The sequence below is a fragment of the Aedes albopictus genome, chromosome 1, assembly GCF_035046485.1.
Source record: "Aedes albopictus strain Foshan chromosome 1, AalbF5, whole genome shotgun sequence".
In the NCBI taxonomy this organism is placed as follows: domain Eukaryota; kingdom Metazoa; phylum Arthropoda; class Insecta; order Diptera; family Culicidae; genus Aedes; species Aedes albopictus.
In genome coordinates, this window is record NC_085136.1 from 179,306,012 (window position 1) to 179,378,100 (window position 72,089).

The following is a 72,089-nucleotide window of genomic DNA, read 5'->3' on the forward strand; positions in this document are numbered from 1 at the left end:
GAATCTTGATTCAATATGATGCGCAATGTATTCTGAATGCATTTTCGGATGACTTTGCGCTTCCTAAGTTTAGCTCCGGCTAAGAATTGCTCTAGATTCCATATGATGCGCAATATAACATGAATGCATTTTCGGGTGATTTTGCGCTTCCTAAGCTTAGCTCAGGCTTAGGAAAACACCAGATTCCATATGATGCGCGATATAACCTGAATGCATTTTCGGGTGATTTTGCGCTTCCTAAGCTTAGCTCAGGCTTAGGAAAACACTAAATTTGATATGATGTGCAAAGTATTCTGAATGCATTTTCAGATGACTTTACGCTTCCTAAGTTTAGCTCCGACTAAGAATTGCTCTAGATTCCATATGATGCGCAATATAACATGAATGCATTTTCCGGTGATTTTGCGCTTCCTAAGCTTATGATCTGCAATGTAACCTGAATGTATTTGCGGGTGATTTTGCGCTTCCTAAGCATAGCTCAGGCTTGGGATTGCTCTAGATTCTATATGATGTGCAATGTAACCTGAATGCATTTTCAGGTGATTTTGCGCTTCCTAAGCATAGCTCAGGCTTAGGAAAACACCAGATTCCATATGATGCGCAATGTAACCAGAATGCAATATGATGGTTATATTGCGCATCATATAAAATCTAGAGCAATCCTAAGCCTGAGCTTAGCTTAGGAAGCGCAAAATCACCTGAAAATACATTCAGGTTACATTGCACATTATATCGAATTTGGTGTTTTCCTAAACCTGAGCTAAGCTTAGGAAGCGCAAAATCACCTGAAAATGCATTCAGGTTACATTGCACATCATATAGCCCTGAACCTGAATGCATTTTCAGGTGATTTTGCGGGGAGATGCCGGACGGCAGAGTGAAAAGAGCTGTCAATAAATACGGTTGCCACCCACCACACATATGATGCGCAATATAACCTGAATGTATTTTCGGGTGATTTTGCGCTTCCTTAGCATAGCTAAGGTTAAGGAAAACACCAGATTCCATATGATACACAATATAACCTGGATGTATTTTCAGGTGATTTTGCGTTTCCTAAGCTTAGCTCCGGCTTAGGAAAACACTAAATTCGATATGATGTGCAATGTAACCTGAATGTATTTTCGGGTGATTTTGCGCTTTCTAAGCAAAGCTCAGGCTTGGGACTGCTCTAGATTCTATATGATGTGCAATGTAACCTGAATGCAATTTAAGGTGATTTTGCGCTTCCTAAGCTTAGCTCAGGCTTAGGAAAACGCCAAATTCGATATGATGTGCAATGTAACCTGAATGTATTTTCAGGTGATTTTGCGCTTCCTAAGCATAGTTCAGGCTTAGGAATGCTCTAGATTCCATGTGATGCGCATAATAACCTGAATGTATTTTCGGGTGAATTTGCGCTTCCTAAGCATAGCTCAGGCAAAGTAAAACACCTGTTTCCATGTGATGCACAATGTAACCTGAATGCATTTTCGGGTGAATTTGCGCTTCCTGAGCTTTGCTGAGGCTAAGAATTGCTCTAGATTCCATATGATGCGAATGTATTTTCGGGTGATCTTGCGCTTCCTAAGCTTAGCTCAGGCTTAGGAAAACACTAAATTTGATATGATGTGCAATGTAGCCTGAATGTATTTTCGGGTGATTTTGCGCTTCCTAAGCATAGCTCAGGCTTGGGATTGCTCTAGATTCTATATGATGTGCAATGTAAGCTGAATGCAATTTAAGGTGATTTTGCGCTTCCTAAGCTTAGCTCAGGCTTAGGAAAACACCAGATTCGATATAATGTGCAATGTAACCTGAATGTATTTTCAAGTGATTGAAAACACAAGGTTCCATATGATGCACAATGTAACCTGAATGCATTTTCGGGTGATTTTGCGCTTCCTAAGCTTAGCTCAGGCTTAGGATTGCTCTTGATTCCTTATGATGCGCAATATAACCTGAATGTATTTTCGGGTGATTTTGCGCTTTCTGAGCTTAGCTGAGGCTAAAAATTGCTCTAGATTCCTATGATGTAACCAAATTCGATATGATGTGCAATGTAACCTGAATGTATTTTCAGGTGATTTTGCGCTTCCTAAGCTCAGCTCAGGCTAAGGAAAACACTATATTCCATATGATGCACAATGTTACCTGAATGTATTTTCAGGTGATTTTGCGCTTCCTAAGCTTAGCTCAGGCTAAGGAAAACACCAGATTCCACATGATGTACAATGTAACCTGAATGCATTTTCAGGTGATTTTGCGCTTCCTAAGCTTAGCTCAGGCTTAGGAAAACACCAGATTCCATATGACGCGAAATATAACCTGAATGCATTTTCGGGTGATTTTGCGCTTCCTAAGCTTAGCTCAGGCTTAGGAAAACACCAAATTCGATATGATGTGTAGTGTACCCTGAATGTATTTTCGGGTGATTTTGCGCTTCCTAAGCATAGCTCAGACTTAGGATTGCTCTAGATTCCATATGATGCGCAATATGACCTGAATGTATTTTCGGGTGATTTTGCGCTTCCTAAGCATAGCTCAGGCTTAGGAAAACACCAGATTCCATATGATGCGCAATGTAACCTGAATGCAATATGATGCGCAATGTAACGTGAATGTATTTTCAGGTGATTTTGCGCTTCCTAAGCTAAGCACAGGCTTAGGATTGCTCTAGATTCCATATAATGCGCAATATAACCCAAATATATTTTCGGGTGATTTTGCGCTTCCAAAGATGGAAATCACTCAAAGGGGTTTTTCCCTCTTCCAAATTTTTAGTTAAAATAATAATAATAATAATAATAGTGTTTTCCTAAGCCTGAGCTAAGCTTAGGAAGCGCAAAATCACGCGAAACTGCATTTAGATTATATTGCGCATCATATGGAATCTGGTGTTTTCCTAAGCCTGAGCTAAGCTGAGGAAGCGCAAAATCACCCGAAAATGCATTCAGGTTACATTGTGCATCATATGGAAACTGGTGTTTTACTTAGGCTGAGCTATGCTTAGGAAGCGCAAATTCACTCTAGATTCCATATGATGCGCAATATAACCTGAATGTATTTTCGGGTGATTTTGCGCTTCCTAAGCATAGCTCAGGTTAAGGAAAACACCAGATTCCATATGATGCGCAATATAACCTGAATGTATTTGCGGGTGATTTTGCGTTTCCTAAGCAAAGCTCAGGCTTGGGATTGCTCTAGATACTATATGATGTGCAGTGTAACCTGAATGCAATTCAAGGTGATTTTGCGCTTCCTAAGCTTAGCTCAGGCTTAGGAAAACACCAAATTCGATATGATGTGCAATGTAACCTGAATGTATTTTCAGGTGATTTTGCGCTTCCTGAGCTAAGCTCAGGCTTAGGATTGCTCTAGATTCCATATGATGCGCAATATAACCTGAATGTATTTTCGGGTGAATTTGCGCTTCCTAAGCATAGCTCAGGCAAAGTAAAACACCAGTTTCCATGTGATGCACAATGTAACCTGAATGCATTTTCGGGTGAATTTGCGCTTCCTGAGCTTAGCTGAGGCTAAGAATTGCTCTAGATTCCATATGATGCGAATGTATTTTCGGGTGATTTTGCGCTTCCTAAGCTTAGCTCAGGCTTAGGAAAACACTAAATTTGATATGATGTGCAATGTAGCCTGAACGTATTTTCGGGTGATTTTGCGCTTCCTAAGCATAACTCAGGCTTGGGATTGCTCTAGATTCTATATGATGTGCAATGTAACCTGAATGCATTTTCAGGTGATTTTGCGCTTCCTAAGCTTAGCTCAGGTTTAGGAAAACACCAAATTCGATATAATGTGCAATGTAACCTGAATGCATTTTCAGGTGATTTTGCGCTTCCTAAGCATAGCTCAGGCTTAGGAAAACACCAGATTCCATATGATGCGCAATGTAACCAGAATGCAATATGATGGTTATATTGCTAGACTGGCCCAAATACAAAAATGTCGAAAAATTCCACGGGGCACCCTCTAGAATCGTGCCTTTGGATGAGAAGAGTAATCTGTGAAAATTTCAGCTCAATCGGTTTAAAACTGAGCTGGCGCAAATGAGTTGAAGGTTTGTATGGGATCTTCAGTCCAAATATATGGGAAATTGGATGACCTCCAGTCTCTTATTCAGCACGCTGGTTGGAAAAGTTTGATTTGGCTCATAATTGAAAAAATAATAGTTGATACCCTAAGGAACAACTATGTAGAAGACCATATCACGATAAAACTTAATTTAGTTGCGGTTTCAGCTAACGAAAGCAGGACAAGGAAATCTTCCCCAGTTTACTCTCGGTTGTTACATGCAACACGTGTTTGCTGTTCGAAACTTGCGCTCTACATCATAGGCGGCTATGTTGTCCTTCATTTCATTTGCTCACGCATGTGGGCGGGTATCGAAACAATGAAGAATTACATAGCTGCCTACAAGGCTGCCTATGATGTAGCGCGCAAGCTTCGACCGACACACACGTGCTGCATGTAACAACCGAGAGTAAACTGGGGAAGATGTCCTTATCTTGATTTCGTTAGCTGAAACCGCAACTAAATTAAGTTTTATCATGATATGGTCTTCTACAAAGTTGTTCCTTAGGGTATCAACTACCATTCTTTCAATTTTGAGCTAAATCGAACTCGCCGAACCGGCGTACTGAGTGAGAGACTGTAGGTCATCCAATTTCCCATATATTTGGACTGAAAATCCCATACAAACCTTCAACTCATTTGCGCCAGCTCAGTTTTAAACCGATTGAGCTGAATCTTTCACAGATTGTTCTTCTCATCCAAAGGCACGATTCTAGAGGGTGCCCCGTGAATTTATCCAACTTTTCTTTCTCGCCATACAAATGTGGGCCGGTCTATTATATTGCGCATTGTGGGGTTTCGGGGTATTATATGTGGCTTTCAAAAGATAAGAAATATCTTGAAGACTTCTTTATTTATAACTTCAGCCCCGCAAGTTCAATGCTTCCTCTGTTGACAGCTCTGGTGTTCCAAGTCCTCTATCGCATCGAGACCTACTATGATCTTCGCAGAATATCACCACATCTCCCTCCCTTTAGGGTGATTCAACGAATAAAACCCAATCAACGATATCCTCATATCGCATATGCCTTTGAATTGTCGACGTTGGTTGTGATGCAGGTATTCCCGCTGCATGTGATTATCCTTCCGCATTTTTCAGCTTCTTCATGTGTTACCTGAAATGAAATGTCTTACCTGAAGTGAAACCTACCATCTTAACGCGGTTAAGTGTGCCCAAAAATCCATGGCAATATCAATCATTGATTCATTCGGCATTTAACGACGCGTCACAGGTTAAGGAATTGATGATCAACCTACTAGTGATATTCTGCGAAGATCATAGTAGGTCTCGATGCGATAGAGGACTTGGAACACCAGAGCTGTCAACAGAGGAAGCATTGAATTCGGAATCAATGGTGGTTTCCAACTCGGATACATCGATAGCGACTAACTCGGTAACGTATAATCGCTGGTCCGTTCGTCTGTTTCCCGTTCATCCTGAGATATGGATTAGCTTGAAGTAAATCGCCAATATTTTCCTTAATGTTGCCAAACTATTTCTCTACCATATTGCTGAAAACTGTTTGCAAAATCATTATTCTGCCTTCTCCGGGCCAACGCGTTACTAGCGCATTGCCCGTTAAGGACTTTGATAGCTCTTTGCCTTTTCAGGACCAACGCATCACCGCGTTGTCCGTTAAGGACTTTATTATTGCCTTCTCCGGACCAACGTGTTGGCAGCACGTTGTCCGTTAAGGACTTTGATTCTCTCTGCCTTCTCCGAGCCAACACGTCGCCAGCGAGTTGCTCGTTAAGGACTTTGATATTGCCTTCTCCGGACCAACGTGTTGGCAGCACGTTGTCCGTTAAGGACTTTTATATTTGCCTTCTCCGAGCCAACACGCTTGTAGCGGTTGTTCGTTAAGGACTTTGATATTGGCCTTTTCTGGTTCAACACGGTATTGGCGTGTTGCCCTTCAAGGACTTCGATACATTTTCCCATTCCGAGCCATCGCGTTGCCAAGGCGATGCTATTTAAGGATTTTTGGGTTTTTCCTGGTTTTCATACTCACATATCCGCAATTGACTCGACTCCTTCCGTGGCCGACTTTGGTATCTCGGGTTCAATCTTATCTACAGTGGTGCTGCTATCAGTCATCTTTTTCTACGACTCCATTAAAAATCTGGGAATCTTCAGATTTGGTTTCGTTTTCTGGATTTTCCTCATCCTTTGACTCGTCTTCATTCTTCGGCAATATCGGCTAAATCAGCCTTAAATTTCATTCACTTTGTTCTCCTCGTATTTTTTGTCATCAACTTTCATCTCTCCGTCATTCTTTTCCTGATCCGCCTTCTCAGCTTCGGCTGGCACCTCAGCCACCGGAGCCTTCTCAGCTTCCGCTTTATTCTTGTCCCCTTCATTAAATTCCTCCTTTTCATCGTCTAGGTCTATCACTTCTTCCACTCCGTCCTCGACGGCAACAACGTCGTCCGCAGTTACATCTTCATTGAATTTGTTCTTGTTGCTTTCGACCTTTTGTGCTTTGCTGTCCACCACCATCCCGTCCTCGTCGCCAATTTGTGGGGTTTCGGGGTATTATATGTGGCTTTCAAAAGATAAGAAATATCTTGAAGACTTCTTTATTTATAACTTCAGCCCCGCAAGTTCAATGCTTCCTCTGTTGACAGCTCTGGTGTTCCAAGTCCTCTATCGCATCGAGACCTACTATGATCTTCGCAGAATATCACCACACGCATCATATAAAATCTAGAGCAATCCTAAGCCTGAGCTTAGCTTAGGAAGCGCAAAATCACCTGAAAATACATTCAGGTTACATTGCACATTATATCGAATTTGGTGTTTTCCTAAACCTGAGCTAAGCTTAGGAAGCGCAAAATCACCTGAAAATGCATTCAGGTTACATTGCACATCATATAGAATCTAGAGCAATCCCAAGCCTGAGCTATGCTTAGGAAGCGCAAAATCACCCGAAAATACATTCAGGCTACATTGCACATCATATCAAATTTAGTGTTTTCCTAAGCCTGAGCTAAGCTTAGGAAGCGCAAAATCACCCGAAAATACATTCGCATCATATGGAATCTAGAGCAATTCTTAGCCTCAGCTAAGCTCAGGAAGCGCAAATTCACCCGAAAATGCATTCAGGTTACATTGTGCATCACATGGAAACTGGTGTTTTACTTTGCCTGAGCTATGCTTAGGAAGCGCAAATTCACCCGAAAATACATTCAGGTTATATTGCGCATCATATGGAATCTAGAGCAATCCTAAGCCTGAGCTTAGCTCAGGAAGCGCAAAATCACCTGAAAATACATTCAGGTTACATTGCACATCATACCGAATTTGGTGTTTTCCTAAGCCTGAGCTAAGCTTAGGAAGCGCAAAATCACCTTGAATTGCATTCAGGTTACACTGCACATCATATAGTATCTAGAGCAATCCCAAGCCTGAGCTTTGCTTAGGAAGCGCAAAATCACCCGAAAATACATTCAGGTTACATTGCACATCATATCGAATTTAGTGTTTTCCTAAGCCGGAGCTAAGCTTAGGAAACGCAAAATCACCCGCAAATACATTCAGGTTATATTGCGCATCATATGGAATCTGGTGTTTTCCTTAACCTGAGCTATGCTTAGGAAGCGCAAAATCACCCGAAAATACATTCAGGTTATATTGCGCATCATATGGAATCTAGAGTGAATTTGCGCTTCCTAAGCATAGCTCAGCCTAAGTAAAACACCAGTTTCCATATGATGCACAATGTAACCTGAATGCATTTTCGGGTGATTTTGCGCTTCCTCAGCTTAGCTCAGGCTTAGGAAAACACCAGATTCCATATGATGCGCAATATAATCTAAATGCAGTTTCGCGTGATTTTGCGCTTCCTAAGCTTAGCTCAGGCTTAGGAAAACACTATTATTATTATTATTATTATTTTAACTAAAAATTTGGAAGAGGGAAAAACCCCTTTGAGTGATTTCCATCTTTGGAAGCGCAAAATCACCCGAAAATACATTTGGGTTATATTGCGCATTATATGGAATCTAGAGCAATCCTAAGCCTGTGCTTAGCTTAGGAAGCGCAAAATCACCTGAAAATACATTCACGTTACATTGCGCATCATATTGCATTCAGGTTACATTGCGCTTCATATGGAATCTGGTGTTTTCCTAAGCCTGAGCTATGCTTAGGAAGCGCAAAATCACCCGAAAATACATTCAGGTCATATTGCGCATCATATAGAATCTAGAGCAATCCTAAGCCTGAGCTATGCTTAGGAAGCGCAAAATCACCCGAAAATACATTCAGGGTACACTACACATCATATCGAATTTGGTGTTTTCCTAAGCCTGAGCTAAGCTTAGGAAGCGCAAAATCACCCGAAAATGCATTCAGGTTATATTTCGCATCATATGGAATCTGGTGTTTTCCATACCTGAGCTAAGCTTCGGAAGCGCAAAATCACCCAAAAATGCATTCAGGTTATATTGCGCGTCATATGGAATCTGGTGTTTTCCTAAGCCTGAGCTAAGCTTAGGAAGCGCAAAATCACCTGAAAATGCATTCAGGTTACATTGTACATCATGTGGAATCTGGTGTTTTCCTTAGCCTGAGCTAAGCTTAGGAAGCGCAAAATCACCTGAAAATACATTCAGGTAACATTGTGCATCATATGGAATATAGTGTTTTCCTTAGCCTGAGCTGAGCTTAGGAAGCGCAAAATCACCTGAAAATACATTCAGGTTACATTGCACATCATATCGAATTTGGTTACATCATAGGAATCTAGAGCAATTTTTAGCCTCAGCTAAGCTCAGAAAGCGCAAAATCACCCGAAAATACATTCAGGTTATATTGCGCATCATAAGGAATCAAGAGCAATCCTAAGCCTGAGCTAAGCTTAGGAAGCGCAAAATCACCCGAAAATGCATTCAGGTTACATTGTGCATCATATGGAACCTTGTGTTTTCAATCACTTGAAAATACATTCAGGTTACATTGCACATTATATCGAATCTGGTGTTTTCCTAAGCCTGAGCTAAGCTTAGGAAGCGCAAAATCACCTTAAATTGCATTCAGCTTACATTGCACATCATATAGAATCTAGAGCAATCCCAAGCCTGAGCTATGCTTAGGAAGCGCAAAATCACCCGAAAATACATTCAGGCTACATTGCACATCATATCAAATTTAGTGTTTTCCTAAGCCTGAGCTAAGCTTAGGAAGCGCAAGATCACCGGAAAATACATTCGCATCATATGGAATCTAGAGCAATTCTTAGCCTCAGCAAAGCTCAGGAAGCGAAAATTCACCCGAAAATGCATTCAGGTTACATTGTGCATCACATGGAAACAGGTGTTTTACTTTGCCTGAGCTATGCTTAGGAAGCGCAAATTCACCCGAAAATACATTCAGGTTATATTGCGCATCACATGGAATCTAGAGCAATCCTAAGCCTGAACTATGCTTAGGAAGCGCAAAATCACCTGAAAATACATTCAGGTTACATTGCACATCATATCGAATTTGGTGTTTTCCTAAGCCTGAGCTAAGCTTAGGAAGCGCAAAATCACCTTAAATTGCATTCAGGTTACATTGCACATCATATAGAATCTAGAGCAGTCCCAAGCCTGAGCTTTGCTTAGAAAGCGCAAAATCACCCGAAAATACATTCAGGTTACATTGCACATCATATCGAATTTAGTGTTTTCCTAAGCCGGAGCTAAGCTTAGGAAACGCAAAATCACCTGAAAATACATCCAGGTTATATTGTGTATCATATGGAATCTGGTGTTTTCCTTAACCTTAGCTATGCTAAGGAAGCGCAAAATCACCCGAAAATACATTCAGGTTATATTGCGCATCATATGTGTGGTGGGTGGCAACCGTATTTATTGACAGCTCTTTTCACTCTGCCGTCCGGCATCTCCCAGCCTACTACTAGTTATTTAATCTACCACATCTCCTTTTGTTGCAAATCAAAAAAGGCTTTGTTTTCAAGTATGTAGTTCTCCATACATGAATTTCTTCGCAAACATTGAACGGAAACTCCTGCAACTCCATCGACAGGATTCCGTTAGTTACTCGATCTTATCTCATCATCACACAAATGAAACTTCTTCTAAAACTTTAGACATCTAAGCGTTATTGTCTTGGTTTTTCTCTTTTCCAATAGACTTGAACAACTTGCTTTGCTGACTCTGATGTAGGTGGCAAAGGGATCTGCAATGCACCATGTTATACGGTTGGGCATACCTTATCCGGCCTACGCCTCAACGCCTCTCTGCTTTTCATTAAAAATCGTCCAAGAATGGTTTTCATTAGTTTGTATTAAGGCTCCTCCAAACTTAAACTGCACTGTTCTGCAATCTCTGAATCAATCTTCCAAATCCACATCTTTGAAAGGTTGTCTGTTTTTAAAGTCTCGTTCTTTTTCGGATTGCTGAAAACTGTAAATATTATTATCTGCCTTCTCCGGGCCAACACGTTACTAGCGTGTTGCCCGTTAAGGACTTTGATGCTTTCTGCCTTCTCCGAGCCAACACGTCGCCAGCGAGTTGCTCGTTAAGGACTTTATTATTGCCTTCTCCGAACCAACGTGTTGGCAGCACGTTGTCCGTTAAGGACTTTGATTTTAGCTGCCTTCTCCGAGCCAACACGTTGCCAGCGTGTTGTTCGTTAAGGACTTTGATATTTCTTTGCCTTCTCCGGACCAACATGTTGGCAGCATGTTGTCCGTTAAGGTCTTTGGTACTTCTTACCTTCTCCGAGCTAACACGTTGCCTAGCGTGTTACTCGTTAAGGATTTTGTTATATGCGTTTCTCTCCAGGAACAGCGCGTGTCCTAATGTTGGACTTTAAATTTTATTCATATTTACCTATCGCTGGTTGATAGCGTACGGAAACGTATTGATCCTTTTTAGCTTTCGCAGTGCACAAATCGTAGCAACTAACATGCTGACAACACCAAGAGTCTTCATCCATCCCGGGGGTTTGTAAGGCTGTCCTCCATATCACATCGTGAATAACATTTCAATTGTCGTCGTAAAACAGCACCGGCCCTATCTCCCTTGGTCGCCTAGGAGATCTCGCCCACAGAGGAATGGTAAAATTAATTGCGGTCCGTGCTCATCAATCCATCAAATCGTCCAGGATACCTCAAATCTTGTTTTTCAAGTTCCGATTCTCTTCATGGCTTGGATCCCATCCTCGTCAGCCATTTGTGGTGGGTGGCAACCGTATTTATTGACAGCTCTTTTCACTCTGCCGTCCGGCATCTCCCAGCCTACTACTAGTTATTAAATCTACCACAATATGGAATCTAGAGCAATCCTAAGCCTGAACTAAGCTTAGGAAGCGCAAAATTACCCGAAAATGCATTTAGGTTATGTGGTAGTTTAGCAGACCGCTGTGTAGGCGGTGTGCTAATAACGATCATTATTAGTATAACTGTCAAGAGACAAACACCACATTGGCGACGAGAAACAAGAACCCAGCGTAGGAAATCGAAGCTGATTGGAATCAAGATTAGAATTATGACTCGGAATATGAACACACTACAGTGCGGTAAAGTGGTAAATATATACTGTCTGATCCCGGCGGATAGTATCTGACCGGGTCAGATAAAAGAGGGAAAAGATGCCTCACCGGCGGATGAAAATCTGGCCGATGCAGGCGAAAAGGAAAAGCTCACCTCAAAAGGGAGCTGCCGTAGCGACAGATACGATCTGTCGGGTCCGGCGAAAGAATGCTTACCTAAAAGGAAGCAACCGTAGCGGCAGTTTCGAACTGTCGGGTCCGGTAGTTGTAAAGTGTTAAAAGTTCGCCTCATGAAGGGAACTTGCCTCAGCGGTGGATGCGATCCACCGGGTCAGGCTGTCCAAAGATAAAAGTTCACCTCACGAAGGGAACTTGCCTTTGCGGTGGATGCGATCCACCGGGTCAAGCTGCCAGAAAAAAGAAGAGGAAACTTGTCTCAGGTCAACTCACTCTAGAAAGTGAATGATCGTTGCGACAGTTTAGTCTCAACATAGAAGGGTGCCACCGTAGCGACGCGACGGATGCGATTCGTTGGGTCCGATTATAGAACTGTTTACCTTGGGAATTTTGTTAAGAAGTCGGCCCAACTTAAAACAAAAGGAGGTATGGCAATTCCGACTCCACCGACTAGGCGGTACGATTTGATTGATCAGAAACTCCACATTCTGAGAAGTTCACCTTTTGAAGGGAGCTACGGAATTTCATCCCCGTAGTAAGAAATAGCATATAGTTTAGCATTTGGCTTAGCATGCAATAAAACCCAAAGAAACGGAAATACGATACGCACTTCTACCAGTCGCACACATGGAGCCTTACTGTCTCAAAATAAAGTACCTATTATAAGTAACTGATGCTAAAGTAAACATTTTCCTTTGAAGAAAAGGAGATGTGGTAGTTTAGCAGACCGCTGTGTAGGCAGTGTGCTAATAACGATCATTATTAGTATAACTGTCAAGAGACAAACACCACAGGTTACATTGCGCATCATATTGCATTCAGGTTACATTGCGCATCATATGGAATCTGGTGTTTTCCTAAGCCTGAGCTATGCTCAGGAAGCGCAAAATCACCCGAAAATACATTCAGGTTATATTGCGCATCATATGGAATCTAGAGCAATCCTAAGCCTGAACTATGCTTAGGAAGCGCAAAATCACCCGCAAATACATTCAGGTTACATTGCACATCATAAGCTTAGGAAGCGCAAAATCACCTGAAAATACATTCAGGTTACATTGCACATCATATCGAATTTACTGTTTTCCTAAGCCTGAGCTAAGCTTAGGAAGCGCAAAATCACCCGAAAATGCATTCAAGTTATATTGCGCATTGTGATACTTTGGAGTTTAATTAACTGTTAGAATCTAATAATAAGCTTTTATTTAAACTCTATAGAAACTACACTAAGAACTTCGTAGCACTTTGACGTAGGTACGTCTGCACACCAGAGAAACTAATTCACGAATGCTTTACTGTACCATCGGGTTGCTTGGATCAGTGAATCATTCACCACATCTTCCTTTTTATCCAGATTATGGTTGATTGACAACATAATCGCGTTGCCAGGTTGGTCGAGACATCGAACGGGATGGACGAGATGTTTGCACTGGTTCCAGATCGTGACCGACTACAGGACTGTGTGTTCCATCGCATACGCCACTTGATGTTCCTTCATCGTTAGGATGTTTGGGTATTTTCTTGACATGAGCCGTGTTTCTTTCAAGCACGCCACCGGATACGGGATTAAATACTGTAACGCGGTTTCCTTTCCTCTCAACTACGTTATATTCTGTTCTGCCAAATGTTGAAGTAAGTTTGCCTGTCGACACAAGGTTCTTCAACAGAACGTTGTCTCCTTCTTGAACTTCTGAGGGCTTTGCATGACGTCTGATATCTTCCCTTTCTTTCCCTCTGTGTTTTAAAACGGTATCTCTGTCTTGGGCTTCGGAACTAACAGGTGGCGCCGTTTCTATGTCGCCAATCGTCGGAATTTTGGACCGAATTAAACGATTTTGCAAAAGCACCGATGGGGCCTTTCCCGTAATTGAGTGTGCAGTGGTGTTATACATCATTAAATACTGCAGCAAATCCGTTTCCCAATCACGGTTTAAAGAATGGCTGATCTTGAGTCGTTTTAGCAGAGAGCTGTTTTGTCTCTCAACTTCGCCATTCGCCTGCGGCCAGTATGGAGCGGTATGGTTGAGAGTTATGTTTCTTGTGCGACAATAGTCCTCAAATTCCGTGCTGATAAACTGACGACCGTTGTCCAGTGTGATCGTTCTTGGATAACCTAACCGTACAAAGATTGGTTCGATTTGTTTGATTGTTTCTTCTGATGTGATCCTCTTCATGATACACACTTCCTTGTATCGGCTGTAGTAATCCACTATCACCAAGAGATATACGTTCGACGGTAACGGGCCCAGAAAGTCCATTGCTACATCTATCCATGGCTCATTTGGCATAGCTCGACGGCGCATTGGCTCGGGTGCAGAGGGTCTACTAACCAAACGGCAGCCTTCACAGTGTTTAACTGTTTTTCTTGCATCTTCGTCCATTCCAGGCCACCAAACTCTGTCACGCAGGCGCGTTATCATCAACGTTTCTCCTGGATGCCCTTCGTGTGCGAGCTGCAGCATCCTTGTACACAGTTGTTCCTTGAGGAACAACTATTCTGCACCCGCGGATTACGTAATCTTCAAGAAGAGCCAGCTCGTTTTGGAAGGGTATATACTTCTTGGCACCATCCCTGACTGATTCATTCGCCCAATCTCCTGTCAACAGAGCGTCCTTAACGATAAGCAATTCCGGGTCCTCGTCTATTGCGTTCTTGATTTCTGATACATCCACAGCAACTGAATCCGTAATGGCATTGATGTAGATCTTGTCGTCGCATTTATCGATGTCTTCATTATCATTTGTTGGAGATAAACGAGAAAGCGGGTCCGCAACGTTCAGCTTGCCGGGCTTATACACAATCTTGAATTTGAACGGTTGTAATCTGAGTACCCATCTTTCGATGCGACCTGGAGGCTGCGAGGTTGGCTTGAAAATCACTGTTAAAGGACGGTGGTCAGTTTCGAGTTCGAAGTCCCTGCCGAGCAGGAACAATTTAAACTTCTCGACGCTCCACACTATGGCGAGGGCTTCCTTCTCGGTTTGACAATATCTGCGCTCTGTGGGAGATAAGCTCTTGCTAGCATACGAAATGACGATCGGCTTATCATCGCATTCATCTTCAAACTGCAGTAGGACTGCTCCTAAACCCACTGGTGACGCATCTGCGACTACTCTAGTTCGTCGGTTATTATCGAAAAATCCTAGTACTGGAGCGGAGCATACTGCCTGCTTGAGATTTTGGAACGCAATATCGTGCTTCGACGACCAGTCGAATTTCTGTCCGGTAACAGTCAGCTGTCGAAGATGGAATGTCTTGGTAGCCAAATCGGGGATGAACCTTCCTACGTAGCCAACAAGACCAAGAAAACTGCGTACCTCCTCCGCAGATCTGGGTGACCTGAACTGCTGCACGGCCATTATTTTATCTTCCGTTGGTTTAACGCCGTGTTGGGAGATATCGTGCCCTAGAAATTCCGTCTCCGATACCTTGAATTTGCACTTCTTCGTATTTAGTACCACGTTGTGGGCTTCCAGGGTATGTAGAACGCGCTGCAAGGCGGCATCGTGTTCAGCTTCCGTTTTCCCATAAATAAAGATGTCATCTTGAAAGTTGAAGGAGTTGGGACAGTCGCTCAATAACTGTTCGATTATCCTTTGAAAGTGTTCGGACGCGCTGCAGATTCCGAACATTAACCTTGTGTATCGGAACATCCCGAGGTGCGTAATGAATGTCGTGATGTGTCGACTTGACTCATGCAATTCCACTTGGTGATACGCATCTTTGATGTCAAGCCGGGAAAACCACATGGATCCATTTAACCTGTTAATTGTTATGTTAATTTATTTTATGTTATTCATTTCACAACTTCATCTTGATACAGTACCTTGCAAGAAGATCATCAAGAGTAGGTATCATATGATACTCTCTCCGGATCGCAGTGTTAACACGACGCATGTCGATGCACAGCCGCACGTCACCGTTGTCTTTTATGACTATTACAACAGGTGACACCCACGGACTAGGACCATTAACTTTTTCGATAATACCCAATTTTAATAGCCTATTGAGTTGATCTTCGACTTGTTGACGAAGAGCTATTGGGACTCGGCGAACATGTTGGGCCACGGGGTTGACAGTTTCATCAATGTTAATACCGCAGACAGACGTTCAAGTTTGACTCAGCAGCTTGTGTAAAAAACATGGCCGCCACAAATTGCCAAGTGGCAATCAGCGAACAGATGGCGTTAGCGGCGTTCATATACAATCGCTGCCTCACATGTGCGTTGCGACCAACAACTGTCACCACGGTCGTCTTCCAGTCGGATGGCGGGAAAAGACCGCACCTGTTGCACGCTAATAATGTTTCCACATAATTTGTGCAGAGTAAATGACTTTTATTTAATGTCTAAAATCTTTTGCACAAATTAGCGCAGGACTCTTGTAAAATATTTTACACATTATTACTTTTATGTTACATAGATTTGCTTGAATAAAACTGCATTTGGATGAACTTCACTCGCATTGGGAAATCTATGTGAATGTGACGCAAATGTAGGAATGATTTTGCCAGTGTTTGTTTTGATTTTATTTTTCGGTGGGTGGTGAATTGGGTGGTAAGCAAGCGGCTGGAAGCACGTGGTTTCTCAAACTGTCAGCTACTCGCGACTGCACTGTGGCAATCGGTTGCCTAGGTGTCGCTAGTGAAAATTTACATAGAAAATTTGAATAAATTTGTTCGAGCTAGAACGTCTGTCTGCGTTAATACGTATTTTGACGCCTGTATGTATGATTAAATTTTACAATTTGTGTTTATTAGCTAAATACTAGTTTATACCTTTAATTACAGGGAACTTATCAATAGCGTTATCTGAAATGTGCTGAATCTCCTCCGGACTCACGGCGCTAGGTAGGCTGATCAACAACACTCCCAACTGCTTCGATGTAACTCTTCCTAGCAAGTTCTGTTCACCACCTTTTACAACATAAAATGTAGTGTCAACACTGAGGCCATTACCCTCGACAACCGTTATTTCGGCATCGAATGTACAGATGATACTCAAGGATTCACGTTGCGCGTAAGCCGATAGCTGTTTGGATGACGGACGCACATTCTTCAGGAAAGCATTTTTGTTCCGGATATATTGCCACGTTGATTCATCAACAATGTTGTATTTGCTACCTGAGTCGATCATCATTTCGATGAGCACGCCACCGACCTTACACCAAACCAACTCGTCGTGGTTATCGCTGATTGCATATATGAAGGAGTCCTGCGGATGAGCTTCAGGTTTCACAGCACGTGATTCAGGCAACTGATTGGCGCTGACAGCGTTGATTTTGGGCTTCTTGAAACGGCGATGATCTTGGTAGTCTGTAGACTTGCGCTTTTTCGGACCAGACTTATCAATCCTTCCGCGACACTTTTTCGCGAAATGACCAATGGCATCGCAGTTGTGACACTTGACGTTCTTGGCTGGACAGTTCTCTTCTGGCTTGTGTGGTCTGTTACCACATCTGCTACAATCGGAAACTTGATAGCTTTGTGTCCAGCGAGATTTGTCATTAGTGTTGGATATTTTGTTCACAAACGTACTGCCACGACTGGTTTCTAGCATGTTCCCAGCACTAGAAGCATGTTGGTTCAACTCACGGACTTGGTGTTGAATAGAAAGGTGGGTGTTGACGAGGTTGGTAAACTCGTCCAAGTTGATGTTGGGCTTCTCCAATATTTTCCGTCGCAATTCAGGTGGTGCAAGCATTACGATCTTGTCAATCACGGCTGCATCGCGGCTTTCTCGTTCCGTTGTTCCAAACTGACATTTAGTGGCCAATACCTTGGCCCGCAGCAAAAATTTGTCAAGGGTCTCGCCGGTGACTGGTTTCTGCGTCCAAAATGCGTGCCTCTCGAAGGTGTCGTGGCGTTTCGGAGCAAAATAAGTATCCAATCGTTGTATGACATTTTCGAAATCATCTCCGCCGTCTTCAGTGGTTTCATGGTTAGCATTGGGTAAGCTCTCATACACACGTTGAAGTTGACGACCAGCGACAGCCAGGAAGATGCTTTTGAGTTTTTTCTTGCTCTTCTTGCTCATCGCAGCCGCGATGTACTCAAACTGTCTCTTGTAATCGAACCATGATTGTCTAAGTTCCGTTATTGGAACGTTGTCACACTCGAACGGTGGCAGTTTAAACAACTGGTCTTCCATCTGTTTAAATTAGATTTTATTAAGTTGTGGTTGCATTCAAAAATGTATACTTTTACAAACTTTGGGAGATCTTAGACACATGACATAAACAAACTAAGATTGTTTTTCATTTGCCCAGTTGCCATTGGCAACCAATTCCGTCTGGTTCACTGGGCTTGCCATATATTAAGCGATGCATTGCGTTGGCATGACAACCACGTGTTATTATTTTTTTTAGCATTTTACACGTTGCTCTCAAGGCCAAGGCGAAATCCCTTTTTAGAGGCAAAATTTTCACAGTTTGACCTGGCGGATCGTATCCGCCGCAAATGCAGTTGCTTTTTAAGGCCAACCGTTCGTACAACAGCCTGACCCGACGGATCGTATCCGTCGCTAAGGCAAGTTCCCTTCGAAAGGCGAACTTTTTACAACCTGACCCGACGGATCGTATCCGCCGCTAAGGTAGTTGCCTTTGAAGGTCAACTTTTTGTACAACAGCCTGACCCGACGGATCGTATCCGCCGCTAAGGCAAGCTCCCTTCGAAAGGCGAACTTTTTACAACCTGACCCGACGGATCGTATCCGCCGCTAAGGTAGTTGCCTTTGAAGGTCAACTTTTCTTTCAACAGCCTGACCCGACGGATCGTATCCGTCGCTAAGGCAAGTTTCCTTTTGAGGCGAACTTTTACAGCCTGACCCGGCGGATCGTATCCGCCGCTGAGGCAAGTTCCCTCCTAAGGTGAACTTTTCAGCCTGGCCCGACGAATCGAGTTCGTCGCTAAGGCAACCACATGTTTGATACAGAAAAAAAAATGTGCTTGATTTCCCAACTTTTGCAAAAGTTGCTTGAGGGTTTTACTTACATTTTCCGATACTCAAAGGCAGCGTGGATTGTTCTCGTCGCCAGATGTGATACTTTGGAGTTTAATTAACTGTTAGAATCTAATAATAAGCTTTTATTTAAACTCTATAGAAACTACACTAAGAACTTCGTAGCACTTTGACGTAGGTACGTCTGCACACCAGAGAAACTAATTCACGAATGCTTTACTGTACCATCGGGTTGCTTGGATCAGTGAATCATTCACCACACGCATCATATGGAATTTGGTGTTTTCCTAAGCCTGAGCTAAACTTAGGAAGCGCAAAATCATCCGAAAATGCATTCAGAATACATTGCGCATCATATTGAATCTAGATTCCATATTGTGGTGGGTTCCGTGCTTGCTTCTTGACAGTTGGAGTGGTCATCAATTGAACTCCTGTCATCAGCCTACTTGATGAGTGCCAAACTACCACATCTCCTTTTCTTTATAAAGATGGCTCCTTTTCTTTATAAGAAGAGCTTTTCTTCATATACAATATGAATTACAATACAATTTAAGCGTGCCTTCACCGGACCAACCAGCCGGTTGTCCGTTAACCAGCCGGTTGTCCGTGAAGGACTTTAGTAGTCGTGCCTTCACCGGACCAACCAGCCGGTTGTCCGTGAAGGACTTTAGTAGTCGTGCCTTCACCGGACCAACCAGCCGGTTGTCCGTGAAGGACTTTAGTAGTCGTGCCTTCACCGGACCAACCAGCCGGTTGTCCGTGAAGGACTTTAGTAGTCGTGCCTTCACCAGACCAACCAGCCGGTTGTCCGTGAAGGACTTTAGTAGTCGTGCCTTCACCGGACCAACCAGCCGGTTGTCCGTGAAGGACTTTATTAGTCGTGCCTTCACCACACCAACCAGCCGGTTGTCCGTGAAGGACTTTAGTAGTCGTGCCTTCACCGGACCAACCAGCCGGTTATCCGTGAAGGGCTTTAGTAGTCGTGCCTCCACCGGACCAACCAGCCGGTTGTCCGTGAAGGACTTTAGTAGTCGTGCCTTCACCGGACCAACCAGCCGGTTGTCCGTAAAGGACTTTATTAGTCGTGCCTTCACCGGACCAACCAGCCGGTTGTCCGTGAAGGACTTTAGTAGTCGTGCCTTCACCGGACCAACCAGCCGGTTGTCCATGAAGGGCTTTAGTAGTCGTGCCTCCACCGGACCAACCAGCCGGTTGTCCGTGAAGGACTTTAGTAGTCGTGCCTTCACCGGACCAACCAGCCGGTTGTCCGTGAAGGACTTTATTCGTCATGCCTTCACCGGACCAACCAGCCGGTTGTCCGTGAAGGGCTTTAGTAGTCGTGCCTCCACCGGACCAACCAGCCGGTTGTCCGTGAAGGACTTTAGTAGTCGTGCCTTCACCGGACCAACCAGCCGGTTGTCCGTAAAGGACTTTAATAGCCGTACCTTCACCGGACCAACCAGCCGGTTGTCCGTGAAGGACTTTATTTTGTTTCTCGTGCATCTTGAGGTGGTCTGCCACTTTAGATTTGATCGCTTCGTTTGATTTTCATTTTTCTTCGTCATCTCCATGGTACTGAAATCCGGCCGATTCATTGGTTCTGGGGCCGGGCGAAGGGCTTTCGTTTAAAGAATCTTCGAATTATTCTTCATCTTCATTGAAATCCAGTAAGATCCGATCCTCGTCTGCCATTTGTGGTGGGTTCCGTGCTTGCTTCTTGACAGTTGGAGTGGTCATCAATTGAACTCCTGTCATCAGCCTACTTGATTAGTGCCAAACTACCACACATATGATGCGCAATTGAAACTGGAATGTATTTTCGGGTGATTTTGCGCTTCGTAAGCATAGCTCAGGCTTAGGAAAACACCAGATTCCATATGATGCACAATGTAACCTGAATGCATTTTCAAGTGATTTTGCGCTTCCTGAGCTTAGCTGAGGCTAAGAATTACTCTAGATTCCATATGATGCGAAATATAACGTGAATGCATTTTCGGGTGATTTTGCGCTTCCTAAGCTTAGCTCAGGCTTAGGAAAATACTAAATTCGATATGATGTGCAATGTAACCTGAATGTATTTTCAGGTGATTTTGCGCTTCCTAAGCTTATGATGTGGTACAATGTAACCTGAAGGAATTTGCGGGTGATTTTGCGCTTCCTAAGCATAGCTCAGGCTTGGGATTGCTCTAGATTCTAAATGATTTGCAAGGTAACCTGAATGCATTTTCAGGTGATTTTGCGCTTCCTAAGCACAGCTCAGGCTTAGGATTGCTCTAGATTCCATATGATGCGCAATATAACCTGAATGTATTTTCGGGTGATTTTGCGCTTTCTAAGCATAGCTCAGGCTTAGCAAAACACCAAATTCCATATAATGTGCAATGTAACCTGAATGTGTTTGCGGGTGATTTTGCGCTTCCTAAGCATAGCTCAGGCTTGGGATTGCTCTAGATTCTATATGATGTGCAATGTAACCTGAACGCATTTTCAGGTGATTTTGCGTTTCCTAAGCTTAGCTCAGACTTAGGAAAACACCAAATTCGAAATGATGTGCAATGTAGGTGATTTTGCGCTTCCTAAGCTTAGCTCAGGCTTAGGATTGATTAAGATTCCATATGATGCGCAATATAACCTGAATGTATTTTCGGGTGAATTTGCGCTTCCTAAGCACAGCTCAGCCTAAGTAAAACACCAGTTTCCATATGATGCACAATGCATTTTCGGGTGATTTTGCGCTTCCTCAGCTTAGCTCAGGCTTAGGAAAACACCAGTTTCCATATCATGCGCAATATAACCTGAATGCAGTTTCGGGTGATTTTGCGCTTCCTAAGCAAAGCTCAGGCTTAGGAAAACACCAGATTCCATATGATGCGCAATGTAACCTGAATGCAATATGATGCGCAATGTAACCTGAATGTATTTGCGGGTGATTTTGCGCTTCCTAAGCATAGCTCAGGCTTAGGATTGCTCTAGATTCTATATGATGTGCAATGTAACCTGAATGCAGTTTCAGGTGATTTTGCGCTTCCTAAGCTTAACTCAGACTTAGCAAAACACCAAATTCGATATGATGTGCAATGTAACCTGAATGCATTTTCGGGTGATTTTGCGCTTCCTGCGCTTAGCTGAGGCTTAGAATTGCTCTAGATTCCATATGATGCGAATGTATTTTCGGGTGATTTTTATGGAATCTGGTGTTTTCCTTAGCCTGAGCTAAGCTAAGGTAGCGCAAAATCACCCGAAAATGCATTCAGGTTACATTGTGCATCATATAAAAAACCTTGTGTTTTCAATCACCTGAAAATACATTCAGGTTACATTGCACATTATATCGAATCTGGTGTTTTCCTTAGCCTGAGCTAAGCTTAGGAAGCGCAAAATCACCTTAAATTGCATTCAGGTTACATTGCACATCATATAGAATCTAGAGCAATCCCAAGCCTGAGCTATGCTTAGGAAGCGCAAAATCACCCGAAAATACATTCAGGCACATCATATCAAATTTAGTGTTTTCTTAAGCCTGAGCTAAGCTTAGGAAGCGCAAAATCACCCGAAAATACATTCGCATCACATGGAATCTGGTGTTTTCTTTAGCCTGAGCTAAGCTTAGAAAGCGCAAAATCATCTGAAAATACATTCAGGTTACATTGTGCATCATATGGAATCTGGTGTTTTCCTTAGCCTGAGCTAAGCTAAGGAAGCGGAGCAATCCCAAGCCTGAGCTATGCTTAGGAAGCGCAAAATCACCCGAAAATACATTCAGGCACATCATATCAAATTTAGTGTTTTCTTAAGCCTGAGCTAAGCTTAGGAAGCGCAAAATCACCCGAAAATACATTCGCATCATATGGAATCTGGTGTTTTCCTTAGCCTGAGCTAAGCTTAGAAAGCGCAAAATCACCTGAAAATATATTCAGGTTACATTGCACATCATATCGAATTTGGTGTTACATCATAGGAATCTAGAGCAATTCTTAACCTCACCTAAGCTCAGGAAGTGCAAAATCACCCGAAAATGCATTCAGGTTACATTGTGCATCATATGGAATCTGGTGTTTTCCTAAGCCTGAGCTATGCTTAGGAAGCGCAAAATCACCCGAAAATACATTCCAGTTACAATTGCGCATTGTAACGTATTCAGGGAATAAGGAGAAGGCGTCTAAACTATACTTATTTATTCGAGAGTAGATAATGGAATGAACTGTTTAACAAAATAACATATAGGGTTGCCTTGATGATTTCCGGTTGCTTGTTTACTCCGCTTGGCAACTTCCGGGTTCAAGGCATGGCTGGCTATGCCACAACTACTCCCCCTCCTAATGCCGTGGTGGTCGAACAACTCGGTTATATCTCGTAACGTAAGCTCCATTCGGTTGATTGGTCGGATTATCCTCCACATCGTCTTCAAGAGATACATAGCTTGCGTCCGAGTCGGCGTCGTCGTTGTTATTCCCGTTACAGTGGCCGTTTGAGATTCTCCTATCTTCTTCATAGTCATCATACGGATACTTCAAAATTTGATGAGATCGTCGCTTGATAGTACCAAGTTCCTCGGATGAGCATTCGAAGAGTACCGCTCCAAGTTTTTTCAAAATTTTTTCTCGTATCCAAGATGCTTTTTTCGGGTTTCTGTAGTCTCGCACGTACACAGTTTCTCCAACGGCAAATGTTTCTTGTTTCTTTCTGTTATTTACCTTCTGGATTGTGTCGTCCTGTCGTCTTGTTGCATCAAACTTCAAGGTATCAAACCTCAGCCTCATTTCTCTGCCGAACATCAGTTTGAATGGACTTTCCGCTGTCGTCGCATGTTTCGAAGCTCGGTACATTTCCAGAAAAGAGCTGATCATGATGGACGTTGATTTCTTCTGGAATGCTGTATCATTATTGAGCTTCTTCAAAGCAGTCTTCACTGTTTTCACAGCATTCTCTGCAGCACCGTTCGAGCATGGGCTGTATGGCGCCGTTCGCAAATGGTTGATTCCTCTTGGTTTACAAAAGTTTTGAAATTCATCCGACGTAAACGCTGTTCCATTGTCGGACACCAAAGTTGAAATTGAACCAAATCTTGAAATATACTCACACAGTTTCTCGATTGTTTCTTTTGAAGTCAAAGTGCGCACGGGAAAAGTTTCAATCCATTTGCTGTAGCTATCAATCATCACGAAGAAATCCGATCCGCGGAAGGAAAAATGGTCCACGTGTACTCGGTCTCCTGGTGCAGATGTCAGTCGCCACGGTGAGACAGGATCGCTTCTTTCGGGTCTTTGTTGGATACACAGCTCGCACTTCTTTCCGAGGGTCTCGATATCGTAATCCAAACATGGCCACCAGAAATACGATCGGGCCATACTCTTCATTTTCACGATTCCCAGATGTACCTTGTGAAGTTCGTCCAGCAACATCTTCCTCAATTTGGTGGGAACCACGATACGATAACCCCAGAGCAAAACTCCTTCCTCCACGCACAATTCATCACGCTTCTGATAGAATGTCTTCAGTTCGTCCTCCTGTATCATTCTGGGCCATCCGGATTGGACGTACTCGACAACACGGCTGATCAGCTTGTCTCTTCGGCTTTCAATCACAATTTGCTTTCGCTCCACCAGAGAACGTGTTTCAATTTCAATAAAATTCAAAAAACTTACGCTATCTTCATCATTTTCGTCGTCGTCGTCACATCGCAATGGAAATCTTGATAGAAAATCGGCTGCAACGTTGTTCACACCTTTCACGTGACGAATCTCATAATCACAGTTTGCCAGGAATGCAGCCCATCGTTGTAACCGTCCTGCAGCAGTGGCTGGAATACCCTTCGGGTTGAACAAACCAGTCAATGGCTTGTGGTCGGTCATGAGCTCAAAGTGTCGGCCAAACAGGTAGTTGCTGAATTTGTTGATACCATAGTAGATCGCCAACGCTTCTCGATCAATTACGGAATATCCAGCTTCGTGTTTCTTGAAAATCCGTGACGCAAATGAAATCGGGCGTTCTGATTTATCCGGGAAAACGTGAGTTATCACAGCTCCAATACCTTCGTTGGACGCATCGCAATACAGCCGAACAGGAAGACTGGGATTGTAGTGGGATAATACGGTGTCTTCGGAAAGAAGCTTTTTTGCTTTTTCAAACGCCTTTTGTTGCTTGTTGGTCCAGGAAAATTCTACACCATCCTTCAACAATTCATACAACGGCTTCAAACACTGCGCCAAGCTTGGACAAAATTTCGCGTAGTAGTTAGCCAATCCAACAAACGCTCGAACATCCTTGACATCGGCTGGTGATTTCACGTCCAAAATTGCTCTCACCTTTTCCGGATCTTTGTGTAGTCCATCCTCATCAATTACATGTCCGAGGTACGCTACCGTCTGCTTGAAGAATTCACATTTGTTTTTGTTCAACAGAAATCCGGCTTGCTTCAGACGGCTCAAAACTTCATCCAGATTCTCCAGGAGTTCCCGTACTGTCGCCCCGGAAATCAACACGTCATCTAGATAGATAACAGTACCACGACAACCTTGAAGAACTCGCTCCAACGTACCTTGAAATATCGCACAGGCTGGTTTCGTGCCAAACGGAAGACGGTTCATCCAATAAACTCCACGATGCGTGCTCCATGCCAGAATCTTCTTCGTCTCATCATCAACTTCAAGCTGGTAGTACGCATTCTTCAAATATAACTTCGCAAAATATTTTCCTCCCTAGAGCGCCGCAAAAATGTCCTCGATAACAGGAAACGGGTGATGATCGTCCAACAGGAACGGATTTACGGTGACACGGTAATCAGCGCACAAACGTAACGAAGAATTTTTCTTCAGGACTGGAACTAACGGTGTACCCCATTCAGCTTCAGAAGAAGGGGCCTTCAAAATTATTCCTGAACTCTCCAACCTGTCCAGTTCCGCTTCAACTTTCTCTTTGAATGCCAACGGGATTTTCCTTGGTTTGCAGAATTTTGGTACAGCGTCCTCCTTCAGAGCCAAATGAATCTGGTTGTGTTTGAAACGGCCTAACTCACCTTCAAATACTGCTGCATGCTTCCTTAGGAGTGGATCCAATAACTGCTTACCATCCTGTTCATCCGTTGAAATGAAGCAAAAATCAATCTTCAAGTTCCAATTCCTCATCGTTTGACGTCCGAACAGCGGCTGCCGGGTTCCTTCGAAGACAAAAATTTCCTCCAGTGACTCATGCTCCTTGTACTTCATCATCGCTTTGAACGTTCCAACAGCACGGAATCCAGAACCACAAAATCACCCGAAAATACATTCGCATCATATGGAATCTGGTGTTTTCCTTAGCCTGAGCTAAGCTTAGAAAGCGCAAAATCACCTGAAAATATATTCAGGTTACATTGCACATCATATCGAATTTGGTGTTACATCATAGGAATCTAGAGCAATTCTTAGCCTCACCTAAGCTCAGGAAGTGCAAAATCACCCGAAAATGCATTCAGGTTACATTGTGCATCATATGGAATCTGGTGTTTTCCTAAGCCTGAGCTATGCTTAGGAAGCGCAAAATCACCCGAAAATACATTCCAGTTACAATTGCGCATTGTAACGTATTCAGGGAATAAGGAGAAGGCGTCTAAACTATACTTATTTATTCGAGAGTAGATAATGGAATGAACTGTTTAACAAAATAACATATAGGGTTGCCTTGATGATTTCCGGTTGCTTGTTTACTCCGCTTGGCAACTTCCGGGTTCAAGGCATGGCTGGCTATGCCACAACTACTCCCCCTCCTAACGCCGTGGTGGTCGAACAACTCGGTTATATCTCGTAACGTAAGCTCCATTCGGTTGATTGGTCGGATTATCCTCCACATCGTCTTCAAGAGATACATAGCTTGCGTCCGAGTCGGCGTCGTCGTTGTTATTCCCGTTACAGTGGCCGTTTGAGATTCTCCTATCTTCTTCATAGTCATCATACGGATACTTCAAAATTTGATGAGATCGTCGCTTGATAGTACCAAGTTCCTCGGATGAGCATTCGAAGAGTACCGCTCCAAGTTTTTTCAAAATTTTTTCTCGTATCCAAGATGCTTTTTTCGGGTTTCTGTAGTCTCGCACGTACACAGTTTCTCCAACGGCAAATGTTTCTTGTTTCTTTCTGTTATTTACCTTCTGGATTGTGTCGTCCTGTCGTCTTGTTGCATCAAACTTCAAGGTATCAAACCTCAGCCTCATTTCTCTGCCGAACATCAGTTTGAATGGACTTTCCGCTGTCGTCGCATGTTTCGAAGCTCGGTACATTTCCAGAAAAGAGCTGATCATGATGGACGTTGATTTCTTCTGGAATGCTGTATCATTATTGAGCTTCTTCAAAGCAGTCTTCACTGTTTTCACAGCATTCTCTGCAGCACCGTTCGAGCATGGGCTGTATGGCGCCGTTCGCAAATGGTTGATTCCTCTTGATTTACAAAAGTTTTGAAATTCATCCGACGTAAACGCTGTTCCATTGTCGGACACCAAAGTTGAAATTGAACCAAATCTTGAAATATACTCACACAGTTTCTCGATTGTTTCTTTTGAAGTCAAAGTGCGCACGGGAAAAGTTTCAATCCATTTGCTGTAGCTATCAATCATCACGAAGAAATCCGATCCGCGGAAGGAAAAATGGTCCACGTGTACTCGGTCTCCTGGTGCAGATGTCAGTCGCCACGGTGAGACAGGATCGCTTCTTTCGGGTCTTTGTTGGATACACAGCTCGCACTTCTTTCCGAGGGTCTCGATATCGTAATCCAAACATGGCCACCAGAAATACGATCGGGCCATACTCTTCATTTTCACGATTCCCAGATGTACCTTGTGAAGTTCGTCCAGCAACATCTTCCTCAATTTGGTGGGAACCACGATACGATAACCCCAGAGCAAAACTCCTTCCTCCACGCACAATTCATCACGCTTCTGATAGAATGTCTTCAGTTCGTCCTCCTGTATCATTCTGGGCCATCCGGATTGGACGTACTCGACAACACGGCTGATCAGCTTGTCTCTTCGGCTTTCAATCACAATTTGCTTTCGCTCCACCAGAGAACGTGTTTCAATTTCAATAAAATTCAAAAAACTTACGCTATCTTCATCATTTTCGTCGTCGTCGTCACATCGCAATGGAAATCTTGATAGAAAATCGGCTGCAACGTTGTTCACACCTTTCACGTGACGAATCTCATAATCACAGTTTGCCAGGAATGCAGCCCATCGTTGTAACCGTCCTGCAGCAGTGGCTGGAATACCCTTCGGGTTGAACAAACCAGTCAATGGCTTGTGGTCGGTCATGAGCTCAAAGTGTCGGCCAAACAGGTAGTTGCTGAATTTGTTGATACCATAGTAGATCGCCAACGCTTCTCGATCAATTACGGAATATCCAGCTTCGTGTTTCTTGAAAATCCGTGACGCAAATGAAATCGGGCGTTCTGATTTATCCGGGAAAACGTGAGTTATCACAGCTCCAATACCTTCGTTGGACGCATCGCAATACAGCCGAACAGGAAGACTGGGATTGTAGTGGGATAATACGGTGTCTTCGGAAAGAAGCTTTTTCGCTTTTTCAAACGCCTTTTGTTGCTTGTTGGTCCAGGAAAATTCTACACCATCCTTCAACAATTCATACAACGGCTTCAAACACTGCGCCAAGCTTGGACAAAATTTCGCGTAGTAGTTAGCCAATCCAACAAACGCTCGAACATCCTTGACATCGGCTGGTGATTTGACGTCCAAAATTGCTCTCACCTTTTCCGGATCTTTGTGTAGTCCATCTTCATCAATTACATGTCCGAGGTACGCTACCGTCTGCTTGAAGAATTCACATTTGTTTTTGTTCAACAGAAATCCGGCTTGCTTCAGACGGCTCAAAACTTCATCCAGATTCTCCAGGAGTTCCCGTACTGTCGCCCCGGAAATCAACACGTCATCTAGATAGATAACAGTACCACGACAACCTTGAAGAACTCGCTCCAACGTACCTTGAAATATCGCACAGGCTGGTTTCGTGCCAAACGGAAGACGGTTCATCCAATAAACTCCACGATGCGTGCTCCATGCCAGAATCTTCTTCGTCTCATCATCAACTTCAAGCTGGTAGTACGCATTCTTCAAATATAACTTCGCAAAATATTTTCCTCCCTGGAGCGCCGCAAAAATGTCCTCGATAACAGGAAACGGGTGATGATCGTCCAACAGGAACGGATTTACGGTGACACGGTAATCAGCGCACAAACGTAACGAAGAATCTTTCTTCAGGACTGGAACTAACGGTGTACCCCATTCAGCTTCAGAAGAAGGGGCCTTCGAAATTATTCCTGAACTCTCCAACCTGTCCAGTTCCGCTTCAACTTTCTCTTTGAATGCCAACGGGATTTTCCTTGGTTTGCAGAATTTTGGTACAGCGTCCTCCTTCAGAGCCAAATGAATCTGGTTGTGTTTGAAACGGCCTAACTCACCTTCAAATACTGCTGCATGCTTCCTTAGGAGTGGATCCAATAACTGCTTACCATCCTGTTCATCCGTTGAAATAAAGCAAAAATCAATCTTCAAGTTCCAATTCCTCATCGTTTGACGTCCGAACAGCGGCTGCCGGGTTCCTTCGAAGACAAAAATTTCCTCCAGTGACTCATGCTCCTTGTACTTCATCATCGCTTTGAACGTTCCAACAGCACGGAATCCAGAACCATTGTAGCACACAAATTCTTCAGTAGATCTGGTGTTCAACGGGATCTCTTGAAACAGCCGGTCGTACATGCTCTTGGAAATAGCGTTGACAGGGCTTCCGGTGTCGACTTCAAAATTGATCGGGTGGTGATTCACAAAAACTTGCATCTCTTCCTCGTCGCCAAATTGTAACGTATTCAGGGAATAAGGAGAAGGCGTCTAAACTATACTTATTTATTCGAGAGTAGATAATGGAATGAACTGTTTAACAAAATAACATATAGGGTTGCCTTGATGATTTCCGGTTGCTTGTTTACTCCGCTTGGCAACTTCCGGGTTCAAGGCATGGCTGGCTATGCCACACGCATCATATGGAATCTTGATTCAATATGATGCGCAATGTATTCTGAATGCATTTTCGGATGACTTTGCGCTTCCTAAGTTTAGCTCCGGCTAAGAATTGCTCTAGATTCCATATGATGCGCAATATAACATGAATGCATTTTCAGGTGATTTTGCGCTTCCTAAGCTTATGATCTGCAATGTAACCTGAATGTATTTGCGGGTGATTTTGCGCTTCCTAAGCATAGCTCAGGCTTGGGATTGCTCTAGATTCTATATGATGTGCAATGTAACCTGAATGCATTTTTAGGTGATTTTGCGCTTACTAAGCTTAGCTCAGGCTTAGGAAAACACCAGATTCCATATGATGCGCAATGTAACCAGAATGCAATATGATGGTTATATTGCGCATCATATAAAATCTAGAGCAATCCTAAGCCTGAGCTTAGCTTAGGAAGCGCAAAATCACCTGAAAATACATTCAGGTTACATTGCACATTATATCGAATTTGGTGTTTTCCTAAACCTGAGCTAAGCTTAGGAAGCGCAAAATCACCTGAAAATGCATTCAGGTTACATTGCACATCATATAGAATCTAGAGCAATCCCAAGCCTGAGCTATGCTTAGGAAGCGCAAAATCACCCGAAAATACATTCAGGCTACATTGCACATCATATCAAATTTAGTGTTTTCCTAAGCCTGAGCTAAGCTTAGGAAGCGCAAAATCACCCGAAAATACATTCGCATCATATGGAATCTAGAGCAATTCTTAGCCTCAGCTAAGCTCAGGAAGCGCAAATTCACCCGAAAATGCATTTAGGTTACATTGTGCATCACATGGAAACTGGTGTTTTACTTTGCCTGAGCTATGCTTAGGAAGCGCAAATTCACCCGAAAATACATTCAGGTTATATTGCGCATCATATGGAATCTAGAGCAATCCTAAGCTTGAGCTTAGCTTAGGAAGCGCAAAATCACCTTAAATTGCATTCAGGTTACATTGTACATTGCACATCATATAGTATCTAGAGCAATCCCAAGCCTGAGCTTTGCTTAGGAAGCGCTAAATCACCCGAAAATACATTCAGGTTACATTGCACATCATATCGAATTTAGTGTTTTCCTAAGCCGGAGCTAAGCTTAGGAAACGCAAAATCACCCGCAAATACATTCAGGTTATATTGCGCATCATATGGAATCTGGTCCTGAGCTATGCTTAGGAAGCGCACCGGATTCCATATGATGCACAATGTAACCTTAATGCATTTTCGGGTGATTTTGCGCTTCCTCAGCTTAGCTCAGGCTTAGGAAAACACCAGATTCCATATGATGCGCAATATAACCTGAATGCAGTTTCGCGTGATTTTGCGCTTCCTAAGCTTAGCTCAGGCTTAGGAAAACACTATTATTATTATTATTATTATTTTTTTAACTAAAAATTTGGAAGAGGAAAAAACCCCTTTGAGTGATTTCCATCTTTGGAAGCGCAAAATCACCCGAAAATACATTCGGGTTATATTGCGCATTATATGGAATCTAGAGCAATCCTAAGCCTGTGCTTAGCTTAGGAAGCGCAAAATCACCTGCAAATACATTCAGGTTACATTGCGCATCATATCGCATTCAGGTTACATTGCGCATCATATGGAATCCGGTGTTTTCCTAAGCCTGAGCTATGCTTAGGAAGCGCAAAATCACCCGAAAATACATTCAGGTCATATTGCGCATCATATGGAATCTAGAGCAATCCTAAGCCTGAGCTATGCTTAGGAAGCGCAAAATCACCCGGAAATACATTCAGGTCATATTGCGCATCATATGGAATCTAGAGCAATCCTAAGCCTGAGCTATGCTTAGGAAGCGCAAAATCACCCGAAAATGCATTCAGGTTATTTTTCGCATCATATAGAATCTGGTGTTTTCCTAAGCCTGAGCTAAGCTTCGGAAGCGCAAAATCACCCGAAAATGCATTCAGGTTATATTGCGCGTCATATGGAATCTGGTGTTTTCCTAAGCCTGAGCTAAGCTTAGGAAGCGCAAAATCACCTGAAAATGCATTCAGGTTACATTGTACATCATATGGAATCTGGTGTTTTCCTTAGCCTGAGCTAAGCTTAGGAAGCACAAAATCACCTGAAAATACATTCAGGTTACATTGTGCATCATATGGAATCTGGTGTTTTCCTTAGCCTGAGCTAAGCTTAGGAAGCGCAAAATCACCTGAAAATACATTCAGGTTACAGTGCACATCATATCGAATTTGGTTACATCATAGGAATCTAGAGCAATTTTAAGCCTCAGCTAAGCCCAGAAAGCGCAAAATCACCCGAAAATACATTCAGGTTATTTTGCGCATCATATGGAATCTAGAGCAATCCTAAGCCTGAACTATGCTTAGGAAGCGCAAAATCACCCGCAAATACATTCAAGTTACATTGCACATCATAAGCTTAGGAAGCGCAAAATCACCCGAAAATACATTCAGGTTACATTGCACATCATATCGAATTTACTGTTTTCCTAAGCCTGAGCTAAGCTTAGGAAGCGCAAAATTACCCGAAAATGCATTCAAGTTATATTGCGCATCATATGGAATTTGGTGTTTTCCTAAGCCTGAGCTAAACTTAGGAAGCGCAAAATCATCCGAAAATGCATTCAGAATACATTGCGCATCATATTGAATCTAGATTCCATATGATGCGCAATTGTAACTGGAATGCATTTTCGGGTGATTTTGCGCTTCCTAAGCTTAGCTCAGGCTTAGGAAAACACTAAATTCGATATGATGTGCAATGAAACCTGAATGTATTTTCAGGTGATTTTGCGCTTCCTAAGCTTATGATGTGGTACAATGTAACCTGAATGAATTTGCGGGTGATTTTGCGCTTCCTTAGCATAGCTCAGGCTTTTGATTGCTCTAGATTCTAAATGATTTGCAAGGTAACCTGAATGCATTTTCAGGTGATTTTGCGCTTCCTAAGCATAGCTCAGGCTTAGGATTGCTCTAGATTCCATATGATGCGCAATATAACCTGAATGTATTTGCGGGTGATTTTGCGCTTCCTAAGCATAGCTCAGGCTTGGGATTGCTCTAGATTCTATATGATGTGCTATGTAACCTGAATGCATTTTCAGGTGATTTTGCGTTTCCTAAGCTTAGCTCAGACTTAGGAAAACACCAAATTCGATATGATGTGCAATGTAGGTGATTTTGCGCTTCCTAAGCTTAGCTCAGGCTTAGGATTGATTTAGATTCCATATGATGCGCAATATAACCTGAATGTATTTTCGGGTGAATTTACGCTTCCTAAGCATAGCTCAGCCTAAGTAAAACACCAGTTTCCATATGATGCACAATGCATTTTCGGGTGATTTTGCGCTTCCTCAGCTTAGCTCAGGCTTAGGAAAACACCAATTGCGCAATATAACCTGAATGCAGTTTCGGGTGATTTTGCGCTTCCTAAGCAAAGCTCAGGTCAAGCTAAGGAAAACACCAGATTCCATATGATACGCAATGTAACCTGAATGCAATATGATGCGCAATGTAACCTGAATGTATTTGCGGGTGATTTTGCGCTTCCTAAGCATAGCTCAGGCATGGGATTGCTCTAGATTCTATATGATGTGCAATGTAACCTGAATGCAGTTTCAGGTGATTTTGCGCTTCCTAAGCTTAACTCAGGCTTAGCAAAACACCAAATTCGATATGATGTGCAATGTAACCTGAATATATTTACAGGTGATTTTGCGCTTCTTAAGCTAAGCTCAAGCTTAGGATTGCTCTAGATTCCATATGATGCGCAATATAACCTGAATGTATTTTCGGGTGGATTTGCGCTTCCTTAGTATGCTCAGGCTAAGTAAAACACCAGTTTCCATGTGATGCACAATGTAACCTGAATGCATTTTTGGGTGAATTTGCGCTTCCTGAACTTAGCTGACGCTAAGAATTGCTCTAGATTCCATATGATGCGAATGTATTTTCTGGTGATTTTGCGCTTCCAAAGCTTAGCTCAGGCTTAGAATTTCTCTTGATTCCATATGATGCGCAAAATCACCCGAAAATACATTCAGGTTATTTTGCGCTTCATATGGAATCTAGAGCAACCCTAAGCCTGAGCTAAGCTTAGGAAGCGCAAAATCACCTGAAAATACATTCAGGTTACATTGCACATTATATCGAATCTGGTGTTTTCCTAAGCCTGAGCTAAGCTTAGGAAGCGCAAAATCACCCGAAAACGCATTCTGGTTATATTGCGCGTCATATGGAATCTGGTGTTTTCCTTAGCTTGAGCTAAGCTTAGAAAGCGCAAAATCACCCGAAAATGCATTCAGGTTACATTGTGCATCATATGGAATCTGGTGCTTTCCTAAGCCTGAGCTATGCTTAGGAAGCGCAAAATCACCCGAAAATACATTCCAGTTACAATTGCGCATCATAAGGAATCTAGATTCAATATGATGCGCAATGTATTCTGAATAAATTTTCGGATGACTTTGCGCTTCCTAAGTTTTGCTCCGGCTAAGAATTGCTCTAGATTCCATATGATGCGCAATATAACATGAATGCATTTTCGGGTGATTTTGCGCTTCCTAAGCTTAGCTCAGGCTTAGGAAAACACCAGATTCCATATGATGCGCGATATAACTTGAATGCATTTTCGGGTGATTTTGCGCTTCCTAAGCTTAGCTCAGGCTTAGGAAAACACTAAATTCGATATGATGTGCAATGTATTCTGAATGCATTTTCGGATGACTTTGCGCTTCCTAAGTTTAGCTCCGGCTAAGAATTGCTCTAGATTCCATATGATGCGCAATAAAACATGAATGCATTTTCAGGTGATTTTGCGCTTCCTAAGCTTATGATCAATCCTAAGCCTGAGCTTAGCTTAGGAAGCGCAAAATCACCTGAAAATACATTCAGGTTACATTGCACATCATATCGAATTTGGTGTTTTCCTTAGCCTGAGCTAAGCTTAGGAAGCGCAAAATCACCTTAAATTGCATTCAGGTTACACTGCATATCATATAGTATCTAGAGCAATCCCAAGCCTGAGCTTTGCTTAGGAAGCGCAAAATCACCCGAAAATACATTCAGGTTACATTGCACATCATATCGAATTTAGTGTTTTCCTAAGCCGGAGCTAAGCTTAGGAAACGCAAAATCACCCACAAATACATTCAGGTTATATTGCGCATCATATGGAATCTGGTGTTTTCCTTAACCTGAGCTATGCTTAGGAAGCGCAAAATCACCCGAAAATACATTCAGGTTATTTTGCGCATCATATGGAATCTAGAGCAATCCTAAGCCTGAGCTTAGCTTAAGAAGCGCAAAATCACCTGAAAATACATTCAGGTTACATTGCACATCATATCGAATTTGGTGTTTTGCTAAGCCTGAGTTAAGCTTAGGAAGCGCAAAATCACCTGAAACTGCATTCAGGTTACATTGCACATCATATAGAATCTAGAGCAATCCTAAGCCTGAGCTATGCTTAGGAAGCGCAAAATCACCCGCAAATACATTCAGGTTACATTGCGCATCATATTGCATTCAGGTTACATTGCGCATCATATGGAATCTGGTGTTTTCCTAAGCCTGAGCTTTGCTTAGGAAGCGCAAAATCACCCGAAACTGCATTCAGGTTATATTGCGCATGATATGGAATCTGGTGTTTTCCTAAGCCTGAGCTAAGCTGAGGAAGCGCAAAATCACCCGAAAATGCATTGTGCATCATATGGAAACTGGTGTTTTACTTAGGCTGAGCTATGCTTAGGAAGCGCAAATTCACCCGAAAATACATTCAGGTTATATTGCGCATCATATGGAATCATAATCAATCCTAAGCCTGAGCTAAGCTTAGGAAGCGCAAAATCACCTACATTGCACATCATATCGAATTTGGTGTTTTCCTAAGTCTGAGCTAAGCTTAGGAAACGCAAAAATCACCTGAAAATGCATTCAGGTTACATTGCACATCATATAGAATCTAGAGCAATCCCAAACCTGAGCTATGCTTAGGAAGCGCAAAATCACCCGCAAATACATTCAGGTTGCATTGCACATTATATGGAATTTGGTGTTTTGCTAAGCCTGAGCTATGCTTAGAAAGCGCAAAATCACCCGAAAATACATTCAGGTTATATTGCGCATCATATGGAATCTAGAGTGAATTTGCGCTTCCTAAGCATAGCTCAGCCTAAGTAAAACACCAGTTTCGGGTTTAACCTGAGCTATGCTTAGGAAGCGCAAAATCACCTGAAAATACATTCAGGTTACCTTGCAAATCATTTAGAATCTAGAGCAATCCCAAGCCTGAGCTATGCTAAGGAAGCGCAAAATCACCCGCAAATTCATTCAGGTTACATTGTACCACATCATAAGCTTAGGAAGCGCAAAATCACCTGAAAATACATTCAGGTTACATTGCACATCATATCGAATTTAGTGTTTTCCTAAGCCTGAGCTAAGCTTAGGAAGCGCAAAATCACCCGAAAATGCATTCACGTTATATTTCGCATCATATGGAATCTAGAGTAATTCTTAGCCTCAGCTAAGCTCAGGAAGCGCAAAATCACTTGAAAATGCATTCAGGTTACATTGTGCATCATATGGAATCTGGTGTTTTCCTAAGCCTGAGCTATGCTTACGAAGCGCAAAATCACCCGAAAATACATTCCAGTTTCAATTGCGCATCATATGGAATCTAGATTCAATATGATGCGCAATGTATTCTGAATGCATTTTCGGATGATTTTGCGCTTCCTAAGCATAGCTCAGGTCAAACCCGAAACTGGTGTTTTACTTAGGCTGAGCTATGCTTAGGAAGCGCAAATTCACTCTAGATTCCATATGATGCGCAATATAACCTGAATGTATTTTCGGGTGATTTTGCGCTTCCTAAGCATAGCTCAGGTTAAGGAAAACACCAGATTCCATATGATGCGCAATATAACCTGAATGCAGTTTCGCGTGATTTTGCGCTTCCTAAGCTTAGCTCAGGCTTAGGAAAACACTATTATTATTATTATTATTATTTTAACTAAAAATTTGGAAGAGGGAAAAACCCCTTTAAGTGATTTCCATCTTTGGAAGCGCAAAATCACCCGAAAATACATTTTGGTTATATTGCGCATTATATGGAATCTAGAGCAATCCTAAGCCTGTGCTTAGCTTAGGAAGCGCAAAATCACCTGCAAATACATTCACGTTACATTGCGCATCATATTGCATTCAGGTTACATTGCGCATCATATGGAATCTGGTGTTTTCCTAAGCCTGAGCTATGCTTAGGAAGCACAAAATCACCCGAAAATACATTCAGGTCATATTGCGCATCATATGGAATCTAGATCAATCCTAAGCCTGAGCTATGCTTAGGAAGCGCAAAATCACCCGAAAATACATTCAGGGTACACTGCACATCATATCGAATTTGGTGTTTTCCTAAGCCTGAGCTAAGCTTAGGAAGCGCAAAATCACCCGAAAATGCATTCAGGTTACATTGCGCATCATATGCAATCTAGAGCAATTCTTTGCCTGAGCTAAGCTCAGGAAGCGCAAAATCACCCGAAAATGCATTCAGGTTATATTTCGCATCATATGGAATCTGGTGTTTTCCTAAGCCTGAGCTAAGCTTTGGAAGCGCAAAATCACCCGAAAATGCATTCAGGTTATATTGCGCGTCATATGGAATCTGGTGTTTTCCTAAGCCTGAGCTAAGCTTAGGAAGCGCAAAATCACCTGAAAATGCATTCAGGTTACATTGTACATCATGTGGAATCTGGTGTTTTCCTTAGCCTGAGCTAAACTTAGGAAGCGCAAAATCACCTGAAAATACATTCAGGTAACATTGTGCATCATATGGAATATAGTGTTTTCCTTAGCCTGAGCTGAGCTTAGGAAGCGCAAAATCACCTGAAAATACATTCAGGTTACATTGCACATCATATCGAATTTGATTACATCATAGGAATCTAGAGCAATTTTTAGCCTCAGCTAAGCTCAGAAAGCGCAAAATCACCCGAAAATACATTCAGGTTATATTGCGCATCATAAGGAATCAGAGCAATCCTAAGCCTGAGCTAAGCTTAGGAAGCGCAAAATCACCCGAAAATGCATTCAGGTTTCATTGTGCATCATATGGAACCTTGTGTTTTCAATCACTTGAAAATACATTCAGGTTACATTGCACATTATATCGAATCTGGTGTTTTCCTAAGCCTGAGCTAAGCTTAGGAAGCGCAAAATCACCTTAAATTGCATTCAGCTTACATTGCACATCATATAGAATCTAGAGCAATCCCAAGCCTGAGCTATGCTTAGGAAGCGCAAAATCACCCGAAAATACATTCAGGCTACATTGCACATCATATCAAATTTAGTGTTTTCCTAAGCCTGAGCTAAGCTTAGGAAGCGCAAAATCACCCGAAAATACATTCGCATCATATCGAATCTAGAGCAATTCTTAGCCTCAGCAAAGCTCAGGAAGCGCAAATTCACCCGAAAATGCATTCAGGTTACATTGTGCATCACATGGAAACAGGTGTTTTACTTTGCCTGAGCTATGCTTAGGAAGCGCAAATTCACCCGAAAATACATTCAGGTTATATTGCGCATCACATGGAATCTAGAGCAATCCTAAGCCTGAACTATGCTTAGGAAGCGCAAAATCACCTGAAAATACATTCAGGTTACATTGCACATCATATCGAATTTGGTGTTTTCCTAAGCCTGAGCTAAGCTTAGGAAGCGCAAAATCACCTTAAATTGCATTCAGGTTACATTGCACATCATATAGAATCTAGAGCAGTCCCAAGCCTGAGCTTTGCTTAGAAAGCGCAAAATCACCCGAAAATACATTCAGGTTACATTGCACATCATATCGAATTTAGTGTTTTCCTAAGCCGGAGCTAAGCTTAGGAAACGCAAAATCACCTGAAAATACATTCAGGTTATATTGTGCATCATATGGAATCTGGTGTTTTCCTTAACCTTAGCTATGCTAAGGAAGCGCAAAATCACCCGAAAATACATTCAGGTTATATTGCGCATCATATGTGTGGTGGGTGGCAACCGTATTTATTGACAGCTCTTTTCACTCTGCCGTCCGGCATCTCCCAGCCTACTACTAGTTATTTAATCTACCACATCTCCTTTTGTTGCAAATCAAAAAAGGCTTTGTTTTCAAGTATGTAGTTCTCCATACATGAATTTCTTCGCAAACATTGAACGGAAACTCCTGCAACTCCATCGACAGGATTCCGTTAGTTACTCGATCTTATCTCATCATCACACAAATGAAACTTCTTCTAAAACTTTAGACATCTAAGCGTTATTGTCTTGGTTTTTCTCTTTTCCAATAGACTTGAACAACTTGCTTTGCTGACTCTGATGTAGGTGGCAAAGGGATCTGCAATGCACCATGTTATACGGTTGGGCATACCTTATCCGGCCTACGCCTCAACGCCTCTCTGCTTTTCATTAAAAATCGTCCAAGAATGGTTTTCAGTAGTTTGTATTAAGGCTCCTCCAAACTTAAACTGCACTGTTCTGCAATCTCTGAATCAATCTTCCATATCCACATCTTTGAAAGGTTGTCTGTTTTTAAAGTCTCGTTCTTTTTCGGATTGCTGAAAACTGTAAATATTATTATCTGCCTTCTCCGGGCCAACACGTTACTAGCGTGTTGCCCGTTAAGGACTTTGATGCTTTCTGCCTTCTCCGAGCCAACACGTCGCCAGCGAGTTGCTCGTTAAGGACTTTATTATTGCCTTCTCCGAACCAACGTGTTGGCAGCACGTTGTCCGTTAAGGACTTTGATTTTAGCTGCCTTCTCCGAGTCAACACGTTGCCAGCGTGTTGCTCGTTAAGGACTTTGATATTTCTTTGCCTTCTCCGGACCAACATGTTGGCAGCATGTTGTCCGTTAAGGTCTTTGGTACTTCTTACCTTCTCCGAGCTAACACGTTGCCTAGCGTGTTACTCGTTAAGGATTTTGTTATATGCGTTTCTCTCCAGGAACAGCGCGTGTCCATTATGTTGGACTTTAAATTTTATTCATATTTACCTATCGCTGGTTGATAGCGTACGGAAACGTATTGATCCTTTTTAGCTTTCGCAGTGCACAAATCGTAGCAACTAACATGCTGACAACACCAAGAGTCTTCATCCATCCCGGGGGTTTGTAAGGCTGTCCTCCATATCACATCGTGAATAACATTTCACGTCGTAAAACAGCACCGGCCCTATCTCCCTTGGTCGCCTAGGAGATCTCGCCCACAGAGGAATGGTAAAATTAATTGCGGTCCGTGCTCATCAATCCATCAAATCGTCCAGGATACCTGAAATCTTGTTTTTCAAGTTCCGATTCTCTTCATGGCTTGGATCCCATCCTCGTCAGCCATTTGTGGTGGGTGGCAACCGTATTTATTGACAGCTCTTTTCACTCTGCCGTCCGGCATCTCCCAGCCTACTACTAGTTATTTAATCTACTACAATATGGAATCTAGAGCAATCCTAAGCCTGAACTAAGCTTAGGAAGCGCAAAATTACCCGAAAATGCATTCAGGTTACATTGCGCATCATATTGCATTCAGGTTACATTGCGCATCATATGGAATCTGGTGTTTTCCTAAGCCTGAGCTATGCTCAGGAAGCGCAAAATCACCCGAAAATACATTCAGGTTATATTGCGCATCATATGGAATCTAGAGCAATCCTAAGCCTGAACTATGCTTAGGAAGCGCAAAATCACCCGCAAATACATTCAGGTTACATTGCACATCATAAGCTTAGGAAGCGCAAAATCACCTGACAATACATTCAGGTTACATTGCACATCATATCGAATTTACTGTTTTCCTAAGCCTGAGCTAAGCTTAGGAAGCGCAAAATCACCCGAAAATGCATTCATGTTATATTGCGCATCATATGGAATTTGGTGTTTTCCTAAGCCTGAGCTAAACTTAGGAAGCGCAAAATCATCCGAAAATGCATTCAGCAGAATACATTGCGCATCATATTGAATCTAGATTCCATATGATGCGCAATTGAAACTGGAATGTATTTTCGGGTGATTTTGCGCTTCGTAAGCATAGCTCAGGCTTAGGAAAACACCAGATTCCATATGATGCACAATGTAACCTGAATGCATTTTCAAGTGATTTTGCGCTTCCTGAGCTTAGCTGAGGCTAAGAATTACTCTAGATTCCATATGATGCGAAATATAACGTGAATGCATTTTCGGGTGATTTTGCGCTTCCTAAGCTTAGCTCAGGCTTAGGAAAACACTAAATTCGATATGATGTGCAATGTAACCTGAATGTATTTTCAGGTGATTTTGCGCTTCCTAAGCTTATGATGTGGTACAATGTAACCTGAATCAATTTGCGGGTGATTTTGCGCTTCCTTAGCATAGCTCAGGCTTGGGATTGCTCTAGATTCTAAATGATTTGCAAGGTAACCTGAATGCATTTTCAGGTGATTTTGCGCTTCCTAAGCATAGCTCAGGCTTAGGATTGCTCTAGATTCCATATAATGCGCAATATAACCTGAATGTATTTTCGGGTGATTTTGCGCTTTCTAAGCATAGATCAGGCTTAGCAAAACACCAATTTCCATATAATGTGCAATGTAACCTGAATGTATTTGCGGGTGATTTTGCGTTTCCTTAGCATAGCTCAGGCTTGGGATTGCTCTAGATTCTATATGATGTGCAATGTAACCTGAATGCATTTTCAGGTGATTTTTGCGTTTCCTAAGCTTAGCTCAGACTTAGGAAAACACCAAATTCGATATGATGTGCAATGTAGGTGATTTTGCGCTTCCTAAGCTTAGCTCAGGCTTAGGATTGATTAAGATTCCATATGATGCGCAATATAACCTGAATGTATTTTCGGGTGAATTTGCGCTTCCTAAGCATAGCTCAGCCTTAGTAAAACACCAGTTTCCATATGATGCACAATGCATTTTCGGGTGATTTTGCGCTTCCTCAGCTTAGCTCAGGCTTAGGAAAACACCAGATTCCATATCATGCGCAATATAACCTGAATGCAGTTTCGGGTGATTTTGCGCTTCCTAAGCAAAGCTCAGGCTTAGGAAAACACCAGATTCCATATGATGCGCAATGTAACCTGAATGCAATATGATGCGCAATGTAACCTGAATGTATTTGAGGGTGATTTTGCGCTTCCTAAGCATAGCTCAGGCTTAGGATTGCTCTAGATTCTATATGATGTGCAATGTAACCTGAATGCAGTTTCAGGTGATTTTGCGCTTCCTAAGCTTAACCTTTCAGTACTCGCGCCAATTTTTGTAACGCGAGCAGTCGCGCGTTGTACTTTGTACAACACCCACACATTCTGAAATATCTAAGGATCCTGATTGTTTAGAGGAGGACTGTCTTTGGCAAAGTTGTTGTAAATTTCATGGGCTACTTGATGCTGACAAAGTTGATTCGTAATACGTCCACTAGGCGTCGCTAGTGAGCAATATCATGTGATATCTTATATCTCAGGATCCTGATGTCTTAGAAAGATGATGTCTTCGGCAAAGTTGTTTGGTAGGTAAACGGCTTACACATTATTGGCCGTTTAATTGTAAATTCCACCACTAGGCTGCGCTAGTGAGCAAATAAACTTTATATCCTATGTATCTCGGGAACCTGATAACTTAGAAAGATGGTGTCTTCGACAAAGTTGTTTGGTAGGTCAAGTACTTACGGATGATTCGCAGTTTAATTTGAAATTTTATCACTTGGCGGTGCTAGTGACAACGTAAATATTATATATTATGTATCTCTGGACCCTTATTACTTAGAAAGATAGTGTCTTCGGCAAAGATGTTTGGTATATCAAGGGCTTATAGATGAGTGACAGTTGCGCTAGTGAGCATGTAAATTTTTAATCTCATGTAGCTCAGGATCCCGATTAAAAAGGCACAGGACACCGTCTTCAGCCAGAGGCTGTACAGACTGAACAGAACTTAACACTAGACCATGGACCACGACATACATTACATGCACCAGTGGATAGCATGGTGCGGCTACACGCTTGGTAACGCTAACCGAACGGCCACGAAACTCCACTTTACTCAGAAAGATGGTGTCTTCGGCAAAGTTGTTTGGTAGATGAAAGACCAAATGGAGGAAAAGTTACCTCTCGTGCCGACCTTCTAAAAGACCGAAAACTTACAGATAGTTGTACGTTTGAATCTTAATGTCACCACTAGATGACGCTAGTTAACATAAAAAATTGATATGCAATAGTTCTCAGGAACCTGGTTACTAGAAGAGAGATGGTGGTTTCGGCAAAGTTGTCAAATAGGTTAAGTGCATTTGGTTGATGGGTCGCCAGTAAGTGGTGCTAATGAGTATGCAAATTTTATATCTTATATATCTCCGAGTCTGATTACCTGGGAAGTTGATATCTTTGGCAAGGTTGGTTGGTAGATCAAGGGCTTTCAGTTGATTGACCATTTGATTCGTGCTTTTGCCACCAGAAGACGCTATTTGTAAATTTGCAAAAGCATGAACGTGTTATTATTCATCTAGAAAAAAATCAACGAGCTGTAAATTTTTATACTTCCGAATGTTTTCAAAATTTGAAAATTACACAACTAGTTGATTATAATTTGTTTAAATTTGCACTTGATTGATTAATTTTACATGAAGTTAAAGCGCTTAGTAAAATATTTAATATCTGACCGTCGTATTTCAATATACTCTATCTTAAGGTTGTCAATGTCACGGGATAAGTACATCCATCCTTTATCCATCAAACAAGAATGTCGAAGACATTATCTTTCTAAGTAATCAGGATCTTGAGATATATGAGGTACAAAATGGGAATGCCACCTGGATGTGAAATTGCACGTCATACTTGTCTTCATCAGTTAGTGTTTGATCTACTAAACAACTTTTCAGCAGACATCATCTTTCTAAATAATCAGGGTCCTGAGACACATGAGTTAAAAAATTTGAATACCCACTAGCGCCACCTAGATGTGGAGTTTCAAATCATACGGCTCTCCATCAGTTAGTGTTCGATCTACTAAACAATTTTGCTGAAGACATCATCTTTCTAAGTAATCAGGATCTCGATTACTAGTTATAATATTTGAGTACTCACTTGCGCCACCTGGATGTGGAATTCCACATCATACTTGTCTTCATTAGTTAGTGTTTGATCTACTAAACAACTTTGCAGAAGACACCATCTTTCTAAGTGTGGTAGTTTCGATGCCATCGAGTAGGCGGTGTGGTTGTGATGGATCATATTACACAAGCTGTCAACAAGAATGGATGTGAAAACTCCACATTGGCGACAAGGTTGGGATTCAGGACGGATCCATTGGTCGTGTTAGACGAAAGAAGTGCTGCAGCAGATGATGAAAAGGTTAAGCCATGTTTCCTGCTGAAGACTTTGAACATCCGAATCATCTGTTGAAGCGTGCCTACAAGATTAAGTTCTTTTCCTGCACCTGCCGAAATACGCATCAAGTTACAGTACCACAAGCTTCTCTTTGGCAAGATTTGAGTTGCTATAAAGAAAATCCGGAAGAAACTGATCCTTGCCTCGTTTTCTGGCCCAGGAAGGAAGATCGTTACATCATCGGTTAGAAGGAGAAAGTTTGGTAATTATACATACTGTCTGATTCCCGACGGATAGCATCTGATCGGGTCAGACAAAACAAAATCTTGCCCTGAAGTAGGCAAAGGGATATAAATCCGGCCAGTATAGCCGGGAATGTAAAAACAAAAGTTGCCGTAGCAACGGATACGATCCGTTGGGGCTATAAATAAAATGCTCACCTCAAAAGGGAGCTACCGTAGCGGCAGATACGATCTGTCGGGTCCGGTTGTTGTCAGGAAAGAAGCACGCCAATGTGGAGTTTTCACATCCATTCTTGTTGACAACTTGTGTAATATGATCCATCACAACCACACCGCCTACTCGATGGCATCGAAACTACCACATCTTCTTTTCTTTCATGTTGGGCTTCGATGTTTCATAGTGGTCTACAAGAACGTCTTACACCGTTGATATTTGGCCAAGTTCAGTAGTGACAGCTATATCGTTCTAGTCTTGGCTGCTACAGATATCAAAGATGCGGAACTCTTATTTTTTTATTAGTATTCCAGCCTTAAGTTATTCCCATTGTTGTACCGCACGTTCCACGATATCATGCGTTTTTGATAATTTATCCCCGTTATCATTTGGTTTAGCCGGTTTAGCATTGCCACGTTACTCAGCAATTAACTACAGCGTAGGGCACAGCGTTTTTGATTTATGCATTTGCTGTAATCAATATTATTACAATGTTTTCTGAACAGGGCAGATAAGATTTGTTACATTTTTACAATTACCGGATCTGACAGCTTGAAACTGCCACTTCAGTTGTTGCCTTATAATACCAGCAATTCTCGTGGACTCGACAGATTGAGTCCGTTATTTCAGCAACTCCCATCTGTTTTTTTTTTACCAACCACCGGACCCGACAGCTCGAAACTGCCGCTACGGTTGCTTTTTATACGAGCATTCTTAACGCTGGACCCAATGGATCGAATCCATCGCTTCAGCAGCTCCCTTCAAAGGCGAGCTTTTTCTCAACCACCGGACCCGACAGCTCGAAACTGCCGCTACGGTTGCTCCCTTCTAAGGTGAGCAATTTGTCGCTGGACCCGACAGATCGAATCCGTCGCTTCAGCAGCTCCCTACTAAGGCGAGCTTCTTTCCTGACAACAACCGGACCCGACAGATCGTATCTGCCGCTACGGTAGCTCCCTTTTGAGGTGAGCATTTTATTTATAGCCCCAACGGATCGTATCCGTTGCTACGGCAACTTTTGTTTTTACATTCCCGGCTATACTGGCCGGATTTATATCCCTTTGCCTACTTCAGGGCAAGATTTTGTTTTGTCTGACCCGATCAGATGCTATCCGTCGGGAATCAGACAGTATGTATAATTACCAAACTTTCTCCTTCTAACCGATGATGTAACGATCTTCCTTCCTGGGCCAGAAAACGAGGCAAGGATCAGTTTCTTCCGGATTTTCTTTATAGCAACTCAAATCTTGCCAAAGAGAAGCTTGTGGTACTGTAACTTGATGCGTATTTCGGCAGGTGCAGGAAAAGAACTTAATCTTGTAGGCACGCTTCAACAGATGATTCGGATGTTCAAAGTCTTCAGCAGGAAACATGGCTTAACCTTTTCATCATCTGCTGCAGCACTTCTTTCGTCTAACACGACCAATGGATCCGTCCTGAATCCCAACCTTGTCGCCAATGTGGAGTTTTCACATCCATTCTTGTTGACAGCTTGTGTAATATGATCCATCACAACCACACCGCCTACTCGATGGCATCGAAACTACCACATCTTCTTTTCTTTCATGTTGGGCTTCGATGTTTCATAGTGGTCTACAAGAACGTCTTACACCGTTGATATTTGGCCAAGTTCAGTAGTGACAGCTATATCGTTCTAGTCTTGGCTGCTACAGATATCAAAGATGCGGAACTCTTATTTTTTTTATTAGTATTCCAGCCTTAAGTTATTCCCATTGTTGTACCGCACGTTCCACGATATCATGCGTTTTTGATAATTTATCCCCGTTATCATTTGGTTTAGCCGGTTTAGCATTGCCACGTTACTCAGCAATTAACTACAGCGTAGAGCACAGCGTTTTTGATTTATGCATTTGCTGTAATCAATATTATTACAATGTTTTCTGAACAGGGCAGATAAGATTTGTTACATTTTTACAATTACCGGATCTGACAGCTTGAAACTGCCACTTCAGTTGTTGCCTTATAATACCAGCAATTCTCGTGGACTCGACAGATTGAGTCCGTTATTTCAGCAACTCCCATCTTGTGGTAGCGTCAGACCGCTTAGCAGGCGGTGTGTTTAGAAAGATCATTAGTGTGGTGTTTCTCTCTTGACAGTTCTATTACTAATGATCTTTCTAAACACACCGCCTGCTAAGCGGTCTGACGCTACCACATCTCCTTTTCTTCAATGAAAGATGTTTGTTTTGCGACTGGTTTCCTCTGGATGTGGTTGCATGTTAAACACCGAGGAATAAATGCAGCAGCTCCCTTCTCAGACGAGCTTCTTATCTCATTTTCCGCCGAACTCAACAGATCGCATCTGTTAGCGATTCGACGGCGTTGTAATGTCTCTGACTTCCGCAGCATATATTCCTGTACTATTAGCTAGCTCTTGCTGAGCCCTTCCAACCGTTCCGAGCGCGCGTCGTCGTACAAATTGTAGAACGCCTTGGTAAGGAAATTCTTTTCATCCTCTGTTAGGACGTGGCGATTCATCAAGAAGCGTTTGGTGTTATATGGTAGTAACGGACAAGATGAATGAATCTTTTGGTGATGCTCGCTTGGGTACATGCTACATAGCGTTTGGTGTTATATGGTAGTAACGGACAAGATGAATGAATCTTTTGGTGATGCTCGCTTGGGTACATGCTACATACTTCCATTTGAACTTGAAATAAGGTCGTGAACTGGATAACCGTTCGCCTTGCTTGGTTTTTCCGCTGCGCTTTTTGTATTTGCTGTTGTCACTGCCGTCGTTACCTTACTGCTTCTACTACCACCTCTACCACTACCGGGGGACGTAGCCAACTCTTCGACTCCGTTTGGTAGAAACATCGAAATTAACACCACCCGAGTCGTTAACACCACACTCATCGTCGGTGCCTGCAGCTGGTGCCGTGGTTACAGATTCTCTCGATCGGGTTTCTCCCAAAGTGCTAGTTCAATCGGGTTCCGCATTGACTGCTACTGCTCCATCCATTTCGGCTTCTACGGCAGTCTCTCGCTGGACCCAACGGATCGAATCCGTCGCTTCAGCAGCTCCCTTCGAAAGGTGAGCTTTTCCTTTTTACTTGCACCGGCCAGATTTTCATCCGGCGGTGGACCATCTTATTCCTCTTTTGTCTGACCCGTCTCGTTTCTGACAGCCTGACCCGGTGGATCGCATCCACCGCTAAGGCAAGTTCCCTTCGTGAGGTGAACTTTTAACTTTGGACAGCCTGACCCGGTGGATCGTATCCACCGCTAAGGCAAGTTCCCTTCATGAGGCGAACTTTTTACAACTACCGGACCCGACAGTTCGAAACTGCCGCTACGGTTGCTTCCCTCTTAGGTAAGCATTCTTTCGCCGGACCCGACAGATCGTATCTGTCGCTACGGCAGCTCCCTTCTGAGGTGAGCTTTTCCTTTTCGCCTGCACCGGTCAGATTTTCATCCGCCGGTGAGGCATCTTTTCCCTCTTTTGTCTGACCCGGTCAGATACTATCCGCCGGGATCAGGCAGTCTATATTTACCAATTTACCACGCTAGTTCATATTCCGGGTCAAATTTCAATCAGCTTCGATTTTTCACGCAGGGTTCTTGTTTCTCGTCGCCAATGTGGTGTTTCTCTCTTGACAGTTCTATTACTAATTGTGGTAGCGTCAGACCGCTTAGCAGGCGGTGTGTTTAGAAAGATCATTAGTAATAGAACTGTCAAGAGAGAAACACCACATTGGCGACGAGGATGGGATTTTCGGTAGATTAGTAGCAATTTCGGTACCAAGCATCGTAAAATTGCTTTGGCATATTGTATCTGACCGGACTGGAATCATAAAACGTGTTGACTTTGAAACTGTGATTTCGGAACACGCTTCCCGTGAGGCCATGGTTGACCATAAACACTTTAAGGTATCCTAGCCTTAACAATGTGGTGTTTCTCTCTTGACAGTTCTATTACTAATGATCTTTCTAAACACACCGCCTGCTAAGCGGTCTGACGCTACCACATCTCCTTTTCTTCAATGAAAGATGTTTGTTTTGCGACTGGTTTCCTCTGGATGTGGTTGCATGTTAAACACCGAGGAATAAATGCAGCAGCTCCCTTCTCAGACGAGCTTCTCTCCTTTTCTTCAATGAAAGATGTTTGTTTTGCGACTGGTTTCCTCTGGATGTGGTTGCATGTTAAACACCGAGGAATAAATGCAGCAGCTCCCTTCTCAGACGAGCTTCTTATCTCATTTTCCGCCGAACTCAACAGATCGCATCTGTTAGCGATTCGACGGCGTTGTAATGTCTCTGACTTCCGCAGCATATATTCCTGTACTATTAGCTAGCTCTTGCTGAGCCCTTCCAACCGTTCCGAGCGCGCGTCGTCGTACACATTGTAGAACGCCTTGGTAAGGAAATTCTTTTCATCCTCTGTTAGGACGTGGCGATTCATCAAGAAGCGTTTGGTGTTATATGGTAGTAACGGACAAGATGAATGAATCTTTTGGTGATGCTCGCTTGGGTACATGCTACATACTTCCATTTGAACTTGAAATAAGGTCGTGAACTGGATAACCGTTCGCCTTGCTTGGTTTTTCCGCTGCGCTTTTTGTATTTGCTGTTGTCACTGCCGTCGTTACCTTACTGCTTCTACTACCACCTCTACCACTACCGGGGGACGTAGCCAACTCTTCGACTCCGTTTGGTAGAAACATCGAAATTAACACCACCCGAGTCGTTAACACCACACTCATCGTCGGTGCCTGCAGCTGGTGCTGTGGTTACAGATTCTCTCGATCGGGTTTCTCCCAAAGTGCTAGTTCAATCGGGTTCCGCATTGACTGCTACTGCTCCATCCATTTCGGCTTCTACGGCAGTCTCTCGCTGGACCCAACGGATCGAATCCGTCGCTTCAGCAGCTCCCTTCGAAAGGTGAGCTTTTCCTTTTTACTTAATGTGGAGTTTTCACATCCATTCTTGTTGACAGCTTGTATAATATCATTAAAATGTTTTACTTTTTTCCGAACAGAACAGATAAAAATTGTTGCATTTTTACAATTACCGGATCTGACAGCTCGAAACTACAGTTATTGCCTTATAATGCCAGCAATTCCCGTGGACCCGACAGATCGAGTCCGTTGCTTCAGTAACTCCCATCTGATTTTTTTAAACAACCACCGGACCCGACAGATCGTATCTGCCGCTACGGTTGCTCTTTTTTATACGAGCATTCTTAACGCTGGACCCAATGGATCGAATCCATCGCTACAGCAGCTCCCTTCAAAGGCAAGCTTTTTCACAACCACCGGACCCGACAGCTCGAAACTGCCGCTTCGGTTGCTCCCTTCTAAGGTGAGCAATTTGTCGCTGGACCCGACAGATCGAATCTGTCGCTTCAGCAGCTCCCTACTAAGGCGAGCTTCTTTTCTGACAACAACCGGACCCGACAGATCGTATCTGCCGCTACGGTAGCTCCCTCTCCAGGTGAGCATTTTACCTCTAGCCACAACGGATCGTATCCGTTGCTAAGGCAACTTTTGTTTTTACATTCCCACCTCTACTGGCGGATTCACATCCGTTTTGCCAACTTTTTTTTTTTTGACCCGATCAGATGCTATCCGTCGGGAATCAGACAGTACATATAATTACCAACCTTTCTTCTCCTTACCGATGATGTAACGAACTTCTTACTCATCTTGGGGCCCGAAAACGAGGTAAGGTTCAGTTTCTTCCGGATTTTCTTTAATGCAACTCCAGTCTTGCCAAGGAGAAGCATTTGGTACTGTGACTTGATGCGTATTTCGGCAGGTGCAGGAAAAGAACTTAATCTTATGGGCAAGCTTCAACAGATGATTCGGATGTTCGAAGTCTTCAACAGGAAACATGGCTTAACCTTTCCATCAGCTGCAGCACTTCTCTCGTCTAACACGGCCCATGGATCCCAACCTTGTCGCCAATGTGGAGTTTTCACATCCATTCTTGTTGACAGCTTGATAAGAAAAGGAGATGTGGTAGTTTAGCATATTGCTAAGTAGGCGATGTGTACGGGAAGATTATTATTAGTCAAGCTGTCAAGTACATTGGACGTACAAACTCCACACCACTCATTATCTTCAGAGCCTTTTCACTGCTCTCCACACCACCCCCACACACGTGTCGACGACGCCACTCTTACTCTTGACTAAACTACCACATCTCGTTTTCTTTAACAACGGCATATAAACTTTAGCAAACATTTGTCTGAAAAGTGAAGCCTCAACTTGTAATGCTTCTGTATTTTCGGCGAGTTTAATATTAATAGATTTGTCGGAGACTTTTACAAATATAATCGTCAGGAATTATTTCTCCACCAATTCTACGAAGATTTCAAATTATTTAAAAAGTTCTTCAATGTTATTAATGTTTCGTCAAAATTCCTTCAGAATTGCACTGACACATCTTGTCCGTTGTAACGACTGTTCCCTTCTACGGCAAGCATTTTACTAAAAACTTCCTTCTAACGGTAAACTGCCCTTTTGCACAACCTGACCCGACGGATCGAATCCGTCGCTAAGGTAACTTCCCTTTTGAGGTGAAGTTTTTCACCGGACCCAACAGATCGAATCTGTCGCTACGGCTGCTTCCTTCTAAGGCAAGCATTTGACTCCACGTTCTCTTTTAGAGCAAACATTTTCTTTGACAACCTGACCCAACGGATCGAATCCGTTGCTAAGGTAACTTCCCTTTTGAGGTGAAGTTTTTCGCCGGACCCAACAGATCGTATCTGTTGCTACGGCAGCTCCCTTATAAGGCAAGCTTCATTAACGATACTACCGGACCCAACAGATCGTATCTGCCGCTTCGGTTGCTCCTTTTGAGCATTTTACAACCGGGCCCAATGGATCGAATCCATTGCTACGGCATCACACTTATTTTGAGCGAGATTTTTCGTCTGACCCGATCAGATGCAATCCGTCGGGAATCAGACAGTACATAATTACCACGGTCTTCAAACTTTGTTCCTGCTGATGCTGAATGATGACCTCTTCATCCGGGTATCCGGGAAACCGATACCAGTAACGATTTGCTTCCGAACCTTCTTTATTGAACGCCGGTCGTCCTGATGAGAAGCTTACGCTGCTGCTTAGCGAAAAAAGTTCCTTCTTGATGTTAGCTTCACTTGCTGCACCTGTACGTCCTTGCACGGACAACAGATCTTGAATTTTCTATTGTCTGGAATCTGGATCTTCCAAATCGTGGTGTTAATTTCGTTGCTTCTACCATTAACGGAGTCAACGTATTGGCTATGTCCCTCGGTAGTGGCAGGCAGGGTAGCCAATTATATATATATATTGTAGTATCATGTATAGATTATTCAAGTAGGTCATGAATTAGGGATTAGACAGATAGAAGGATTTTTGTTAATAAATCATTCTGTTCCCAACCGCCAATCACTGAAGTCGTTTCACTACAGATTTCAGAAGTGGGATGAGGGAAAAGATGCCTCACCGGCGGATGAAAGTTTGACCGGTGCAGGCAAAAAGGGAAAGCTCACCTCAAAAGGGAGCTGCCGTAGCGACAGATACGATCTGTCGGGTCCGGCGAAAGAATGCTTACCTAAGAGGGAAGCAACCGTAGCGGCAGTTTCGAACTGTCGGGTCCGGTAGTTGTAAAAAGTTCGCCTCATGAAGGGAACTTGCCTTAGCGGTGGATACGATCCACCGGGTCAGGCTGTCCTGAGTTAAAAGTTCACCTCACGAAGGGAACTTGCCTTAGCGGTGGATGCGATCCACCGGGTCAGGCTGTCAGAAAAGAGACGAGTCAGACAAAAGAGGAATAACATGCTCCACCGGTGGATGGAAATCTGGCCGGTGCAAGCAAAAAGGGGGCTGCCGTAGCGACAGATACGATCTGTCGGATCCGGCGGAAGTTATTAAAAAGATGTTGGGACGGATTCGATCCGTTGGGACTGCCGTAGAAGCCGATATGGATGGAACAGTAGCAGTCAATGCGGAACCCGATTGAACTAACACTATGGGAGAAACCCGATCGAGAGAATATGTAACCACGGTGCCAACTGCAGGCGCCGATGATGAGTGTGGTGTTAACGACTCAGATGGTGTTGATTTCGTTGCTTCTACCAAACGGAGTCGACGGGTTGGCTATGTCTTCCGGTAGTGGTAGAGGCGGCAGTAGAAGCAGTAAAGTAACGACGGTAGTGATAAAAACAACAGCAAATGCAAAAAGCGCAGTGGCAAAACCAAGCGTGCCGAACGGTCATCCAGTTCGCGACTTTATTCCAAGTTCAAATGGAAGTATGTACCATGCACTGTACCATGTACCCAAGTGCTGGTAGCATCACCATGAAAGATCCATTCATCTTGTCCGATTAATCGCTGTTACTGCCATATAACACCAATCGCTTCTTGATGAAACGCAACGTCCTAATTTCCTCAGAGGATGAAAAGAAAGGCATTCTCCAGTGTGCACGATGACGCGCGCTCGGAACGGTTGTAAGGGATCAGCAAGAGCTAGCTTATAGTACAGGAATATTTTGCTGCTGGAAGCCTGCGGAAGTCAGATACTTTTCAATGCCGTCGAACCGCTAACAGATGCGATCTGTTGAGTCCTGCGGAAAATGAGATAAGAAGCTCGTCTGAGAAGGGAGCTGCTGCATTTCTTCCTCGGTGTTTAACATGCAACCACTTCTAGAGGAAATCAGTCGCAAAACAAACATCTTTCGTTGAAGAAAAGGAGATGTGGTAGTTTAGCAGACCGCTAAGTAGGCGGTGTGTTTAGAAAGATCATTAGTAATAGAACTGTCAAGAAAGAAACACCACATTGGCGACGAATAGCAATATTTTATTCATTAAACAACCACACCGCCTACTCGATGGCATCGAAACTACCACACTAAGTAATCAGGGTCCAGAAATGTATGAGTTATAAAATTTCAATGCCCACTAGTGCCACCTAGATGTGGAATTTCAAACCAAACGGTTCTCCATCAGTTAGTGTTTAACAAACCAAACAACCTTGCCGAAGACACCATCTTTCTAAGTACTCAGGATGAGTTATATGGGATATAAAAATTACATGCTCACTAGCGCCGCCTATCGGTTGAAATCTCAATTTCTCAGATCACCTCGCGAAGGCCCTTGATATCCCAAGTAACTTTGCCGAATACACCATATTTCTAGATCCTTTAGATTTTGGAATTCACTAATTCACATTCAACTGTCTATTTTATCTTAAATATAGTACGTTCTTCATATTGCGATTTTCAATTTTCCGCATTATAAGGAGTTATACTGTTTTCAAAAAAGGTCTTATAATATTCCAAATAAAATTCCTGTAGAATACATTTGGGGTTGACATCGATAGAAAAGATGGTTTCAAAGTAATAGTCGATAATTCTCATGTGTTGTACAAAGTACAACAGCGCGATTAACGGAAGGTTAACTCAGGCTTAGCAAAACACCAAATTCGATATGATGTGCAATATAACCTGAATGTATTTTCAGGTGATTTTGCGCTTCTTTTTTGCGCTTCCTAGGCTCAGCTCAGGCTTGGGATTGCTCTAGATTCCATATGATGCGCAATATAACCTGAATGTATTTTCGGGTGTTTTTGCGCTTCCTAAGTTTAGCTCAGGCTAAGTAAAACACCAGTTTCCATGTGATGCACAATGTAACCTGAATGCATTTTTGGGTGAATTTGCGCTTCCTGAGCTTAGCTGAGATTAAGAATTGCTCTAGATTCCATATGATGCGAATGTATTTTCGGGTGGTTTTGCGCTTCCTAAGCTTAGCTCAGGCTAAGAATTTCCCTAGATTCCATATGATGCGCAAAATCACCTGAAAATACATTCAGGTTACATTGCACATTATATCGAATCTGGTGTTTTCCTAAGCCTGAGCTATGCTTAGGAAACGCAAAATCACCCGCAAATACATTCAGGTTACATTGCACATTATATCGAATCTGGTGTTTTCCTAAGCCTGAGCACATCATATGGAATCTGCTGTTTTCCTAAGCCTCAGCTATGATTTTGCGCTTCCTGAGCTTAGCAAATTCGACATGATGTGCAATGTAACCTGAATGTATTTTCAGGTTATTTTGCGCTCCCTAAGCTTAGCTCAGGCTAAGGAAAACACCAGATTCCATATGATGCATAATGTAACCTGAATGCATTTTCTGGTGATTTTGCGCTTCCTGAGCTTAGCTCTTGATTCCTTATGATGCGCAATATAACCTGAATGTATTTTCGGGTGATTTTGCGCTTTCTGAGCTTAGCTGAGGCTAAGAATTGCTCTAGATTCCATATGATGCGAATGTATTTTCGGGTGATTTTGCGCTTTCTAAGAGCTCAGGCTAAGAATTTTTCTAGATTCCATATGATGCGCAAAATCACCTGAAAATACATTCAGGTTACATTGCACATTATATCAAATCTGGTGTTTTCCTAAGCCTGAGCTAAGCTTAGGAAGCGCAAAATCACCTGAAAATGCATTCAGCATTCATTGCACATTATATAGAATCTAGGGCAATCCCAAGCCAGAGCTATGCCTAGGAAACGCAAAATCACCCGCAAATACATTCAGGTTACATTGCACATCATATGGAATCTGGTGTTTTCCTAAGCCTCAGCTAAGCTTAGGAAGCGCAAAATCACCTGAAAATGCATTCAGGTTACATTGCACATCATATAGAATCTAGAGCAATCCTAAGCCTGAGCTATGTTTAGGAAGCGCAAAATCACCCGAAAATACATTCGGGTTATGATAAGCATCATATGGAATCTAGAGCAATTCTTAGCCTGAGCTAAGCTCAGGAAGCGTAAAATCACCCGAAAATGCATTCAGGTTATATTTCGCATCATATGGAATCTGTTGTTTTCCTAAACCTGAGCTAAGCTAAGGAAGCGCAAAATCACCTAAAAATGCATTCAGGTTACATTGTGCATCATATGGAATATGGTGTTTTCCTTAGCCTGAGCTAAGAAAGCGCAAAACCACCTGAAAATACATTCAGGTTACATTGTGCATCATATGGAATTTTGTGTTTTCCTTAGCCTGAGCTAAGCTTAGGAAGCGCAAAATCACCTGAAAATACATTCAGGTTACATTGCACATCAGAGGACTGCTGGAGTACAGTGAAAGCAGCCATCAACGACGCAGCCGAGAACACCATCGGGTACGTGGAACGGAATCGACGGAACGAATGGTTCGACGAAGAGTGCAGAACGGTTTTGGAGGAGAAGAACGCAGCGAGGGCGGTAATGCTGCAGCAAGGGACACGACAGAACGTGGAACGTTACAAACAGAAGCGGAAACAGCAGACCCGCCTCTTTCGGGAGAAAAAGCGCCGCCTGGAAGAAGCGGAGTGTGAAGAAATGGAACTGCTGTGCCGTTCCCAAGAAACACGGAAGTTCTATCAGAAGCTCAACGCATCCCGCAGCGGCTTCGTGCCGCGAGCCAAAATATGCAGGGATAAAGACGGAGGCCTCTTGACGGACGGACGTGAGGTGATCGAAAGGTGGAAGCAGCACTTCGATCAGCACCTGAACGGCGTGGAGAACGTAGCCCACGGCAACGGAAGGAACGACGACGCCAGTGCAGCGGAGGACGGAAATGAACCAACTCCCACGCTGAGGGAAGTTAAGGATGCCATTCACCAGCTCAAAACCAACAAAGCAGCTGGTAAGGATGGTATCGCAGCTGAACTCATCAAGATGGGCCCAGAAAAGTTGGCCACCTGTCTGCATCGGCTGATAGTCAGGATCTGGGAAACCGAACAGCTACCGGAGGAGTGGAAGGAAGGGGTAATCTGCCCCATTCACAAGAAAGGCGACCATTTGGAATGTGAGAACTTCAGGGCGATCACTATTTTGAATGCTGCCTACAAAGTGCTATCCCAGATCATCTTCCGTCGTCTGTCACCTAAAACAAATGAGTTCGTGGGAAGTTATCAAGCCGGCTTCATCGACGGCCGGTCGACAACGGACCAGATCTTTACCGTACGGCAAATCCTCCAGAAATGCCGTGAATACCAGGTCCCAACGCACCACCTGTTCATCGACTTCAAAGCGGCATACGATAGTATCGACCGCGCAGAGCTATGGAGAATCATGGACGAAAACGGCTTTACTAGGAAGCTGACTAGACTGATTAAAGCAACGATGGACGGTGTGCAAAACTGCGTAAGGGTTTCGGGTGAACTATCCAGTTCATTCGTATCTCGCCGGGGACTGCGACAAGGTGACGGACTCTCATGTCTACTCTTCAACATCGCGCTGGAAGGTGTGATGCGACGAGCTGGGCTCAACAGCCGGGGAACGATTTTCACAAAATCCGGTCAATTTGTGTGCTTTGCGGACGACATGGACATTATCGCTAGAACATTTGGAACGGTGGCAGAACTGTACACCCGCCTGAAACGCGAAGCAGCAAAGGTCGGACTGGTGGTGAATGCCTCAAAAACAAAGTACATGCTGGTAGGCGGAACCGAACACGACCGGATCCGTCTGGGTAGTAATGTTACGATAGACGGGGATACTTTCGAGGTGGTGGAGGAATTCGTCTACCTCGGATCCTTACTGACGGCTGACAACAACGTGAGCCGTGAAATTCGGAGGCGCATCATCAGCGGAAGTCGGGCCTACTACGGGCTCCAGAAGAAACTGCGGTCGAAAAAGATTCACCCACGCACCAAATGCACCATGTACAAAACGCTAATAAGACCGGTGATCCTCTACGGGCACGAGACATGGACCATGCTCGAGGAGGACCTACAAGCACTCGGAGTTTTCGAGCGACGCGTGCTAAGAACGATCTTCGGTGGCGTGCAGGAGAACGGTGTGTGGCGTAGAAGGATGAACCACGAGCTCGCTGCACTTTACGGCGAACCCAGCATCCAGAAGGTGGCCAAAGCCGGAAGGATACGGTGGGCAGGGCATGTTGCAAGAATGCCGGACAACAACCCTGCAAAGCTGGTGTTTGCAACGGATCCGGTTGGCACAAGAAGACGTGGAGCGCAGAGAGCACGATGGGCGGACCAGGTGGAGCGTGACTTGGCGAGCATTGGGCGTGACCGAGGATGGAGAGCGGCAGCCACAAACCGAGTATAGTGGCGTACTATTGTTGGTTATGTCTTGACTTAATGATGTGGAACAAATAAACATCATATCGAATTTGGTGTTACATCATAGAAATCTAGAGCAATTCTTAGCCTCAGCTAAGCTAAGAAAGCGCAAAATCACCCGAAAATACATTCAGGTTATATTGCGCATCATAAGTGTTACCTTCTTCAATAATTATTCAGTAAAAGAAAGAGCTAACATAAAAGTGACTTATTTATTCGGAAGGTAAAACTTGAATGTCAAAATTTTTCACTTTGAATCTGCATCATCTCGACCATGGCTACTGCGATTCTTGCTCGGTCTCGTACCCATGGTAGCATCTCCCCCTTTGAGTTGATAGCAGTGGAAATCAGCCAATCTCCTCGGCGGCCGGATTGAGCGCTCTGGACGTCGCGATACTGGCTGCACGGGTGTTGATGTTTGGATGGGCAGACTGTTATCCGTCGGTAATAGAGTTTCTTCTTCTTCAATCGACAGAGTTTCTTCAGGAACAACCACGGATGACTCAACAGTTTCTTCGGGAAATGACTGCTGATCTGATATGACGGCCGGTGACTCGCTTCGCCGGGGCTGTGTTGCTTCGTTTGCGGAAAGGCCAAAATCGTCGATTAAGATAGACAGCGGCGCTGGTTCAACTGGAACGGCTTCTTCCATCCTCGAACGGAGCTGGTCGACATGTGAGCGCAGAACCTTGCGTCGGCCCACTTGACAATCCAGCAGGACATTGTAGCTCACACTCCCGATTGCTTCAAGAATGGTTCCAGGCATCCACTTCCAGTTCTCGTTTGAAGAATAGACCTTGGCGAATACTTTGGAACCTGCCGAAAAACTTCGTTTACCTGAGAGTTGTGGCTGGAAATCGGGTTTCGGTGATGGTCGCAACAGGTCCAAAGTTGTCCTCATCGGCCGTCCAAGCATGATCTGGGCAGGAGACTTACCGTTCAACACCGTTGACGGGGTGGATCGGTATACATACAGGAACGTTTGCAGTGCGCTAGCGGTTGATGTTTCTCCTCCCCCGACGATTTTCTTGAGCGATCTCTTCAACGTATCCACAAACCTTTCCGCTTGCCCGTTTGATTGTGGGTGGTAGGGCGCTGTTCGGATGTGGACGATTCGAAACTTTTCGCAAAACGTACGGAAATCAGCGCTTGTGAACTGACTTCCGTTATCGGAAACGATGACCAAAGGGATTCCGAATCGAGAGATACCTTCTTGCAGGAAAGCGATGGTAGTAGAGGTTGTAGGAGAACGAGTTTGAAGAATCTCCGGCCACTTGGAGAAAGAATCCACCATTACTAAATAGTACATTCCATCCACAGGTCCAGCAAAATCGATATGGATGCGTTGCCACGGTCCCTCAGTGCGAGGCCATGGTTGTGGTTGAGCTTGTGGCGGAGATTTGGCAGCACTTGCACAGCTCGAGCACCGGCGGACGTAGCTGGTGATGTCTTCATCCATCGTCGGCCAGAACACGATTCCACGAGCAACTGCTTTTGCCCGCTCGATGCCAGGGTGTCCTTCGTGTACTTGCTTGAGGATTCGTTTTTGAAGGGACATTGGAACCACGATTCGGTCGACCATCATGAGGCAACCGTCGATTACGGAGTAGGAATCACGACGGCTGAAGAACGATCGAACCTCGATGTCTTGGATGCCTTCGCAGCGCGCCGGCCAGGTACCTTGAACGAAAGAAATTACCTTCTGCAGCACGGTGTCCTTCTTGGTGACGGCCTTGAGCATCTCGTAGGTGACTGGCAAATGTTGGAACGAATCGTGGAAGCAGGAACTGACATCTTCTTCAATTCGAACTGCGGCGATGACTGCTTCTTCTTCGGGCTTCTGGTGATTGCTAATCAGTCGAGAGAGCACGTCAGCGTAGCCGAAGTCTTGCGTTGCCACGTATTCGATTTGGAAGTCGTACCCCAACAGCGTCAGGGCCCATCGCTGGAGTCGATTTGCGGAATGCACGGGAATGCCCTTTTTGGAACCGAACACTCGCAGCAACGGCTGATGGTCCGTTTGCAATGTGAAACGGCGACCCCACAGCATGCGGTGAAACTTCGTACAAGCGAAAACCAATGCCAGTGCTTCCTTTTCGATCTGGCTGTAGTTCTGCTCTGCTGCGGACAGTGATCTTGATGCGTGTGACACCGCCTTGATGGTGCCGTTCGAGAAACGATGCAGAATGACCGCACCGATGCCTGTTTTGGAAGCGTCCCCCGCTACGATGATCTCTTGCTCTGGATTGTAGTGAACGAGCAAAAGATCGGACTGCAACACGCGCTTGATGTTTTGGAAAGCGTGCTGACACTCTTGATTCCAGACGAACTTCGTGTCTTTCTTGAGCAGGTTGTCCAACGGATGGCGTAGTTGATGCATCTCACGGACGAACTTCCCGTAGAAATTCACTGCACCCAGGAATGAGCGCAATGTGGACACGTCGGTTGGAGCAGGCATCTCCGAAATCGCTGCAATTTTCGCTGGATCCGGTTGGATACCCCTGGCACTGATGATGTGTCCGAGGTATTTGAGCTGATCTTGATAGAACCGGCATTTTTCCGCTCGCAGGTGAAAACCATATTCACGCAGGCGCCGGAAGAGCATGTGCAGGATTCGGTTGTGTTCCTCGAGCGTCTTGCTGTGCACCAGAATGTCGTCGAGGAAAACTTCTACGCCGCGTAGACCGGCTACCATCTTCGCCATCAGCTGCTGGAACGCGCCGGGGGCTGATTTGACACCTGGTGCCAAACGGTTGAACCGGAATAAGCCTCGGTGGGTGTTGATGGTCAACAACTTCTTGGACTCGTCGTCGACCTCCACCTGCAAGTATGCGTCCGACAGGTCGATGATGCTGAAGATTCGACTGCCAGACACTTTGCTGAAGATCTCCTCCGGCGTTGGAAGTGGATAGTTGTTGCTCTCGAGTGCCGCATTGAGCCCAGTGGAGTAATCGGCACATACCCGCACCTTGCCGCCGGGTTTCTTGACTACGACGATAGGTGCCGCCCAGTCGGAAAAATCCACGGGTGTGATGATGTCCGACCGTTGGAGTCGATCCAGCTCTTCGTCCACCTTCTGGATAGCGTGAAACGGAACCGGCCGCTTCGGTCGAAAAACTGGTTGGGCGTGTTGCTTCAAGGTCAACGAAATCTTGGTTTTTGTGCAGTGGCCCAGACTGTCCTGAAAAACTTCCGGGTATTGCGTGAGGAAGTGCTGATCAGAGGAGAGCGAGAAATTGGAACTATTCACCTGTTTGCAGTAGGCAGCAAGCGGCTTCGACCAGAGATCGAATGCGTCCATCCAGTCCAGTCCGATGACGTTCAGATCTGCAACCGATGTGATGTAGCAGACCGTTGCCAACGTGGTGTCCCCGACGGTTATCGGGCAAGTGAATTCGCCGATGAGCTCTAGTGGTTCCCCTGATGCCGTTGATGCTTCCACGCTGGTTGGTGATGATGGAGGTGCTCCAATCATTTTCCATGTTCGGTGGCTGATGACGGTGATGTCGGAACCGCAATCCAATTGCAGTTTGGCTGATTTTTGGTTGAAGATGACGGTGACGAACCTCCGGCGGCTACGAACCTGCTGTACGGTTTGGATGACCTTCGTGTTGAATGGCTTCTTCTTCGCACCAGTTTTCTTCTCGCCGCTGGACTCCGTGGAAGTTTTTGAAAAGCAACCACAGTAGCCCTCTTTGTGGCCCGTTTTCCCACACTGTTTGCAGGTGTGCTTGGAAAACTGGCAGTCCTTCACGAAATGCATCGCACCGCACTGCCAGCAAGGGGATGGGGGTGTCTTACCGTCGGCTGACGACTTCTGCTGGTAGGACGGCTGCTTTCTTGAGTGCCGTACTGCCTGCACCGCTGAAGATGTCGGTTTCTTCTCCACCAGCGCCGTGTCGTGCTTGAGGTTCGACAGGCGTTGGCATTCGGTGACCAGGCCTTCCAGGTTGATGGTGTCAGCTTGATCGGACTCGAGCTTGGACAGAAGTCGAGTCCTGACGTCGGCGTCCTTTGTCGATTTGAGACCGCAGATGAACACCAGACTCTTGAACTGGTCGACGGTGAGCTTCTGCAGTTCGAAATCCTCGCATTGCCGGTTGACGATTCCGGCATACGAAACGAAGTCGTCGGCTTCACTCTTCTCGAGCTTGAGGCAGTCGTAGCGCTTGCTGAACAGAGATTTCTGTTGGCCGAAAATCTGCTTCAGCTTTGCCACAACGTCGTCGAAGGTGAAATCACGTGGGTGGGATGGCAGGAGGTAGTTCAGGAACTTTTCGTGCACCGGGACGCTGAGACTGCGCAGCAGGAGCCTTACCTTCGCAGCGTCGTCCAAACTTCTGCCATCTTGCCGGAATAGATCCTCGTACTTCGAAAACCAGCGGTCGAACGTTAGGCCATTTTCCGGGTCGAAGTGGAACTCCTTGATGTTGGAGGCAAGGGATTCGAGAATCTTCTCTGGAGCGCTTCGCTGGGTTGTCGCCTCCTGGTTACCGGTGATTTGCTCCAACAGCATCAGCAAACGGTTGTTCTGCTGAGCCACTTGACGCATCATTTCCGGCATCGAAAATTCTCCTCCCCATGCTCCGGTTTCGGATTCGGCTTGATGGTCGTTCTTCCGGGACATTCTTGAGGATCTTCAGGCTTGAATCTCGTCGCCAAATGTTACCTTCTTCAATAATTATTCAGTAAAAGAAAGAGCTAACATAAAAGTGACTTATTTATTCGGAAGGTAAAACTTGAATGTCAAAATTTTTCACTTTGAATCTGCATCATCTCGACCATGGCTACTGCGATTCTTGCTCGGTCTCGTACCCATGGTAGCAATAAGGAATCAAGAGCAATCCTAAGCCTGAGCTAAACTTAGGAAGCACAAAATCACCTGAAAATGCATTCAGGTTACATTGCACATTATATCGAATCTGGTGTTTTCCTAAGCATGAGCTAAGCTTAGTGTGGTAGTTTGGTATATCACTGAGTAGGCCATGGCGTTGGTAAGGATTATTATTACTTGAGCTGTCAAGCTGAAGAGTACCACATTGGCGACGAGCAAGAACCCGCTCGTTTAACAAGAGTTCGCGAATATTCAAATTCTGAAGCAACGGATACGAAGAGACAGGAAACCAACGTGAAGAAGGGAAAGGATCGGCGGATATTCGAAAGGAAATCACTTTCGTGTTTCCGGCTGCACACCTCGTGAAAAACAAGGAGAAAAACGAAAGGACAAGAAGCAAAGCTGAATAAAATTGGAATAGGTAATTATAAATAGTCTGTTTTCCGACGGATAGCATCTGCTCGGATCAGACAAGAGGGAAATCGTAAAATCTCGCCTCGAAAGAGGGAGATGCCGAAGCGGCGGGTGAAAAACCCGGCCGTGGACGGCAATAATGTCTCGCCTCAAATGAGGGTGACGCCAAAGCGGCAGATGAAAATCTGGCCGGGGCTGGCAATAATGTCTCGCCTCAAAGGAGGGAGACGCCAAAGCGGCGGATAAATTCCGGCCGGGGCTGGCAATAATGTCTCGCCTCAGAGAAGGGAGACGCCAAAGCGGCGGATAAATTCCGGCCGGAGCTGGCAATAATGTCTCGCTTCAAAGGAGGGAGACGCCACAGCGGCAGATGAAAATCTGGCCGGGGCTGGCAATAATGTCTCGCCTTAGAGAAGGGAGACGTCAAAGCGGCAGATTGCAATCTGTCCGGCTAGAAGACACTCAAAAAGTGGATAAAAATCAGTGTTGAAAGGGGCAGAAAGGTAAAAAAACTTTAATACTTTCACTCGTATGGTACGACAATAGCCGCGATTCATAAGAACAACAATTTGTTCTAGACAATAACATAAGAGAATATTATTGAAAGTGAAAATCAAATTAACTCACGCAGTCCCCCTAAGAGTAACTTTAGAGAGATTGATAAGCAGATTGCAAGAACAGTGCATCTATTACTACTACAGATAGAGTTCTATTTGACAATTGATCGGTTCTTCTACAAGCACAAAATGAGGGATTTTTGGATGTTTTACTTTTTTAGTAGAGCAAAATTGCATTATTATTTGGACAAAAGGAGATGTGGTAGTTTGGTATATCACTGAGTAGGCCATGGCGTTGGTAAGGATTATTATTACTTGAGCTGTCAAGCTGAAGAGTACCACACTTAGGAAGCGCAAAATCACCCGAAAATGCATTCAGGTTACATTGCGCATCATATGGAATCTAGAGCAATTCTTTGCCTGAGCTAAGCTCAGGAAGCGCAAATTCACCCGAAAACGCATTCAGGTTATATTGCGCGTCATATGGAATCTGGTGTTTTCCTTAGCTTGAGCTAAGCTTAGGAAGCGCAAAATCACCTGAAAATATATTCAGGTTACATTGCACATCATATCGAATTTGGTGTTACATCATAGGAATCTAGAGCAATTCTTAGCCTCAGCTAAGCTCAGGAAGTGCAATATCACCCGAAAATGCATTCAGGTTACATTGTGCATCATATGGAATCTGGTGTTTTCCTAAGCCTGAGCTATGCTTAGGAAGCGCAAAATCACCCGAAAATACATTCCAGTTACAATTGCGCATCATATGGAATCTAGATTCAATATGATGCGCAATGTATTCTGAATGCATTTTCGGATGACTTTGCGCTTCCTAAGTTTAGCTCCGGCTAAGAATTGCTCTAGATTCCATATGATGCGCAATATAACATGAATGCATTTTCGGGTGATTTTGCGCTTCCTAAGCTTAGCTCAGGCTTAGGAAAACACCAGATTCCATATGATGCGCGATATAACCTGAATGCATTTTCGGGTGATTTTGTGCTTCCTAAGCTTAGCTCAGGCTTAGGAAAACACTAAATTCGATATGATGTGCAATGTATTCTGAATGCATTTTCAGATGACTTTGCGCTTCCTAAGTTTAGCTCCGACTAAGAATTGCTCTAGATTCCATATGATGCGCAATATAACATGAATTCATTTTCAGGTGATTTTGCGCTTCCTAAGCTTATGATCTGCAATGTAACCTGAATGTATTTGCGGGTGATTTTGCGCTTCCTAAGCATAGCTCAGGCTTGGGATTGCTCTAGATTCTATATGATGTGCAATGTAACCTGAATGCATTTTCAGGTGATTTTGCGCTTCAGCTAAGCTCAGAAAGCGCAAAATCACCCGAAAATACATTCAGGTTATATTGCGCATCATATGATGCGCAATGTAACCTGAATGCAATATGATGCGCAATGTAACCTGATTCTCAGACTTAGGATTGCTCTAGATTCCATATGATGCGCAATATAACCCGAATGTGTTTTCGGGTGATTTTGCGCTTCCTAAGCATAGCTCAGGCTTAGGATTGCTCTAGATTCTATATGATGTGCAATGTAACCTGAATGCATTTTCAGGTGAATTTGCGCTTCCTAGGCTTAGCTCAGGCTTAGGAAAACACCAGATTTCATATGATGCGCGATATAACCTGAATGCATTTTCGGGTGATTTTGCGCTTCCTAAGCTTAGCTCAGGCTTAGGAAAACACTAAATTCGATATGATGTGCAATGTATTTTGAATGCATTTTCAGATGACTTTGCGCTTCCTAAGTTTAGCTCCGACTAAGAATTGCTCTAGATGCGCAATATAACATGAATTCATTTTCAGGTAATTTTGCGCTTCCTAAGCTTATGATCTGCAATGTAACCTGAATGTATTTGCGGGTGATTTTGCGCTTCCTAAGCATAGCTCAGGCTTGGGATTGCTCTAGATTCTATATGATGTGCAATGTAACCTGAATGCATTTTCAGGTGATTTTGCGCTTCCTAAGCATAGCTCAGGCTTAGGAAAACACCAGATTCCATATGATGCGCCATGTAACCAGAATGCAATATGATGGTTATTTTGCGCATCATATAAAATCTAGAGCAATCCTAAGCCTGAGCTTAGCTTAGGAAGCGCAAAATCACCTGAAAATACATTCAGGTTACATTGCACATCATATCGAATTTGGTGTTTTCCTAAGCCTGAGCTTAGCTTAGGAAGCGCAAAATCACCTTAAATTGCATTCAGGTTACATTGCACATCATATAGAATCTAGAGCAGTCCCAAGCCTGAGCTTTGCTTAGGAAGCGCAAAATCACCCGAAAATACATTCAGGTTACATTGCACATTATATCGAATTTAGTGTTTTCCTTAACCTGAGCTATGCTAAGGAAGCGCAAAATCACCCGAAAATACATTCAGGTTATATTGCGCATCATATGGAATCTAGAGCAATCCTAAGCCTGAACTAAGCTTAGGAAGCGCAAAATTACCCGAAAATTGTGAATTTGCGCTTCCTGAACTTAGCTGAGGCTAAGCATTGCTCTAGATTCCATATGATGCGAATGTATTTTCTGGTGATTTTGCGCTTCCTAAGCTTAGCTCAGGCTAAGAATTTCTCTAGATTCCATATGATGCGCAAAATCACCCGAAAATACATTCAGGTTATTATGCGCTTCATATGGAATTTAGAGCAACCCTAAGCCTGAGCTAAGCTTAGGAAGCGCAAAATCACCTGAAAATACATTCAGGTTACATTGCACATTATATCGAATCTGGTGTTTTCCTAAGCCTGAGCTAAGCTTAGGAAGCGCAAAGCGGCGGATAAATTCCGGCCGGAGCTGGCAATAATGTCTCGCTTCAAAGGAGGGAGACGCCACAGCGGCAGATGAAAATCTGGCCGGGGCTGGCAATAATGTCTCGCCTTAGAGAAGGGAGACGTCAAAGCGGCAGATTGCAATCTGTCCGGCTAGAAGACACTCAAAAAGTGGATAAAAATCAGTGTTGAAAGGGGCAGAAAGGTAAAAAAACTTTAATACTTTCACTCGTATGGTACGACAATAGCCGCGATTCATAAGAACAACAATTTGTTCTAGACAATAACATAAGAGAATATTATTGAAAGTGAAAATCAAATTAACTCACGCAGTCCCCCTAAGAGTAACTTTAGAGAGATTGATAAGCAGATTGCAAGAACAGTGCATCTATTACTACTACAGATAGAGTTCTATTTGACAATTGATCGGTTCTTCTACAAGCACAAAATGAGGGATTTTTGGATGTTTTACTTTTTTAGTAGAGCAAAATTGCATTATTATTTGGACAAAAGGAGATGTGGTAGTTTGGTATATCACTGAGTAGGCCATGGCGTTGGTAAGGATTATTATTACTTGAGCTGTCAAGCTGAAGAGTACCACACTTAGGAAGCGCAAAATCACCCGAAAATGCATTCAGGTTACATTGCGCATCATATGGAATCTAGAGCAATTCTTTGCCTGAGCTAAGCTCAGGAAGCGCAAATTCACCCGAAAACGCATTCAGGTTATATTGCGCGTCATATGGAATCTGGTGTTTTCCTTAGCTTGAGCTAAGCTTAGGAAGCGCAAAATCACCTGAAAATATATTCAGGTTACATTGCACATCATATCGAATTTGGTGTTACATCATAGGAATCTAGAGCAATTCTTAGCCTCAGCTAAGCTCAGGAAGTGCAATATCACCCGAAAATGCATTCAGGTTACATTGTGCATCATATGGAATCTGGTGTTTTCCTAAGCCTGAGCTATGCTTAGGAAGCGCAAAATCACCCGAAAATACATTCCAGTTACAATTGCGCATCATATGGAATCTAGATTCAATATGATGCGCAATGTATTCTGAATGCATTTTCGGATGACTTTGCGCTTCCTAAGTTTAGCTCCGGCTAAGAATTGCTCTAGATTCCATATGATGCGCAATATAACATGAATGCATTTTCGGGTGATTTTGCGCTTCCTAAGCTTAGCTCAGGCTTAGGAAAACACCAGATTCCATATGATGCGCGATATAACCTGAATGCATTTTCGGGTGATTTTGCGCTTCCTAAGCTTAGCTCAGGCTTAGGAAAACACTAAATTCGATATGATGTGCAATGTATTCTGAATGCATTTTCAGATGACTTTGCGCTTCCTAAGTTTAGCTCCGACTAAGAATTGCTCTAGATTCCATATGATGCGCAATATAACATGAATTCATTTTCAGGTGATTTTGCGCTTCCTAAGCTTATGATCTGCAATGTAACCTGAATGTATTTGCGGGTGATTTTGCGCTTCCTAAGCATAGCTCAGGCTTGGGATTGCTCTAGATTCTATATGATGTGCAATGTAACCTGAATGCATTTTCAGGTGATTTTGCGCTTCAGCTAAGCTCAGAAAGCGCAAAATCACCCGAAAATACATTCAGGTTATATTGCGCATCATATGATGCGCAATGTAACCTGAATGCAATATGATGCGCAATGTAACCTGATTCTCAGACTTAGGATTGCTCTAGATTCCATATGATGCGCAATATAACCCGAATGTGTTTTCGGGTGATTTTGCGCTTCCTAAGCATAGCTCAGGCTTAGGATTGCTCTAGATTCTATATGATGTGCAATGTAACCTGAATGCATTTTCAGGTGAATTTGCGCTTCCTAGGCTTAGCTCAGGCTTAGGAAAACACCAGATTTCATATGATGCGCGATATAACCTGAATGCATTTTCGGGTGATTTTGCGCTTCCTAAGCTTAGCTCAGGCTTAGGAAAACACTAAATTCGATATGATGTGCAATGTATTTTGAATGCATTTTCAGATGACTTTGCGCTTCCTAAGTTTAGCTCCGACTAAGAATTGCTCTAGATGCGCAATATAACATGAATTCATTTTCAGGTAATTTTGCGCTTCCTAAGCTTATGATCTGCAATGTAACCTGAATGTATTTGCGGGTGATTTTGCGCTTCCTAAGCATAGCTCAGGCTTGGGATTGCTCTAGATTCTATATGATGTGCAATGTAACCTGAATGCATTTTCAGGTGATTTTGCGCTTCCTAAGCATAGCTCAGGCTTAGGAAAACACCAGATTCCATATGATGCGCCATGTAACCAGAATGCAATATGATGGTTATTTTGCGCATCATATAAAATCTAGAGCAATCCTAAGCCTGAGCTTAGCTTAGGAAGCGCAAAATCACCTGAAAATACATTCAGGTTACATTGCACATCATATCGAATTTGGTGTTTTCCTAAGCCTGAGCTTAGCTTAGGAAGCGCAAAATCACCTTAAATTGCATTCAGGTTACATTGCACATCATATAGAATCTAGAGCAGTCCCAAGCCTGAGCTTTGCTTAGGAAGCGCAAAATCACCCGAAAATACATTCAGGTTACATTGCACATTATATCGAATTTAGTGTTTTCCTTAACCTGAGCTATGCTAAGGAAGCGCAAAATCACCCGAAAATACATTCAGGTTATATTGCGCATCATATGGAATCTAGAGCAATCCTAAGCCTGAACTAAGCTTAGGAAGCGCAAAATTACCCGAAAATTGTGAATTTGCGCTTCCTGAACTTAGCTGAGGCTAAGCATTGCTCTAGATTCCATATGATGCGAATGTATTTTCTGGTGATTTTGCGCTTCCTAAGCTTAGCTCAGGCTAAGAATTTCTCTAGATTCCATATGATGCGCAAAATCACCCGAAAATACATTCAGGTTATTATGCGCTTCATATGGAATTTAGAGCAACCCTAAGCCTGAGCTAAGCTTAGGAAGCGCAAAATCACCTGAAAATACATTCAGGTTACATTGCACATTATATCGAATCTGGTGTTTTCCTAAGCCTGAGCTAAGCTTAGGAAGCGCAAAATCACCCGAAAACGCATTCTGGTTATATTGCGCGTCATATGGAATCTGGTGTTTTCCTTAGCTTGAGCTAAGCTTAGGAAGCGCAAAATCACTCGAAAATGCATTCAGGTTATATTGCGCGTCATATGGAATCTGGTGTTTTCCTTAGCCTGAGCTAAGCTAAGAAAGCGCAAAATCACCTGAAAATACATTCAGGTTACATTGTGCATCATATGGAATCTGGTGTTTTCCTTAGCCTGAGCTAAGCTAAGGAAGCGCAAAATCACCTGAAAATACATTCAGGTTACATTGCACATCATATCGAATTTGGTGTTACATCATAGGAATTTAGTGCAATTCTTAGCCTCAGCTAAGCTCAGGAAGCGCAAAATCACCCGAAAATGCATTCAGGTTACATTGTGCATCATATGGAATCTGGTGTTTTCCTAAGCCTGAGCTATGCTTAGGAAGCGCAAAATCACCCGAAAATACATTCTAGTTACAATTGCGCATCATATGGAATCTAGATTCAATATGATGCGCAATGTATTCTGAATGCATTTTCGGATGACTTTGCGCTTCCTAAGTTTAGCTCCGGCTAAGAATTGCTCTAGATTCCATATGATGCGCAATATAACATGAATGCATTTTCAGGTGATTTTGCGCTTCCTAAGCTTATGATCTGAAATGAAACCTGAATGTATTTGCGGGTGATTTTGCGCTTCCTAAGCATAGCTCAGGCTTGGGATTGCTCTAGATTCTATATGACCTGAATGCATTTTCAGGTGATTTTGCGCTTCCTAAGCATAGCTCAGGCTTAGGAAAACACCAGATTCCATATGATGCGCAATGTAACCTGAATGCAATATGATGCGCAATGTAACCTGAATGCATTTTCGGGTGATTTTGCGCTTCCTAAGCTCAGCTCAGGCTTGGGATTGCTCTAGATTCCATATGATGCGCAATATAACCTGAATGTATTTTCGGGTGTTTTTGCGCTTCCTAAGTTTAGCTCAGGTTAAGTAAAACACCAGTTTCCATGTGATGCACAATGTAACCTGAATGCATTTTTGGGTGAATTTGCGCTTCCTGAGCTTAGCTGAGATTAAGAATTGCTCTAGATTCCATATGATGCGAATGTATTTTCGGATGGTTTTGCGCTTCCTAAGCTTAGCTCAGGCTAAGAATTTCCCTAGATTCCATATGATGCGCAAAATCACCCGAAAATACATTCAGGTTACATTGCACATTATATCGAATCTGGTGTTTTCCTAAGCCTGAGCTATGCTTAGGAAACGCAAAATCACCCGCAAATACATTCAGGTTACATTGCACATTATATCGAATCTGGTGTTTTCCTAAGCCTGAGCACATCATATGGAATCTGCTGTTTTCCTAAGCCTCAGCTATGATTTTGCGCTTCCTGAGCTTAGCAAATTCGACATGATGTGCAATGTAACCTGAATGTATTTTCAGGTGATTTTGCGCTCCCTAAGCTTAGCTCAGGCTAAGGAAAACACCAGATTCCATATGATGCATAATGTAACCTGAATGCATTTTCTGGTGATTTTGCGCTTCCTGAGCTTAGCTCTTGATTCCTTATGATGCGCAATATAACCTGAATGTATTTTCGGGTGATTTTGCGCTTTCTGAGCTTAGCTGAGGCTAAGAATTGCTCTAGATTCCATATGATGCGAATGTATTTTCGGGTGATTTTGCGCTTTCTAAGAGCTCAGGCTAAGAATTTTTTTAGATTCCATATGATGCGCAAAATCACCTGAAAATACATTCAGGTTACATTGCACATTATATCAAATCTGGTGTTTTCCTAAGCCTGAGCTAAGCTTAGGAAGCGCAAAATCACCTGAAAATGCATTCAGCATTCATTGCACATTATATAGAATTTAGGGCAATCCCAAGCCAGAGCTATGCCTAGGAAACGCAAAATCACCCGCAAATACATTCAGGTTACATTGCACATCATATGGAATCTGGTGTTTTCCTAAGCCTCAGCTAAGCTTAGGAAGCGCAAAATCACCTGAAAATGCATTCAGGTTACATTGCACATCATATAGAATCTAGAGCAATCCTAAGCCTGAGCTATGTTTAGGAAGCGCAAAATCACCCGAAAATACATTCGGGTTATGATAAGCATCATATGGAATCTAGGGCAATTCTTAGCCTGAGCTAAGCTCAGGAAGCGCAAAATCACCCGAAAATGCATTCAGGTTATATTTCGCATCATATGGAATCTGGTGTTTTCCTAAACCTGAGCTAAGCTAAGGAAGCGCAAAATCACCTAAAAATGCATTCAGGTTACATTGTGCATCATATGGAATATGGTGTTTTCCTTAGCCTGAGCTAAGAAAGCGCAAAACCACCTGAAAATACATTCAGGTTACATTATGCATCATATGGAATTTTGTGTTTTCCTTAGCCTGAGCTAAGCTTAGGAAGCGCAAAATCACCTGAAAATACATTCAGGTTACATTGCACATCAGAGGACTGCTGGAGTACAGTGAAAGCAGCCATCAACGACGCAGCCGAGAGCACCATCGGGTACGTGGAACGGAATCGACGGAACGAATGGTTCGACGAAGAGTGCAGAACGGTTTTGGAGGAGAAGAACGCAGCGAGGGCGGTAATGCTGCAGCAAGGGACACGACAGAACGTGGAACGTTACAAACAGAAGCGGAAACAGCAGACCCGCCTCTTTCGGGAGAAAAAGCGCCGCCTGGAAGAAGCGGAGTGTGAAGAAATGGAACTGCTGTGCCGTTCCCAAGAAACACGGAAGTTCTATCAGA

The 72,089-nt window shown here is 43.5% G+C and overlaps 3 protein-coding genes across 3 annotated transcripts; all 3 read right to left on the reverse strand.

Annotated features, from left to right (window-relative positions):
* Nucleotides 1-16,516: 16,516 nt before the first annotated feature.
* LOC134290004 (uncharacterized) lies at nt 16,517-18,964 on the reverse strand. Its single transcript, XM_062856907.1, has 2 exons — nt 18,742-18,964; nt 16,517-17,899 (listed from the first exon to the last, which is right to left on the reverse strand). Exon 2 carries the CDS (start codon nt 17,897-17,899, stop codon nt 16,517-16,519), a length of 1,383 nt encoding a protein of 460 aa, XP_062712891.1. The 5' UTR covers nt 18,742-18,964.
* Nucleotides 18,965-26,453: 7,489 nt separating this feature from the next.
* LOC134290007 (uncharacterized protein K02A2.6-like) lies at nt 26,454-29,528 on the reverse strand. The gene is made up of 2 exons (XM_062856922.1): nt 27,861-29,528; nt 26,454-27,734 (listed from the first exon to the last, which is right to left on the reverse strand). Exons 1-2 carry the CDS (start codon nt 29,526-29,528, stop codon nt 26,454-26,456), a joined length of 2,949 nt encoding a protein of 982 aa, XP_062712906.1.
* A 28,312-nt stretch (nt 29,529-57,840) lies between these two features.
* LOC134285330 (uncharacterized protein K02A2.6-like) lies at nt 57,841-62,379 on the reverse strand. Its single transcript, XM_062845906.1, has 2 exons — nt 60,878-62,379; nt 57,841-60,808 (listed from the first exon to the last, which is right to left on the reverse strand). The coding sequence occupies exons 1-2, from the start codon at nt 62,252-62,254 to the stop codon at nt 57,875-57,877; spliced, it is 4,311 nt and encodes a 1,436-aa protein (XP_062701890.1). The 5' UTR covers nt 62,255-62,379; the 3' UTR covers nt 57,841-57,874.
* Nucleotides 62,380-72,089: the final 9,710 nt, after the last annotated feature.

Excerpts from the sequence above, each read along its gene's own strand:
- LOC134290004 (XM_062856907.1), bottom strand. The coding sequence starts at position 17,899 with ATGGAAGACCAGTTGTTTAAACTGCCACCGTTCGAGTGTGACAACGTT.
- LOC134290007 (XM_062856922.1), bottom strand. The coding sequence starts at position 29,528 with ATGCAAGTTTTTGTGAATCACCACCCGATCAATTTTGAAGTCGACACC. Across the intron at positions 27,735-27,860 it reads AGATTCGTCACGTGAAAGGT|CGAAAGCAAATTGTGATTGA; the intron begins GTGAACAACGTT and ends TCTCTGGTGGAG.
- LOC134285330 (XM_062845906.1), bottom strand. The coding sequence starts at position 62,254 with ATGTCCCGGAAGAACGACCATCAAGCCGAATCCGAAACCGGAGCATGG. Across the intron at positions 60,809-60,877 it reads TTGCTGCCTACTGCAAACAG|GACAGTCTGGGCCACTGCAC; the intron begins GTGAATAGTTCC and ends GAAGTTTTTCAG.